Source organism: Petaurus breviceps, unplaced genomic scaffold, assembly GCF_028583685.1.
Source record: "Petaurus breviceps papuanus isolate PSGF00001 unplaced genomic scaffold, PetGlider_PUasm1.0 126, whole genome shotgun sequence".
In the NCBI taxonomy this organism is placed as follows: domain Eukaryota; kingdom Metazoa; phylum Chordata; class Mammalia; order Diprotodontia; family Petauridae; genus Petaurus; species Petaurus breviceps.
Genome location: NW_027185655.1, coordinates 49487229 through 49559317, shown reverse-complemented (window position 1 = coordinate 49559317; position 72089 = coordinate 49487229).

The window sequence follows — 72089 nt, the reverse complement described above, 5'->3', positions numbered from 1 at the left end:
ATTCTACTTTTTCTGAGTCCTGGACAAGCAATTTCTCCTTCGCTCCCTACCAACAATATAACATTTTCATATTTAGATGCAAATATTCAGGTTCTGGCATGCTACATTAAGAAGTAGAAATAACATTTAGGAAGATTGAGTTGGGAAGAACAGCTACTAGAATGAACCAGGTACAAGAAAAAGAAAGTAAAAGAGAGAGGAGAGACAGAGGGAAACACACAGAGAGACAGAGAGAGAGAAACAGAGAAAAGAGAGACATAGAGAGACAGATGCACAGAAAGAGACAGGCACACAAAATGAGACAGAGATAAAAAGAGAGATAGACTGAAGAGACCGAGAGAGAGAGAGGAATAGAGACAAACAGAAAGAAACCTAAAGATGATATGGTAGAGAGATAGAAACTGTGTCAATGACAATTATTTGTAATTGTTCCATAGGTTATCTCCTATTCCATGGAATGTTGTGTGGGCAATCACAGTATCCAACAGTTGGAAAGTACCTCAAAGCCTGTCTAGTCCAATAATTTATATTTGGAAAAGTAAACATTACTGCAGATCATAAAAATCGTTGTTCCTTTTGTCTTTTTTTTAATAGACATCTAGGGAAGAGGACCTCACTGTCTTCTGAAGCAGTCCATTTCATACAAGGAGAGTTCTAATTAGGATGAAGTTTATCTTTATATTTAAGACTAATATTCACACTTTGTTAGTTCTAATAAATTCATTTAGCTATGCTAAGACCAAACAATCTAATCTGTGTGAGTATTTCAAATGGGGAGTACCCACAGCAGTATTATCACCTCCTTAATTCACCCACTATAACTCTCAATGCAGTATAAGATAACTAGTTTTTTTGATATTATTTTCTTTTATTTTCCTTTTAGCCTGACACTGAGCTCAAAGTCCACTAAAATCCACAGGTCTCTTCACAGTGAACTGATGTCCAGCCATAAGCCACCTTCTTATTTTATTTTTTTTTTATTTTTCAAATGCTTTATTAACTTCTGATTAACATCCTTAATTCCTGCCAGATTTTGAGTGACAAATTTTCTCCCCAGTATTCCCCTACCCACAACCCCAAAATAGAAATCCAACAGGATATCCCCTCCTCCAATTTGCTCTTTTCCATATCTTCTCCCATACACTTTCTACTTTTCCAGTAGGGCATGGTGGATCTCTGTGCCCCACTGCCTGTATATCTTTTTTTTTCCCAATTACATGTAAAATAATATTAATAATGGTGTATATATATATATAAATGTATATACACAATTTTAAACATTTGAATTTAAAATTTGAATTCCAGATTCATTCCCTTCCTCCCTTGTCACTCACCCTTACTGGGAAGATAAGCAGTTCAGTATAGATTGCACATGTGTAGCTAATGCAAAATATTAACATAGTAGATATATTGTCCTCCCACTTTTCCTATTCTCTACTTTGATCCCATCCTTTATCAAAAGTGAGTGCTTCCAACTTTCCTCCCCCCCCAGGCTGCCCTCAATTCCATAATTCCCCCTCTCATCGCCTTGCCCCCCCCTACTCTACAGTAGGGTGAGATACACTATATAAATATATACACAATATATATAATATATAGTACATATATATTATATATAAATATATAAATACTATGTATTTCATTCCCTCCCTGAACCAAATTCAGTGAGGATAAGGTTGAGCCATTCCCTTTTGCCGTCCTATTCTTCCCCTCCATTGGAATCATTTCCCTTACCTCTTTTATATGAGATAGTTTATAGAATTCTGTCTCCATCTCTTCTCATTATATTCCTCTCTCACTGTAAGGGTTATGGGATTTAAAGATCTCCCATGCCCCATGGACGTGCTGACATAGCAGAGCAAGAGAAAGTGAAAAGCCGAGCTAACGGTCCTGCGGTTGGCAGTTGGTGGCGGTTGCCTTTTTTTTTTTTTTCTGAGTTAGGACTCCTGCTGAGGACTGCCAGGGGCCGGAGCTGCTGGGAGCCCGCTTCCAGGGCGCTGGGTGGTTGCTGTGAGTGGGGAGAGGAGGACCTTTGCCTGAGGTAGCCTGTTCTGTTTTAAAGGCTTGAGAATGTGGGTGCTTTCTACTTTATCTACCTGTGCCAATGTCATAACTACTCTGATGGCTTTCACTTTCTGGTTTTGGGACTCAGTCTTTTGGTATCTTAATAAATTTTCTAGCTTATTTCCCCAAATGGCAAACCTGACGTATTTTGTGATAGATAATTATATCAGCATATTTGTAATCTCTATAGGCATTGTGAATATGGCATTGCTGATACACTCACCTCTTAATTTCACCTTTTAAGTATCATCCCTTCCTATTAAATTGGTCCTGTGCCCTCTATCGATGTATGCCTGTAAACATATATATACACATTCACATATGTTTTCATACGCCCATATAACCTCTGATATAGACATGTAGATATAGATATATATTCCCTTCAAATATTTTCATATTGAGAAAAGTTTCATCAGTAAAAATTATAGTTTTTTCCATGTAGGAATATTAATAGTTCAACTTTGATAAGTGCCTTATGATTTCTTTTCCCTGTTTACTTTCCAAAGCTTCTCTTGCTTCTTGTATCTGAAGGCCAAATTTTCTATTCAAATATTTTTTTCATCAAGAATGCTTGAAAGTTCTCTATTCTGTTGAATGACCATATTTTCTCCTGAAACATGATACTCAGTTTTGCTGGGCAGGTGATACTTTGTTTTAATCCAACCTCCTTTGCTCTCTGGAATATAATATTCCAGGCCCTTTGATCCCTCATTGTAGAAGCTGCCAGATCCTGTGTTACCCTGATTTTGTTTACACAATATTCAAATTCTTTCTTCCTGGCTGCTTGTAATATTCTCCTTTATTTTGGAATTCCATAACCTGGCTATAATATTCCTAGGAGTTTTCTTTTTGGCATCTTTTTCAACAGGTGATAGGTGTATTCTTTCAACTCTATTTTGCCTTCTGGTTCTTAAACATCAGGGCAATTTTCCTTGAAAATTTCTTGGAGGATGATTTCTAGGTTCTTTGTTTTAGCATAGCTTTCAGGTAGTCCAATAATTTTTACATTATCTCTCCTGGATCTATTTCCCAGGTCAGTGGTTTTCCCCATGAGGTATTTCATATTGCATTCTATTCTTTCATTTGTTTGGATCTGTTTAACATCATCTTGATTTCTCATAAAGTCACTAGCTTCCATTTGCTCCAATCTAATTCTGTAGCAATGATTCTCCTCATTGAGCTTTTAAGATTCTTTTTTTTCCATCTGGCAAATTCGGTTTTTTAAGGCATTCATCTCCTCATTGCCTTTTTGAGCCTCTTTTGCCATTTGAGTTAGCCTGTTTTTAAGGTGTAATTTTCCTCAATCAGGCTGTTGACTCTTATTTCATAATTTTCTTGCATCTTTCTCATTTCTCTTCCAAATTTTTCCTCCACTTTTCTTATCTCCTTCTTAACATGTTCTACGGCCTATAACCACCTCGTATTTACCTTTGAAGCTTTTGGTGCAGGAGATCTGACTTCACTGTTTTCCTCCTGTTCGATGCTTTGATCCTTTTTTTCCCCCAAAATAGGAGTGTAATGTTGGATTCTTCTGTTTGTTTTGCTTCCTTTGCCTGGTCATATCGCCCCTCAGTCACTTGATCCCTGGGATTTTCGCCACAGGAGGTCTCTTCCAGCAGACATGGGATCTTCAGTCCCAAACGCTGGGGTTTTCACAGCTGCTGGAGGTATTAGTTGCATGCCCTCTCTGAAGCCTCCACACATTCTGCCAAGATGGTCACACACCCCAGGACCTCCACCCTAGACTGCAATACAGATCCAAGCAAGTTAAAGCAAGAGCGATTACCCCTCAGACTTCTCCCTTTGTCCCCCTACAGTCTGCAGGACAGGAGCTGAAGCTGCACCTTGGCACTGGCTATGCCAAGGTCTCTCAGCCGCTTCTTGTCCTGGGGGCAGGAGCCAACACTCTCCCAACTATTAGTCCCAAAGTCCACACTGCACTGACCTCTCACTCTGTCCTTTGCATCTCTGTGTTGATAAATCTGGAAATGGCCACAGCTGCTGGTGGAGTCCCTCCAGCCAGCAGTTGGTCAGGCCCACACTGGGGCTAAAACCTCTGACTCTTGCTGGGCTGGGGTCAGCTCCCAGTGCACTTTGCTGGCTGATTCCTGCAGGCCTGATGGGCTGTCCTCAGTTGGAGGTTAGCTTCTCTGTGTCATTTTGTGCGTTCTGTAGCTCCAAAATTTGTTCAGAGTTTTACATGAGTAAAAACTTTTACATGAGTTGGGGAAGGTGGAAACTGGAGCCACATGGAGGTCCTGTTTCTACTCCACCATCTTGACTCCACTCCCCCGCAAAATCTTCCTTCTTATTTTTAACTTCTCAGATTCTTACATTTCAAAATTCTACTTCTATTAAAAATGTCATATGGACCTTATTGTACCATATAGATCTTCTCTCTTGGTCTTTTCCACATGAGTAACATTCCAGCTTTCTTGAATGATTTGTTAAAAATTAAGATGAAGTGAATCTATGATATTCCTATATTCCATTTGTCCAGTAAGCATACCTAAATGGAACTAAGGTTAGTCTGTTATAACTATTTTCTCTTGATGAAATCATGTTGGTTCTTCTGGGATCATTACTTTCTTTTTTAGATTCTCATTAATCATGCCAATTTGTCAAGTGTCTTTAATTTGAAATCATTATTTCTTATAGCTATTATGCTATATGTAAATAAGTTGTAACTCATAAGACATGTCTTAGGGGATATGATACTACAGATTATCTTGAACCCTAGGTATCTGGTCATTGGTACCTGACTTCCTGCTGTTAAAAACATAAAATGTTTAGAGACTTCAAAATATCTATTATTATTGTTATTATTATAGTAGTAGTAGTAGAAGAAAGGAGGGTCAATCTAGGATGAGGGTGTCTCTATGCACTCGATATTCAGAAGGACCACATATGTTATCACAACCAGAACCAGAAATTCAGACAGGTGGAAACAAATTCATTGCATCAGGTTGGAATGGCTCCAAGATATAACTATTTTTGTGTATGGTTAACTAGAGACATATGTCATGAATTGTGAGGATGTTAAAGATACAGACTGTCAGGGTATCAGAAAGTGGCAGAGGTTAACGTAAAGACAAAAATTGTGAATCTGGTACTGAACATGTTCAGCAGTATGAAGATTGACCTGGAGACCAATAAATACCAGTAACAAAGATCTGGAAAGCATGGTGTGAATTAAAAAAAAAATAAAAATCAGAGTCCTCCCCTCTGATTTGTAGCTCCCTTCTTTCCTCTGTCCCATGTTGTTTTTTTTAAATCTTCCCTCAATTTGTGACTTCCTTTTTTATTTTACCTTTCTATATCCATTTAACCTATTATTACACTGGCTTTACATACCTTGAATTATATATGTTTTGAATTATAGTTGAATTTGCAGTGAAGTGAATTGGTTCCTACTAAAGATTGTAAAATCTTTCCCCAGAGATTGTTATATCTAAGAGGAAAAAAAAATTCCCAAATGTGTATGTTGAGTTGAATTCTGCCTTTAAAGAGAAGAATAGATTAAATTTTAATTTTTCTGAATATTATATGGAATTCTTATATTTTTAATATATCCCTTTGAATTTTCAACAAGACAATAATCAAATTATTTCCATTTTGTTAGAACAAGTAATCATCTATGAGAATATTCAAGGACCCAGGATCATTAACACAGTATGATAAGGCATTAGAATGGGTCTTTTCTACAGAAACCCAGTGATAAATTTTATATCTAAGCCAGATAAGTCCTAAGAGACACAGTAGCAGGTGGTCCATGAAGTGATTTTTTTTTTTTGCCATAACTCCCAAGACAATCTTGGAAGAAAAAAGAATGGTTGCAACTAGAATTGCCATTTTGAGTTACCCTACTAATAAAATATCCATTCCTTTAGGTTTTGAAGGAAATACCCCTTGCAATATGACCCACTGCCATGTCTTATTAATCATCCACCTAGATGTAACTTACTGTTCCCTTGTCTCAGTGTCATAGAAAAGAACACTATTATTATTAATAATTATTATTATTTAAGTGAAAAAAAAGGAAACAAAGAATCAGATTAATGGAGACTCTGAATGAAAATATCTAAAACTAAAGCAAAGAATCTCATACTCAATGTTCCTTAGTGATCACATTTTCTGATGATTTATATGAAGGCTTTAGAAGTAACAACTTCCATACTTTAGAAATCTCACTGTGTATTTAAGACTACTTATTTCATTATCAACATCAGTTTCTCATTTCCAACTAGTAAAATGATATGTGTATACTTCATGTATCTTTTCTACCTCCCTTGAATTACAATATGCCTTGGCAATGTCTGGCTGAGGGTATGGCATGTTAACTTCATATCTATGTAACCTTTATATTCCAATCACCCATTCCCCCCAAAAAACCCATTTATTGAATACCTACTCTGTGCCAGATTTTATGTTAATACTGGGGCTATAAGAAGAAATAATACCGTATTTCCTTGCTAGAAATTTACATCCTAATTGTGGTGAGGAGGAAAAGATAATAACTACATATGTAAGTATATATAACACAAGAACTGCATACATATATAATCATATACACAAAAAGGAGTTAAGTATGATTAATTTTTGAGGGTACTATTGATTGGGGGTCAAGAAAGCTTTTGTGTGGGTGGTGCTTAAGCAGAGTCTTAAAGAATAATGTAAGGAGGGTGTGTGTTCCATGCATATGGGATATTTAGTGCAAAATTTTTTTCCCAATTACCTTCTAATTATCAGTAGTACCATTTTACAAATAAATAAACATATCCTAGGGATATATACACATATTTGTGATGGGGAGTAGGTGGAAGAAAATGAGGTTACCTGTTAGGTACTCTCTTCTCTTGTGGATTCTACCACATTTTTAAAATGTCCAATTCCCTACCCCTATACCTAAGAGAAACTGGTTATCTGCTGTAACATCAGCCTTCAGACAAGGAAATAATGTGGGGATTCAGAAGGCAGCCCTGAGAAATGAGTTAGAATGACCTAAAGAGATAGCATCTCAAAACATGAAATGATGTACGACACAGACGAACCTTAAAGGAATGGAAATTGCATAGAAGTGTCCAATGATTTTAGGGGACATGGCCCCTTCCCCAGCTCTGTTACTGTCACAAATTTGTTTTGTTTTGTCTTTTTGGAGGGCAGTTGGGGTTAAGTGACTTGCCCAAGGTTACATGCCTAGTTTTATTCTGTTTGTTTTTTTTGTTTGTTTTTTTATTTCTTTTTGTGAGGGTGTTAAGTGTCTGAGGCTGGAACGGAACTGAGTTCCTCCTGACTCCGAGGCCAGTGATTTAATCACTGTGACACCTAGCCACCCCAATTAATTTCTTTTATGTTTTGCTTTTTGGAGGGGAATTGGGGTTAAGTGACTTGCCCAAGGTCACTAGGCTATTTTTTTGTATTAAGTGTCTGAGAGCAGATCTGAACCCAGGTCCTCCTGACTCCAGGACTGGTGCTCTATTCACTGCACCACCTAGGCCCTACAAATTTATTTTTGGAAACATACATGTAATTGACATTGTAAGTCCCTTCCTCATTTCTTTACCTTCCCCCAGTTCAAGTGGTCTCTATGGAATTATTGGCCACTTTAAATACTATTAGCATAGTAAGGTTGAAATATTTTTATTAAAATAATTTATTCCTTTTTCTAATTTTGATTTCTGCTTTATTTGCTGAATTTTAGCACATGTTCAGTAAAGTTAGATTCTTATAAAAGTGATTAAATTGAATTATACATCAAAAATTATTCATACATTAAATCTTACCTGTGGAGAGAATGGATCATTATTTGAAGTAAAAATAACTACATTTGCAAACTGAAGCAAGCCACAGAACACTCTAAGGTCCAATTGGCAGTTCATTAAATCTTTCACAATTACTTAGAGATTGGTGGATGAAAAACTTGCAATAAATCATTGCTAATGTAATATCTTAAATTATGTTTTATTTTTTTTAATGAACTGGTAAATCTCTTTTAAGCAGATTTAATGAGCAATTTAAGAGAAAAAAATCATGCTTTTTCTTTTACTATTTTTTCTTCCTTAGTTTGTTTTATCTTTAGTGTTGCTGGCTGCTTTATCTCTTTAAAATAATAATTTTTACAACTGGAGGAATTATTCCCAATGTATGAATTGATATATTTCAAAACAACAAGGAACTGTGATTTTGTCGGTGTGACTACTGCCTCCACCCAATTCTCTTAAAGCAGCAATACAGTGTAATAGAACAAGAATTGGATACGAGGGGAAAAAACCTTGATTTTAATTTTGGTCATACTATCTACTTTCTGCATTATATGGGGGCATGTCAAGTCACCTTTTGGGGCCTCAATTTCTCCTACTTAAAATGATCTTTTGTGGGTAAGTATCAGAGATGTGATGAACCACTTTATTTTGGGAACTTTGAAAGGCGAAAATTACTGATTAAGGAAACAGAGCTCGTAGGGGTAGTAAAAAAGATTTTTGTTCCTTATATTTGGTTTTGTTTGTTTTTGAGGACCCAGCCCTAGAGAATGATCTAATGGAACCAACAGGGTAGTGAAGGACACCAGAAGTGAAGAAGATACCTTGTTCTATAATCAAGAGATCAGCTATTTTGCAACAAGAAGTGAATGTGATCATGAGAAGTAGTTAATTTTAATCACTTTAACTATGAGTTTGATGTTCCCAAGTACAGAGGTGATAGAGTAGCATGTGCTCCTCATATGGAAGTTCATTGTACTTTTATCCTGGCTATACCTTCTAAGCATTTATCTTTTTGTAAAAATTAATTTGGAACTTTACGTAAAGGGCTATAAAGCTGTGCATACCCAGCAATATCACTACTAGTTCTGTACCATTAAGAGATCAAAGAAAAGGGAAAAAGACACATAGACACATGCACATGTGTGTACATGCCAGTGTCTATACATATATACACATAAACATACAAACATATACACACATACATATATGTACAAGCATATAAAAGCTCTTTTGTGGTGGCAAATAATTGGAAATTGAGGGGATGCCCATTAATTGGAGAATGGTTGACAAGTTGTGGTATGATGATTGTGATGGAATGCTATTTTACCATAAGCAATAATGGGCAGACTGCTTTCAAAAACAACCTGGAAAGATTTGCATGAACTGATGCAAAGTTAACTGACCAAAACCAGGAAAATATCCTACACAGTAACAACATCATGTGATGATCAACAGTGAATGATTTACCTATTCTCAGCAATAAAATAATCATAAACAATTCGAAAGACTTGATGAAAAAAATGTTATCTGCCTCCAGAGCAAGTTTTGATGATATCTGAAGACAGATTAAAATAATATTTTACCTTCTTTATTATTCTTATTTTTGGTGCATTTTCTTTTTCAACATGGCCAATATGGAAATGTTTTGCATTACTTTACAAGTATAATTCATATAAAATTCCTTGCCTTCTCAAAGAGAGGGGAGAGTTGGGAGGACAGAAGAGAATTTGAAAGGCAAAATTTAAAAAATAATAATGTTAAATTGTTTTCTTTACATGTAATTGAAAGAAAATAAATGTAAAAATGGGGGAAAGAAAAGAAAGTTCAGGACAGTCTTGAACAATACTGTCTCTGAGTAGATGAAAGAAGAGAGAGCAGCAAGTGAAAGAAACAAATAACCAACCAGAGAGATAGACAAAGAACCAGCTAATAACAATGTCATGGAAGCCAAAGGAGGTGAGAGTAAAGAGTTCATTAACATAGAGGCTGAACTGTTAGATTCTAGACAGGGATGCCCTGTGTGAATGTGTTCACATGTGATATAATGCCATTAAGTGAGGAGTTTGAAAGCTATATTATTATGACACTTATCTTAGAAAAGGGGAATTGGACCCAAAAGGTGCATGTGCTGACTCTATCATCATGAAGTCAAGCATGTAGAAAAATCTAGGAAATAATTACAAATATTTGAGTTGCTTTCCTATAGATCATGTGCACAGATAATTTATTGGTTTTTTTCCAGTTTTATTTCCAAAGTTTAGCATATCATAGTTTCAACCACCACTTTTAATTCAACATGACCTAGAACAATAGATAGGTACTTCCACTTAAGGAATTCAACCTGGAGGAAACATCAGTAGTAGATGATGAGAATAGCAGTATGTGCATGCTTCTGATAGTGTTCTAACTGTGGAATATTATCCTATTTAGGAAGAGGACTCCCTCCATCCCTTCAGATCGCATGTTCTTCATACTTTCTCATTTTTTATGTTCCTTGTCCATATTTCCCCATATTTTCTCCATTTCAGGTACCTCAAACTGCAGATTTTTTTATGTTTTAAGGAAAAAAATATTAATAGGCAAATGTGTTTGAAATCATAAGTCATAAAGAGCATTCCTATTTTCAAATTAGTGAGAAAATAATTGAATTGCATGCTGAAGGGATATGAATTTTAACAAGAAACCATGAGCTTTGAGGAATGAGGGATTTTTCCCCCTTTAAATTATTGAAATTTTGTACAAAGGGGATTTCCCTGACTTTTTAAAGCATGTTAGGTAATTATATGATTTTTTTTTCTAAATATGTCTAGAATATGATATATTCCTATTGATCTACTCTGTAAAGTATTTGAAAATGTTATTTGTAAATAAAATAAGGTTGCATAAATACATTCAAATTTTAATTGTTAATTAAGTGAAATTGGAGAAATTAACTGGTTGATTGGTTTGGAATGAATAGATGAAATGAGGATTAATGAGTGACAGCAGAAGACACCCTCAGGCTTGCCCCTAGAAACCTGAGGGGGGAAAGGTAGTTGAGGATATAATTGGCATTTAATAAATTATTGTTAATTTTGTCATTAAACAAGTATCACCGACTTAGGAACCTGAAGGAATCTATTAACAATTGTTCATTTTGCAGCTGAAGAAAATGAGGACCAAAGAGGTCAAGTAAATACAGATGGTAAGTGGTAGGACTGAGATATAGACCCAGGTTCTTTGTCTCCTATGAAGTATTCTTTCTATTCCTCCGACAGGATAAGCTGCTTAGGCAAAGCTGCATGTTGTCATGGAAATAATATGTATTGGAGGTCAGGGATGTGGCTGAGAATCCTAGCTGCAACACTCACTGTCATTTAATTAAAATTGTATGAGTAGGGGCGGCCAGGTAGCACAGTGAGTAAGAGCACCGGCTCCAGTGTTGAAAAGACCTGGAGATCGAATCCCGGGCTCAGACACTTAGCACCCACCCAGAAACACCTGGCCGTGTAACCTTGAGCAAGTTACTTAACCCCGATTGCTAAAAAAAAAAAAAAATTGTATGAGTAAATACATGAGAAATTTCCTCAGTATTTTAGAATCTAACCACTACCAGAAAGGTGAGAAATTCCTTTCTATGTCCACACTCAACTAACCTTTCATCTCTCCTACTGACTCAGGTGTGTAAAACCTAAGCCTTCACTCTCCTCCTTTCCTTGACCTTTTTGTTCCTTTACCTTGTCCCTGTTTTCATCATCCAATCCTGCTCCTCCCATGCTTCTTTCTCTTCAGAGTCTGAAACCTTTAGTTGACCGTTTTTTTTTTTTTTCTGGAGGTTGGAGGGCAAGGCAATTGGGGTTAAGTGACTTGCCCAAGGTGACACAACTAGTAAGTGTGTTAAGTGTCTGAGGCCAAATTTGAACTCAGGACCTCCTACCTCCAGGTCCAGTGCTTTACTCACTGCACCACCTAGCTGCCCCTCGTTGACCATTTCTATTACTATATGCAAATGGTTCTCAAATTTAGATATCTTTCCCTAGGCTCTCTTCTGGTATCCAGTCCTGCATTGCTACTTGCTTGTTTGGCATCTCCAACTGGATAACCTATTTAAAATTCCAACCAGATCTATCTAAAATTAATTTCCCTTGAGCCTGTTCTCTCTACATAACTGCAAAATCAGACTTTTCCTTTTTTCTTCCCTTTCCTTTAACTCCCATATCTAAATATTTACCATGTGGTGTTGATTCTATACTCACAGCTTCTCATGCACACATTTCATTCTGTTCAATTCCTTATCACATCTTGTATAGATTAATTCAATAGACTCCTAGTAGGTCTCCCTACTTTTAGTATCTCCTGAATCAAATTCAACTGTCCCACATGCACCAAATTAGTATTTCTAAAATACAGATAAGATCATGAGACAGACCTCTCACCTACTTTTCTGCTAAAAAGTCTTCAATGGCTGCCCATTGCCAACAGGTCAAAAAACAAAATCGTTATCCAGCCATTCAAATTGCTCCACCATCTCATGCCCAAACTTTGAATTTCCTTAATAATATTTTGTTCCCTTAATTGTCTAATTGAATCACACTGTCCTTCTAGATGTTACCTGTACTTGAAATTCCATCTACTGCCACAGTGCCTTTGCACTACTAGTTCTCATTTCTGTAATGCACTGACTCCTCAGACCTAAATCTTAGAATTGCTAGTTTATTTCAAAATACAATTCAGGTATTGCATCTTATAGATAATATTTCATTTTTCTATGCTATATGTTTGTTTTTGTTTGTACTCAAACTCACAAACATCTATTGGCATCTAAAAAAACCCTTATATTTTTGAAGATTTTCCTAGGGTGAAATTAAGGGACCTGCTTAGTCAGTATGTGTTAAAGATAATTCTAGGTCTTTCTGACTTAAAAGCAAAATATGTAACCATTACCTAACACTACCTCTTCCTGCTGGATTCTTATGATAATAAGCATTATTCTTCCTCATTTTTATCCAGATTTGGACTTCACTACCTTTCGAGTATTAATGGATTCAGGACACTTGACCCTAGCTCTCACCCACCAAATCCTTGATTTTGTCCTTTTCAGGAAGAGAGGTGCTGAATTTTTAGGGAAAATAAGGAAGAAAAGAAACCAAGTCTTACTCAACAATAGTCATTTTCTCCACATTGAAAAAGAAGAGACAACTAGGTGATACAGTTGATAGGGTGTAGGCCTCAGAGTTAGCAAAATCTGATTTCAAATCCATCCTCAGATACTTACTATTTGCCTGACACTGGGCAAGTCACTCTACTTCTGCCTGTTTCACTGCAAAATAGAGATAATAATAGCATCTAAGTCCCAGGGAATTGTTGTGATGATCAAATGAATTAATAGCTGATAAGCAATTAGCATCATATAAATGCTAGGTAGCTATTACTCATCTTATTTTTATTGATGAACAAAGATGTCCTTTTATGACAGGCCAAATGCACAATAAAGCAGATGAAAAATATACAGGGTGTGACCGTAAGGTGGTCACTTAACAAATCAATATCTGTATTTTTCATTTGAAGAAATCTTTCAAGGACACACCTTTCCTTTGAGAGGTAGTTTAAGGATAACCAGATTTCTAAACCACAAGTAGAGCTCCAGGAAAGGTTACTGCAAGAAGCAAAGATGATGAAAATTTTAGGAAAACAGCCCATTAAATAGCAATTCAGATGAGGGATTTAATTCAGAGAAGTACTTAAAGTATCTCTCTGCCTTGCCTCTGAAAGTCCAAATGATTATTTTAAGGCCTTGAAAACTGCCAACTTGGGCAAAAAAACAAACAAACAAGTCATAAATATGTCACCTTTGCTAAAAATCAAATGTTCTTCCCCAAATTTCCAATGTAGTCGGAATCGTTCTGCTATTTGAAAGGAAACACAAAGTGCCAAAGGAAGCAGAAAAAGGCACATTTCTAAAAAAAAAAAAACAAAGTACAGTTTCAGAAAGAAATATAAAAATACAATCAGGAAATGTGCCCTTTCTTACAAACCTTTTAAGTCAGCTTTTAGGAAGCATGGGTCATCAGAAATGCCTGTCTTTATACCAAATATTTAAAAGATGAAACAGCAATTATGAAAACTAATAATGGTATTTACATCTGTTTTTGGCAAATTGTTCAGATGTTACTTTGAGCTCATATTCTCTTTCACACAGAGGGAAAGGTGCTTTGAAAACCTTTATTTCTTGTTTCCATACTACTCTTGATGAATTCAGTTTATCAAGCCAGGGAGGAGAAAATTAACCTAAGAAAATACCGCAGGGAAACAGGAACAAGGATAATAGAGCTGGTTTAATCCACATTTTATACATATGGAAATCAAAGATTATAAAGTTTAAGTGACTTGTCCAAGGTCACATATAGAGTAAGTGGCAGAGTCAGAATTCAAATGCAGACCTTCTAAGTTCAGTGCCTTTTCCAGTAGACCTCACTGTCATATCTTTATATTCTCTCTCTCTCTCTCTCTCTCTCTCTCTCTCTCTCTCTCTCTCTTTTTCTCTCAGTGCCTCTCTCACAAGTCTTTATATTTAGACACTCTTTTTCTCTCTCTCTCTCTCTCTCTCTCTCTCTCTCTCTCTCTCTCTCTCTGTCTCTCTCTCTCTCTCTCTCTCTCTCTCTTTCTCTCTCTCTTTCTCTCTCTCTCTCTTTCTCTATTTCTCAATTTTTCTGAAAACATATATCTATACCTATATCTATACCAATATCAATACATATATCTTTCTATATCTTTAGCTATATTTATGTATCTGTATCTAAATCTCTATCATTCTTTCATATATACAAACACACATGTATCAACTATAAACCTATAATCTATACCATCTATATTTTCCCAGCATCTACCTTTCTTTTTAAAAGATGAAATAAATGATGGATCTTGGCAAAGACATAAACAGAGTCACAAAAAGATCATGAGACAATAGGATGATAAATTTTGGTCTGAAAAGGGCTTTAGAGGTCATTAAATCCAATGCCTTCATTTTACAGATAAGAAAAAAATTAAGATCAGAGACATTATGTTATTTCCCCAAGGAAACAGTTAGTAAGTGTTAAGGGTGAAATTTAAAATTTTGAATGGTTAAATATGGAAAAGTTGGGGTAGCTAGATGGTGCAGTGAATAGAGCACCAGCCATGGAGTTAAGAGGACCTGAGTTCAAACACGGCCTCAGACATTTAACACAAAAATTAGCCATGTGACCTTGGGCAAGTCACTCAACCCCAAAGCCCTGCCTACCCCCACCAAAAAGCAAAATAAATAAATATGGATAAAATTAAGAAAAAATAAATGGAAATAGAGTGTGACAAGGACAGGATAAAATATATAAGTATTGGGGTGGCTAGGTGGCTCCGTGAATAGAAAACTGACCCTGGAATCAGGAGGACCTGAGTTCAAATCCAGCCTCAGATACTTAACACTTACTAGCCATGTGAACTTGAGCAGGTTGCTTAACTCCAATTGCTCTCCAAAAATTTATGTAAAAATCGAGTTCTTTCAGTATAAATATCAAGAAAGATATTGAAGTGAAGTTTCCTGGTTATTGATGGGAAAATGGTGACCTTATATTGATATTGCAATATGTTCATAGAGGGCCTCCTTGTGGATTGTATGAACCATTGTTTTCTTTATGATACATGAGAGAAATGGGACAGTAAACCCTTGGCCAATGACTTGGTGAGCTATGTGAAAATAGTGTTGTAAGTGGGAATAGAAGAATAGACAAGATGCAATAGAACCTGTATTTTAATCCTACCCTACACCCTTTTTAGTTATGGGATTTTGAATAAGTTACTCAAATTTTCTGTGCTTTCTATAGCTTCTCAGGTACCATCCCCTTCTAAATTCATGATCCAGGCATCTTGTAGAGGAAGTTCTATAAGCCTAGGAAAATAAATTTGGCCACTTAGATGTATGAGCTTTCAGATGTGTCCATCAGTTTAACTTTGCCAGCTGGAGAGACTTAGCAGCAAGCTATACCAGGATCAAAAGTTCAGAAATAGAAAGTCAAGAAATCATTTGTTTAGAGGATGGATATCTGGGTTCATAAAGCCTGTCATGAATATGAGCCACACAGAAAACACTGAATAAATATAAAGGGCAATTTGTTAGCAAGGATGAATTGGCCCAAACCATCCAGTCATAGGTAGACATTAAATGATGAAAAGATGAGGCAAGGCAAAGCTTTTCAAGGGGCTGGAACAAGGGAAACTTATTTTTAGAATTAATTTTTCTGCATCTTTATCCTGTTCTGTTATATCCTTTTTGCTTCCTTTTCTGAGACTATCTATGTTCTTTGTGAGTAGGGCTTATCTTGTTCATTGTGTTTGTCTCTCCAGGACCTACCACAGCGTCTGGCAAATAATCAGTGACCAGCAAAGTTAGGCTTCCCCAGAGTAAGAAGTATGAGTCAGCAAAAACTAATATAAAAGAATACAAAATCGATGGAGTAAAAGACAACTCATAAGTAACATTCATATTGCTATGTTATAGAAAAGAAATAGGATTTTTTATTTGGAAGAGGCACTGAAGATCGTATAGTTCAATCCCTTAATTGCATAAGACCTAGGAGATGTTAGTGATTTCAGGGTTCCAAGATGGTGAGTGAGCAGTATTTATGAATTTGTCTTCATATAGGTAGATCTATACCTGAAAAGGTATATCTATACCTCTATCTATCTATAACAATATGATTAATACCCATCTTCATCTTCCCTGTCACCATAATAACTTTCTATGGTAAGATTCTTTTTTCTTGTAGTGATGGTGGTTTTAATTATTTATTTTGACTTTTTAACGTCCTTTTAAATTTGTGAGGAGGAAAAGGGTGAAATGGAAGAGAGGATCAACAGGAGAAAAAAATAGTATAGAGGGACATAAACAGACAGTAATTATATCTATGAAAGTAAATGGGATTCTCTCATAAAACAAACATGGATAACAGGGTAGACTAGCAAAAGCCAGAATCCTACAGCATATTATTTGCAAGTGACACACATGAAAGAGAGAGACACAAAGAGAGGAAATGTAAGGAACTGGAGACAAAGGAGGTGGCTTAGCAATACTAGATCTCAAACTACATTAGAAAGCAGTAATCATTGTATTTTATTGTCCGAGAAATAGAGTAGTGGATCAGTGGAATAGATTAGGTACATAAGAGACAGCAGTCAACAAACATCAAAACCGCGTGTTTGATAAACCAAACGGCTACAGCCTTTGGGATAAGAGCTCACTATCTGACAAAAAAAAAAAAAACTGCTGTGAAATCTGGGAAACAATAGGACTCAAACTAGGTATAGACCAAGACTTCACCCTATATGCCAATGTGTCAAAATTGGTGCATTATTTAGACAAAAAAGGTAAAACCATAAGCAAATTAGAAGAGGGAGGAATAGTCTATCTGTCAGATATATGAAGAAGGTAAGAATTCATGACCAAACAAGAGATAGAGAGCATTACAAAATCTGAAATTGATAATTTTGGTTATATTAAGAAGTTTTTGTAGAAACAAAACCAATGCAACCAAGATTAGAGGGAAAACAAAGATGGGAAACAATCGTTACAGTGGTGTCTCTGATAAAGATCTCACTTCTCAAATACATAGAGAACTGAGTCAAAATTATAATACAAACTATTGCCCAATTGGTAAATGGTCAAAGGATATCAACAGGATGTTTTCAGATGAAGAAATCAAAGCTATCTACAGTTATATGATGATTTACTCTAAATCAGTTTTGATTAGAGAAATGCAAATTACAACAACTTTGAGGTTTCACCTCACACTTATCAGATTGACTAGTATGCCAAAAAAGAATAATGATAAATATTGGAGAGGATGTGGGAAAGTTGGGACCCTAAATCCCTGTTGGTCAAGTCATGAAGTGATTCAGCCATTCTGGAGAGCAATTCAGTACTATGCTCAAAGGAATATAAAATTGCATATACTTTTTGATCCAAAAAGTACTGCTACAAAGCGATCATAAGAAAGGTAAAGCAACTTGTATGTGCAAAAATATTTAAAGCAGTCTTTTTTGTAGTGGAAATTGAGGGTATACCCATCAATTTGGGAGTAACTAAACAAGTTGTTGTATGTGATATTTTGCAGTAAAAATGATGAACAGATTTCAGAAAAATGTGAAAAGATTTATATGAATGGATGCAAAGTGTAATGAGCAGAAACAGGAAAATATTGTACACAGCATCAGCATCATTTTGTGATGACCAATGATAAATGATTCAGTTCTTCTCAACAGCACAAAGATCCACAACAATTACAAAAGATTCACAAAGGTAAATGTGATCCACATCCACATAAAGAACTGATGGATACTGAATACAGATTGAAACATATTTTTTTCACTTTACTCTTTTTGTTTTTTGTTTCCTTTTGATCAGTTTCATCTTTCATAACTATGATTAATATGGAAATGTTTTACATTTTAACACATGCTTTACATGATAGGAAATGTGTAACATGAAATGGCCGACAATTTTCAGAAGAGGGGAGGGGAAGGAGGCAGAAAAATAGGAACTCAAAATCTTTTAAAAATTAAAGCTAAAAAATTTTCTTGACATGTAATTAGGGAAAAAATAAAATACTATTAAAACTTTATAAAAAGATGTTAACTTTTTTTTGAGGGAGAAATGCTGGGCAATTGGGGTTAAGTGATTTGCCCAAGGTCACATAGCTAGTAAGTGTCAAGTGTCTGAGGTTGGATTTGAACTCAGGTCCTCTTGACTATAGGGCTGGTGCTCTATTCACTGTGCCACCTAGCTGCCCCAAGATGGTACCTTCTTAATCAAAATCACACAGGTACCAAGTGTCTGGAAAGGGATGGAAACTGTGGTCTTCTGACTCTTCAGCTAGCACCATTTCCACAATCCCACTTTCCATTCTTTCTTGATCAGTTCTCTTTTTGTCTACAAAGATGCCTGACTCTTTAAAAAATGACAGCCTTAAACACTAGCAAAGGAGGCTTCTTCTTTTTTCTTTTATTTTTCCAAACTTTCAGCATTTCCACTGGGGAGAGATGCTGGAGCATTTGTCAGCTCTGGGTAACTCTCTTGCCATCCCCCTCCACAATTCTGGTAATATGTGGAGAAAATTAATTGCATCTATTCCCTTTATTTCCCTACTCAGGCTCTCTGAGATAGTTTAAGGAAAGGGCACTGCTTTGTCATGGGATGAGCAATAGATTTTGAATCAAAATCCCTGAGTCCAAATCCCAACTATGTCATTTACCTATATGATGATGGACAATTTTTTTTACCTCTCTAGAATTCAGTTTTCCCATCTTTTAAACCTGAAGGCTGAACAGGATGCTAATATACCTTCCATATCTAAGATTCCCTGAAAACAACCAACCTGACTCATCTCCTTACTGTCAGATGAACTCATTGTACTCATGTCCATTCCGTTTACTGCTTAAGGTGCCTGTGCTTGAAATGTCTTTCCATCTCTATGCTGCTAATGCATTTTCATTGAATCTTTCAAGACATAACTCTGCATTTTCCACTCACAAGAATCCTTTTCAACCTTGCTTTACTCCTTTGTTTTGCCTCTGATTGTTGAGATATTATTGTTTATAAGTTGCTGAGGTTTCTAGTTATTTATTTCCTGGTAGACAGTAAACTGTTTACTGGCAGGGATAAGATCTATAGTGTCTTTTGTATTACACATAATGTTTAATAAAAGTAGAAGCCTGGAAATGCTTGTTGAATAAATGATTGAAAATGCCTTTCACAGACCAGAGATAAAAGAAATATATAATGGCCTTAAGACCCAGAAACCTGTTTATAGAAAACATATATACCTAAAATAAATTCAGAAATAATCTTCAATGACTAGATCAGGGACATGCATTTTAGAAATATTACCCCTTGGTAGCTTTCAGCTTTAACAGTTAAAGGGAAGAGCTAGGTAAAAAAGGGAAGGCCATTAATAAGGTGATATGGAAAGATAAACTTCAAAGTAAGGCAACAAGATTTTAAGTAATATTAGAATAAAGAGAAGCTCATTCCAAAAGCACAAGTGCATTTTTTGCATAAAAATGAGTAATGTTAAGCTGAATGTGACTTGGCTACATAACCTGATGAAGTTAAAAATTCTTTTTAAATATTATCTGCATACTGTGGAATCAAGATATCATACATTCAGAGATGAAAGCAAGTGCAGTAATTATTTATTTTAACTACATTATTTTACAAATAAAAACAAGCAGGGAGAGACTAAGTGACTTGTTCAGGGTCATCCACCAGCAAGTAAATGTCTGAGGAAATATTTGACCTAGACATCATGACTCCATGACTCCAAGGTCCTATCCAATATTTCTCATCACTCTCCTTTTATTTTGCTGTCATTCTGGCAAAAGGTGAGAGGGAATAAAATAAATGCTTAATAATTGGAAAAATACAAAGAAAACATCGGTAATATAACCATTCTATAGAAGCAGAATATTATTGATAAAGAACTAGCTCTGCAGCCAGGATGACATTGCTTCAACTTCTGACCCTCATATTGTCTTTGTTGTCTCCTTTCAATGCTCTAGGTAAATTTATAATATTATCTTCATTGACGGAGGGAGTTTTTTTTTCAACAGGAGTTCCCTATATGAATGAAATCACTGCTAAATTCTCTTTCCCATATGTAGTACTTCACAGTTTACAAAGTCTTATGCATATATTATCTCTTTTAATCCTGGCAGCAACCCCAGCAGGGAGAAATTACATAAACTATTTTCCCCATTTTACACATAAGTAAAAAAGGTAAAGGAACTAAGGAACATACTTCCCTATAAGCATATATCTAGTAAGTATCAAAATCAAAGTTTTAATGCAGTCATTCCTGAATTCAATGTCAATGCTCTATCTGCTTGTCAACACTGATTTCAAATGTGTGATGAGTAAAAATAAGACAATGTATCTGTTTTTTACTTAAAACTTAGACCCAGGCTCTATACCCAATCCCTAAGCCACTGTTCCTTAAAGAATTTAAACTAATGTGTGTTCTTATCATTTGTAGGCTAAAAGATGACCCAAATCACCTTAAACGGAAAACACCGCATGTCTGTACCAAGTGGAAGCATGTGGAAAGTAAGAGCAATGATAAAGAACCCAAAAACATCTTTAAAAAAATAATGGGGAGGCAGCTAAGTAGTTCAGTGGAAAGAGCACAGACCCTGGAGGGAGGAAGAGCTGAGTTCAAATGTGGACTTAGACACTTACTAGATATCTGACTCTGGGGAAGTCACTTAACCTGATTGCCTCAAAGTAATAAAAAAAATAGTAACAAACTGATTGATGAGTATGAACACCAATACTTTTCAAAGCAATGAAAAAGTATTATGAGGAAAGTGTGCCTATAGAAAATGTTGGGATATGACCATGACTGAGCTGGATCATCCTGAAAGCATTTCTAAATAAAACTGAAAGATATCAACAAAACTATAATGCCAAAGATATTATAAGGATATATGATTTTCTTTAACTCAAGTGTACTCGCTCATCATTTATGATCAATAGGTCAATCTACTCTGCAGCCTCACCAAATCACAGTTTAAAAGCCCCAAATAATACATTCAGCTTTCTCATTGAGTCAGAAAGGAAACAGGTAATCCATAGTAAAGGTACCTAATAAAATAATATTGAAAATAGTAGCAAAAATAGAAGTATTTCTTTCTGCAATTGATGCACACACTCATAAATGAGCTCATACATTTCAGTTAGATATTGGAAATGTAGCCAAACACACACAGGCACACCCACATATATATACATACATATAAATATGAGAAAAATATGTTGAACACACCAATGTAGAGGGGAAACATGGCACTAATATTGTACTTTAATAATTGCTTGTGACACCATTACAGTTTTGAGCATCTGCCAGACTTTTTTCAAGTGACTGACGCTCATTATTCAATTGGTCCTGTGGTTATTCTGGGTCGTTGTTAGACACATATAAAGTGGATATGACATTATGGCATAGGTCTTTGCTTCTAGCTTCTGACTTTAGATGCAGGGTTAACTCTTCTTCATATATTTTTGCATTATGCTCTTACCTTGAAGCTTATACTAATTTTGACAAAACGTAAAACTTCATAACTAATCATGGGAAGAAAGGGAAGGGTACTGTTTTTGGCATTTCCCAATAAGTGTCTATTTCCAGAAATTGGCTTGACTAGAATGGGCATTTTCTTTTGAGAAAGTTATCCTTATAGCGCATCTGTCAGATTTATGGAGAATGAAGGAATTTATGACCAAACAAGAGATACAGAATATTATGAAAAACAAAATGGATGATTTTGATCACATTAAATTGAAAACTTTTTGCACAAAGCAAATGCAACTGAGATTAGGAGAGAAGTAGAAAATTGGGAAAGAATTTTCACATCCAGTGTCTATTAAAAAGCCTCATTTCTAAAATATAAAGATAATTGAGTCAAATTTATAAGAATACAAGTCATTCCCCAACTGAAAAATGATCAAAGGATATGAACAGGCAGTTTTCAAAGGGAGAAATTAAAGTTATCTATAGTCATATGAAAAAAATGTTCTAAATTATTATTTATTAGAGAAATGAAATTCAATAGAACTCTGAGGTACCACATCACATCTATCAGATTGGTGAACATGACAAAATAGAAAAATGATAAATGTTGGAGAAGATGTGAGAAAATTGGAACACTAATTCATTGTTGGTGGAGTTGTGAACTGATCCAACCACTCTGCAGAGCAATTTGGAACTATGCCAAGAGGGTTATAAAAATATGCACACCCTTTGACCCAGTAAGACCATTTATAAGGCTATATCCCAAAGTAATAATAAAAATGGCAAAATTACAAAAATATTTATGGCAGCTCTTTTTGTGGTGGCTAATAATAGGAAATTGAGATGATGCCCATCAACTGGGGAATGACTAAACAAGTTGTGGTATATGAATGTAATGGAATAATATTTTGCTATAAAAAATGATGAACAGGCAGCTTTCAGAAAAACATAGAAAGACTTATATTAACTCTTACTGAGTGAGGGAAGCAGAACCAGGAGAACACTGTACACACTAATAGCCATTGTGTGCTATGATTTACTTTAATGGATTTAGCCCTTCTCAGCAATGCAAGGACCTGAAACAGTTCCAAAGAACGTGTGATGGAAAATGCCATCCACACCCAGAGGGGGAAAAAAAAAAACTATGGAATATGAATATAGAGTGGAGCAGGCTATTTTGTTTTGTTTTGTTTTCTTTCTCATGGTTCTTCCCATTTTTCTAATTGTTCTAAACAACATGACTAATATGAAAATAAGTTTAATACAAATATATGCGTAGAGCCCATATCAGATTGAATGCTGTCTTGGTGAGGGGGTAGGGGTAGAAAATTTAAAACTCACGGAAGTGAAGGATGAAAACAACAACAAAATATAACTTTTATAAAAATACAAAAAAAAAAGCTTATCCTTACCTCAGGGACAAAGCTGTTTAGGACAAAGAGCACACCTAACAAGAGGCAGAAATCTGCTCTTATTTATCTGTATTTCCTGTTCACCAAGAGCTGAGCCTCATGAGAGGGTCATTCTCCAAATGCTGGTGAGGTCTCTATCAATATTCTCTTTCTGACTCAGTCAGAAAGTCCATGTAATCCCTTGTTTAATTTTCAGTTGGTAATCTTCTTATCCCCATTATATATTTAAATGCTGTTGTTCCTAATAGCTCATAAGGACTTTCAGGAACAAGAGTTTCTCAATTGTAAAATTCTTGTGCTCTCCTATATAGATAGGTGAGTGGGTAAAATGACATAGACAAAAAGAAAACAAACAAACAAATAAATAAAATGTTTGTTGAGAAAATAAAGCTATGTCTTGACTTTGTTAAAATGCATTCCTAGTCTATCATTTGCTTATGTGGTTAGCATAAAGCTTCAATCTTGGAACTAACACACCCATCATGAATAAATGACATCATTGTAAAAAACATTTTATCCATATGGACATCCCATTTATTATTCACATGGCATTTTATTTTTTTAAATTTATTAGTTATTTTTGTAATTGTTTAAAATTTTGAGTCCCTAAATTTTTCCTTCTTCTAGTGTCTCTCCCATCTATTAAAAAGATAAATCTATTTTATTTTTTAAAAATCTATTCACAATTTGATATCAATTACACATGTAAAATAATGTAAAACATTTTCTATATTAGCCATGTCACACTAAAAAGCAAGAAGTAGTAGATGGTATAAAGGTGCTAAGTAATCAAATAGCTGAAACAAGATGCCAAGTACTTCTGTGCTTGCCATTATAACGGGAGTTGTGTTTCCCTCTCATTTTGTGGGTTCTGCAACTCATTGTTCAGAAATTGTTCAGAGTCATTTTTACAAGTATTTGGAGGGATTTGAGTGTGAGTTCCATCAAGTCCTTGCTTTTACTCCACAATCCTGACTTGGCCTCTGGCACTAGTATTACTCAATCAAAAGATATGCACAATATCATATTACTGTGGGTGTAGATTCAAATTATTCTCTAGAAGGATCTGCTAAGTTCACATTTCCACAAAGACTTTACTAATGCCCCCCCTTTTTTGTCAAATATCCCCTTTAGTATTTTCCTTCTCCTTTTTTGTCATGCTATCCAAAATGATAGGTCTGAGGTTGTACCTCAAAGTTATTTTAATTTTCATTCCTTTAATCAATAGTAATTTAGAGCATTTTTTTCCAATTACAATAGAAAGCTTTGATGTCTTCTTCTGAAAAGCTCCTCTTCATTTTTTGAGCATTTATCTATTTATTAATTTTCATATTTGTATAAATTTGACTCAGTTGCCTATTTGGAGAAATGAGGCCTCTATCAAAGAGACTATCTATTTTTCTTGAAATTAAGATCATTACAAAACAATTTTTACACAAAGTCAGACCTAAAAAATTGGAAAAATACCAATTGCTTTGAAATAGGTGAAGACAAAATAATAATAACAATTCTACCTAACTTACTTTACTTATTCAATGCCATACAATTAAACTACCAAAAACTATTTTAGACTGCTTAGAAAGAAATCTTATGACAGAAAAAAATATCGAAAACATCAATGGTATTAATGAAAAGTCAATTGAGAGCTTTTACATCTGAGTCAGGGGTTCTGAAGCTGTGACTACTCAGAGTCTTGACGAGGAAATCAAAAGGTCTTTCTCATAAATGAACCCCCAAAGCAAAATACCAACTCAGACTATATATGCACTTCTCAGAGACAGAAGGCATCACAGACCTCATAACTCTGTGCCTGATTAGGTTTGTACCAAAAGACAAGGAAGCCTTCCTGTAAACCTGATGACTCAAGATTGTGGGACAAGAACTCATTATTTGGCAAAACCTGCTTGGAAAACAAAACACTATGGGAGAAAGTAGGTTGAGACCAACACTTTATACCATCTACCAAGATAAGATGAAAATGGGTACATTATTAAGGCATAAAGGTTCATTTTATAAGCAAATTATTGGAGTATGGGATAATTTGCCTGTCAGATCTATGGATGAGGGAAGAATTTATGACGAAGTGATAGAGATCATTCAAAAATTTAAAAAGGTTCTTTTTTTATTCTATAGAATTAAAATTAATTTTAATTTAATTAAATTTAATTAAAATTTAAAAAAATATTTTGCATAAACAAACCAATGCAACAAAGAAGTGAGATTAGAAGGAAAGTGAGCTAGTGGGGGAAACAGTTTAAGAGCAAGTATCTCTGGCAAAGGTATAATTTTTCAACTATCTAGAGAACTGAGTGAAATTTACAAGAATACAAAAAATTTCCAATTGATAAATGGTTAAAGAATATAAACAGGGAGTTTTCAGATGAAGAAATCAAAACTAAATATGGTGATAGGGGGAAAATAGTTCTAAATCACTGTGGATTAGCAAAATACAAATTAAAACAACTCTGAGGTAACACCTCACACCTATCAAATTGGCTATTATGACAGAAAAGGAGAAGGACAAATGTTGGAAGGGATGTGGGAAAATGGGACACTACAGCATTGTTGATGGAGTTGTAAAATGATCCAACCATTCTGGAACTATGCCTCCAAAGTAATAACACTGCGCATACTCTTTGACCCAGCAATACTACTACTTCCCCTGTATTCTGAAGAGACGAAAAAGGGGGGAAGGATGTATTTGTAAAAAAAAAAATTATAACATCTTTTGTCATGATCATAAAGAACTGGCAATGTAAGTGATACCCACCAACGAGGGAATAGCTGAACATGTTGTGGTACATAAGCATTAATGATTACTACTATGCTATAAAAAATGACCAGCAGTATCATTTCAGAAAAAACCTTGAAAGACTTTCATGATCGAACAGAAAGTGAAGTGAGCAGAACCAAGAGAACACTGCACACAATGACAGTAATATTGTGTGAGGATTAACTGTGAAAGATTTAGCTATTCTCAGCAACACAATGATTCCAGACAATTCCAAAGGAATTATTAAAAAAATGTATCCACCTCTAGAGGAAGAATTGATGGAATCTGAACACAGCATTTTTCAGTTTCTTTATTTTTGTGGGGTTTGGGGGGGTCTGTTTTCATTCATAAAATGACTAACATGCAAAAATAAAGATTGCCTATATATAATGAACATCAAATTTCTTACTGTCTCAAGAAGGGATATGGGAGGGAGGAAAGAAGAGATATTGGGACTTAAAATTTCATGTATGTATATATACATAAACAGTTTTTACATGTAATTAAGAAAATATGTATCTGAAAAATGATATTACTTGATTGTCTGTGGTGTTTTTAGCAAAATATAGTTTCTTTCATTGTCTCTTTTGGTAGGTCGGATTTTGCTTTTGCTTTGTCTGACATTCTGATTACTACTTCGGCCTTCTTTTTATACCTCAGCTGAAGCATAATAAATTCTGTTCCAACCCCTTATTTTCACTCCATGTTTGTCTTTTTGTATCAAGTGTTTCTATTAAAAGTAACATATTGTTAGATTCTGGATTCTAATCTATTTTACTTTTTGTTTCTGTTTTATGGCTGAGTTCATCTCATTCACATTCACAGTTATGATTACTAGTGGTGTATTTTGTTCCATTCTGTTTTCTTCTTATGCTTTCTTTCTCTTTTTTTGCTCTGTCCCTTTTCAGAAGTCCTTTTTTTTGCTTCTGATCACTGACTTGACTACATTAATCTGCTCTCCATTTTATCACTGCTATTTGCTCTTATGCCCTTCTTTTCCTACTTCCCTCTTGGGGATGATGTATTTTTATACCCAACTGAGACTGTGCATGTGTGTGTGTGTGTGTGTGTGTGTGTGTATGTGGATGTAGGCTTCCCTCTTTGATCTAGTTCTTATGAAAGTGACATTCTAGTGTTATGTGCCACTCCACAACATTTTTCCCTCTACTACAAAAGCTATTCTTTGTACATCCCATTATGTGAGATAATTTTCTACCTCTTCATTCTCCCATTCCCAATGATTCCCTCTTTATCACCACATCTTTTATTCTGATACTATCCCAACATAATTTACTCACAACTGTGTCCTCTGTCTAAATAGACTCCTAACTGCCCTAATGGTGATAGCAATTTTAGGAAATACATGTATCCTGTCTGTAACAGCAAGCACCATAGCATACCCGGGATGGCCTGCTAGAACAAGGTCTTTGATATGGTTTGCTAGGAAAGACTGCTCAAAAAGAAGTTAACAGGGTTGGCCAGGTGGTTCAGTGAGCAAGAGCACTGCCCCCAGAGTCGGGATGACCTGGGATCGAATCCGGGCTCTGATACTTAGCACCACACCCAGAAATTACTGGCCGTGTAACCTTGAGCAAGTTACTTAAGACCAATTGCTTTAAAATAAAAGAGGTTAACAATCCTACTTTTAATTACATTCACTAGTTCAGGGGAAAGGTCAGCACACTGAACTTCAGAGAAAATACAAGCAGGGAAAAAACTAGCAGATAAATTAGCATAAAGACCAACAGACAGGGTTTTGACTGTCTGAATCAACGTAATATTGTGATACACTTTACATACACCATTGGATCAAGAGAGTCTTTATATCTGAGAAGTTGTGGGGTCTAAACATTGTCTCAACAAGGAAATCAAAAGATCCTTCTCATAGATGAACTCCCAAAGCAAAATACCAACTCAGAGTTTATAAACACTTCTCAGAGCCAGAAGGCATCACAGTCCTGATTGTGTGCCTAATTAGTTTAGTACAAAAAGGTGTGGAAGCCTTCCTATAAGCAAGGTCCTCCTAAGGCAAGTACCTCTCCCAATGGGCTCCACATGGGGCCTATTAATTGGAAGGGAAGATGTAATTATCCCATTAACATTACACTGTCCCAAAATAGTAAAAGTTAACATTAATGAGTTCCTTATTATTATTTTTTCATGTTTACCTTTTTAGGTTTCTCTTGAGTCTTGTATTTGAATGTCCAATTTCCTATATTTTACCTCTTAAATATAATAAACAGGACAACTTTCCTAAATAATTTCTTGAAATATGATGTCTAGGATCTTTTTATGATAATGGGATTCAGTTAATACAACAGGTTTTTTTTTTTCTGGGTTTGTGTGTGTGTGTGTGTGTGTGTGTGTGTGTGTGTGTTTCCAATGAGATCTCATATTTTCTTCTATTTTTTTTACTGCTTTCACTTTGCTTAATTTTGGAGCTACAGTGAATATCACACAAGATTTAGCATTTTCCACATTAAAGGAGCAATCATTGGTCCGGTTTTGTCATTTGTACTTTCACAATGATGCCCATATATGTCCCTTTCTTTCCATTAACAATCCTAATTCAACTCTTATCATCTCCTCCCATGACTATTATAATAGACATTTTATCACTCTCTATGCCAAAAGTATTCACCCCATTTTAATACATTCTACAAAAAGCTGGTAATGATACTTTAAATTCAGGTGTGATCAGATCAGCTGTCAATTCAATAAAAGGTAGGTGCCATATACTACTGAGAAAAAAAAAAGGTTATTCTTTTCTTTTCCTATTCAGTTTTCTTTAGAGGATTATCATATCTTATTTGTCTAAAATTCTATTCACCTCCTTAACTTCTTTCTTGTTTACTTTGTTGTTAGATTTGTTCTGAGAAATGGAGGTTGAGGTCTCCCAGGAGTATAGTTTTGCTTACTATTTCTTCCTGTAACTCACTTAACTTCTCCCTAAGTATCTGGATGCTAAACCATATGTGTCTAGTATTCATATTACTTCAATATCTATGGTACCTTTTAACAAGATGCAGTTTCCTTGCTTGTTTCTTTTAATTAGATCTGTTTTTGCTTTTGCTTTGCCTGAGATCTGGATTGTTAGCCCTGTTTTATTTATTTATTTATTTTCTTCAGCTAAAGCATAATATATTCTGCTGCAGTCTTTTACTATTACTCTGTATATGTTTCTGTGCTTCACCTGTGTTTCTCGTAAACAACCTATTGTAGGATTCCAGTTTTTAATCCACTCTACTATTCACTTCCATTTTATAGGAGTGTTCATCCCATTCCTATTCACATTTATGATGACTGTGTATTTTCTTCCTTTCCATTTCCCCTCTTTTTATGCTTTTCTCTCCCTTTTACCTTATCACTCCTCACCAATGATTTGTTTCTGACCACCACCTCCCTCAATCTTCCCTTCCTTCTATCTGCTGTTTCTCTTTCCTTCCCCTTTCCACTCCTACTTCTGCGCTCCTTTCTATTAGCCTTCTCTCTTTCTCTTTATCATGCCTTTCTCCTCTGTCTTCCCTATAATATAAAATGGATTTCTCTACCCAACTCAGTGTTTTTTTTTATATTGAGTCAAATTGGATGACAGTAAAGTTCAAACAAGGCTCAACGTCTCCTTTCCTTCCCTCTACATATTTTAAGCTTATACATGTTATATGATTTTCCCCTTTTCTGCCTTCCCTTTCCTTCTTCTCCTAGTACAAACGTTTTTATAACCCTTATTTTTTTAATCTTCACATCAAAGCCAATTTAAACCCACACCACCTGTCTAAATATAAGCCTTCTAAATGTCCCAAAAGAGATACAGTTCTTAAGAGTTACATGTATCACCTTGGCATGTAGCAATTTAAACAGTTTAACCCTATTTAGCATCATATTTTGATGTTGTTATTGTTTTTTTTCCTTCTTCTTTATGTTTCTTTTCATTCTTGAATTTGAAGATCAAGTTGTCTGTTCTTCTCTGGTCTTTTCATCAGGAAAGTTTGAAAGTTCCCTATTTCATTGAATACCCATCATTTTTCCCTGAAAGATTATGTTCCATTCGGTTGTCATTGATTCTGGGTTGTAATTCAAGCTCTTTTGGCTCCCAGAATATATCTCAAGCCCCATGTCCTTCAATGTAGAAGACAAAAAGTCCTGTGTAATCCTGACTGTGACTCCTTAATATTTGAATTGCTTCTTTTTGTCTGCTTGCAGTATTTCATCCTTTACCTCATAATTCTGGAATCTGGCTAGAATATTTCTTTGAGTTTTTACTTTGGGATTTCTTTCCAGAAGTGAAGAGTGGTTTGTTTTATTTTTGGATGACTATTTTAGTCATCTGATTCTACAATATCAGGGCAGTTTTCCTTGATTATATATTGAAAGATGCTATCCAGGTTCATATTTTTATTATAAATTTCAAGGGATCCATTCTTAAGTTATCTTTGCTGTATCTATTTTCCTGATAAGTTGTTTTCTTTTTCTAATTTTGTTTTGTTTTTTATATTTTCTTCCTTTTTTATTCTTTTTATTTTGTTTAATGGATTCTTGAAATCACATAAAGCTACTACCTTCCACTTGTCCAATTCTAATTTTTAAGGAATTGTTTTCTCCAATTACCTTTTGTACTTCCTTTTGCATTTGGCCATTTCAACTTTCAAAGGAGTTGTTTTCCTCAGTACATTTTTTTTCTATTTTGCCAATACTATAATTTAAGGAGGTTTTTTTTTAACCAATCAATTTTTGTGCTTCTTTTTCAAATCTTTGGACTCTTTTTTTCTTTCATAACTCTCATTAACTTTCTCAATTTTTCTTATACATCTCTTGATTTAAAAAAAATTGTGGTCTTTCAGCAGAACTTTTTGGGTTTGAAACAAATTCATATTCCCTTTGAGGCTTCACATATAGGCATTTCACACTGTTGTCTTCTGAGTTTGTGTTTTGATTTTTCCTGTCACCATAGCAGCTCTCTATGTCCGGTCTTTTTTATGATTTTGCTCATTTAAAAGAAAAAGGTTTTTTTTCTCTAGTCCTGGGGTACAGGGAACACTGTACTAAGTTTCTTGTATTTGGACCCTGTGGCCTAGTCATGCCATCTACACCAGGGTCTCCAGCGTAACCCAGCCTGGTCATGCCTGTTTTGCCCTGGTTCTGGAGCTGGCTGTACAGAGGCTGGAGGTCTCAGAGATGGCCTGCTATGCCACTGGCCTGTTAGGCCATTTTTTGGCCTCAATTTTTGTTCTGTGCTGCAGCTAAGAGCCCTCCCTCCCCTCCCCCCAACTGTCTTGCTTGGACATGGCCTATGCTGGACTTCACTCCCCTTTTAGCCAAGTGTAATGGGAATGCAAATTTGGAAGATCTTCCCTGCCCCTAGGCTAAAGTGCACCTGAAGCCTGGGGTGGGAGGCTTGTTTTTCAGTAGATACTTCTTGATTGGCCAGTGAGTCAATCAGGTTGTTACATTCTCTGAGCCAGGAGAAGGCTATATAAGCCCTGATGTGTAGCTTTGTTTTGGGACTCACTTTGAGAAGTGTTCTGTGATTTGATCTGAATTCTGGGAAGCCGTTGTTGAGAGTCCCCCGGCTTTGAAAAACCCAGACGTGGAAACCCAGATGTTGACTGGGTGTGGATGTAATGGTTGGACAGTTTGAAAACTGTCTACTTGATCTGTTAATGTCTTGATAATTCTGTCTGTATATTTTGAAGTTTGGGTTGTTGACCTTTTTCCCCTGAACAAGGTAAACGATATATGTCTGACTGATTAAAGTAAGCTTGTTAACCCATTTTGAGTTGCTTTCCTTTAACAAAGCAGATCCAAGAACCTGTGTGAGCAGCCACCCTGAGGACTCGCTTGGGGTGTTTGCTGCAACACCAAGTCAGACAAATCTTTACTGAAATCCTCTTGAGTTACTTTGAAAATTATTTCACTCTATCTTTTCATGGATTCTGTCACACCAGATAGTTTTTGGGGGGCCAGGTTAGATTTAATGTTGTTTCAGAGGGAAACCTTGGAAGCTCAAGTAACTTCCTGGCTTCTCTCCTTCATCTTGACCTGTGTCTATTCTTTATTTTAAATTTCTTCTCATTCTGAGAAGCCTTTAACTTCTTGATGCTGAGCTAAGGAAAGGGCATTTTCACCTTTCTTTGTGTGTCCCTACCTATTCCTGATTAATTCTTTTATTTTCCTTCATCTCAGCACCTTCCCTTGGGGTTAGAATTATAGACTGCCTTCTTTCGCCCAGATTCTTTCACTTTCCTTTGCTCTGATTTCATCTTCTTGTCTCCCTCAGTTATATATTAAGTACTTCGAAGACAGAGAGTATATAATCTTTATTACATCCTGTAAACCTTTCACATGTCAGGTTCTTAATAAATGATTGGTTGATTGATAGCATGTTAAGTGGATTCAATAAGCCCATCTGTATTTATTAAGTGCTTATTGTATAATAAATACTATTTTCAGGCACTATAATTATAAAGTGGAAATGAATATTTCCTGCCCTAATGGGGATTACATTCTAAAAAATAATTGAACTTAACACTTTATTTGAAACAGCTATTCCCATCCTAATAGAATACTCTCTTTCAGACTACAGAGGGCAGCCACATAAGGAAATTCATTGCTTTTGGCTATGTGGTAAAATAAGATCATGGATATGGGTGAATTGAGAAAATGCCTGGCTGGAACCTCCTCCCTTACACTGACCAGAAGAAATATTTGAAAGGTAAAAATGTCTTAGTAATGGAATTTATATGATAAACATTGATTCTTTATTGAAGCTGCAATTTTACTTATATGTTACAAAACCTGGCTCTTCTGATAACTAGCTATTTTACCCTAATTAAATGTTTTGATATGATTGTGCTTTGCATTTCACACAGTACCCAACACAGAACCTAGGAGATATTTAAAATTACTATAATCCCTGCTTTATGGGTGAAAATTCTGAGATAAAGCTTTGTTAAATGATTTCAACACTGCTATAGAAGCAGATCGCCATACTGGATACAAAGGCAAACTTGGAATCTGTGTTCAAGTCACTTCTCAGCATCTCAGGAAATTTTATAATGCTTATAGAGAATTGTTCTCAAAATGATTGGTGGAAGGTTTTTTCTACACACAGAATTTTCCACACTGAAGAAAACAAACAGAGATAGGTCCAGACCAAAGCAATGGAAAAACAAGCTTCATTGAAGTAATGAATATGAGAGCCATTATCAAAATCAGGCCTCCTGGCTCTGAGAGCAGTTCATGTAGCAGAAAGTTTGTAGGATTTTAGGAGGAATAAAATGAATGTGTAGATGTATGTACGTAAATGTATGTACAGACATATACATATATATATAAATACACATGTGTATGTATGTATGTGTAGATACACACATATCATGGAGAAAAAGATGAGAGAGGTATTTTTTATATAATTATATTGCTGAAATAATTCCTACCACTTGACACCTCAATGACTTTTTATTTTTCTATTAGAAAAGTTCGACCTCAGTTATACCCAGCAGAAAATTAATTTACTACTTTAATTAATCAATTAATTGTCAGAAAGTGCTTTGAGTGATATAAAAATGCAGAACAGTGAATCACTTTAAAGTCTCCATTGTAAATCTTCATGAACTTTAATCGATGAAATATGCTCATGAATTAGCTACCCTTATCAGTGAAATAAAAGTGAAAATTCCATTAAGTTCCCATTATTTAATAAATTTATTTGTGCTGATTTCATTTTTGAAAATTCGAAATCACAAAGAAATTTGAGATTCTTGAAATAAAAATACAGAATGGTATAAATAAATAAGGAATAATATAATTTCATTTTATTTAAAATAAATCATAACTATAAACACTGGAATTCTGTCCTAACAATTGTCCTTGTATCATTTTCAACCAAGTGTTGGGTACACAAAAATTTGTTGGGTACACAGTGAATTTAAGGTCAGTGCTCTACACATTTTGTCATGTTTCCCTCCATGACAGTAATTTAGTATGTATATGGCAAGATCACATTAGTCAGAGAAAGGGTTAGAACGGAGATTCTGTAGGCCAAACTTTTCATGTTTTAGAAGAGAAAATTGAGGCCCAGATATATGTACTGATTTACTCCAGGTTACAACTTAGCTAAAAACAATTGAATCTCAAGCTCAGATTTTCAGATACCAAGTTATTTTCTTTTCCACTATTGAAATTATTGAAATCTACTATAATAGTTTATTTTAATGTTTCTGGTAACTCTCAGTGAATTGTCATATTATAAATCTTTTTTTTTCAAAATTTGGTGGATTCTTACTAACTCCAAGGTATTCAACAACTATTTAACTGCTCCTGTGTTATCAAGGGAATTGGACTAATTAAATGTTCTTTGAAGTCTTCTGTTCAAGGCAAGTTAGTAATCATTTATTAAGTCATTATTACATGTAACACATTATACCAAGTGTTGGGTACACAGAAACAAGCAAAAAGAAAGTTGCTACAACTAAGAACCTTAAATTTTTATGGGAAAAACATTACACACGAGGGAGATGAAAAATTTGGGTACACACATGGGTTCATAATGCTTAAATATATGGAAAGAAATCTGACTTCTTTAGGTCATTCCTCTAAATTGACATTATAGGAAGAATTCACCAATGGCTGACGGGGTCCACAAGGGAGAATGGAGAAAAAAAAAAACTGAGATATGGTGGTAAAATTTTGATCATTTTGTGATATCTACAAAGTATATTTGATTGTTATAGTAAGTTAACTAATAAGAAAAACAGGAACACATTTAAATATTGGCTGAATGTTTGCACATAACTTTAAACCCTTTTTATTTGAATGTTATCACGGAATTATTTACATAGTGACAGTTATATATATATATATATATATATATGTATGTGTGTATGTATATATATATATATATATATATATATATGATTAATAGATGAGGATACGAAGTGAGAAGGGCACGTAAGTGGTACAGTGCAAACAAGATTTAGATATGGGACTCATTGAAAAAGACCTTGATGTTGGGAAACATTGATGGAAAAAGTGGGATGGGGGGGCTGGTGGATAGATAAATGATGCCATGCCAATGGTGAATTTGAACTTGGCTAAACTTTGTGAAAGAGTTGAAATGGAAGGTCTTGGAGTGCTATGGTCTATGAAATCAGAGAGTCAGACATTACTGAATGGCTGACTGAAAACACAGATTGAGACTTATAGTGATTTGTTCTTAGTTATCGATTTATTTATTGAGAATTCGGATTTGATCATTCTAGCTTTAAGGTCAGTGCTCTACACATTTTGTCATGTTTCCCTCCATGACAGTAATTTAGAAACTTACTCTTAATTATTAAATAGCAATTTAACCATTTTATGTACAGTTGAGGACCTTAACTTGTCCTTTTTTTTTTCAATTGTTGAGACAGTGCACTGCTTATTAAAACCTATGACACAACGTGGACAAATAAATATAATGTGGATGAAATTGATTTAATGGTTTTTTTTTCCTATTTTTGATAGCCAAAGATATTGGGTTAAGGAGAAAGCTGAATTAGTTGAATACAATAGAGTTGACATAATGTGTGGTCTTCAGTTAATCTTTTCCCCTTGTTCCTCTTAAGATAATTTAAAATATTTCTTAAGCAAACTGCAAAATAAAATTTCCATATTTTCGGGGCAAAGTCAAGATGGCGGAGGAGAAGCAGGACCTCCCCTCTTCTCCAGCTTCCACCTTCCTCAATAAATGAAAAAGGAGACTTTGAACAAACTTTGGAGCTGCAGAACCCACAAAATGACACAGAGAAGCTAACCCCTGGCTGAGGACAGCCCAGCAGGCCAGCAGGAATTGGCCAGGGCAGTGCTCTGGGAGCCAAGCCCAGCTCCACGCCCAGGATTTAACCACAGGGCAGGCCTGACCAGCCACAGGCTGGAGGGACTCCAGATCAGCAGCAATTGTGGCCCTTTCCAGAATTATCAACATATAGCTTCGAAGGACAAAGTGAGAGATCAGTGCAGTCTGGACTTTGGGATGCAGTAAGAAGGAGTGAGTGGCTTTGGCCACCAGGTTGAGAAGCCGCTGAGAAACCAGCATAGCCAGCCAGCACTATGTAACAGCTTCATCTCTTGGCCTGCAGAGTGTAGAGGGACAAACCACCAGGCTGAGGGGTAATCTCTCTTACTTTGAACTTCTTGGATCTGGATTGCAGTCTAGGGTGGAGATCCTGGGGTGTGTGACCGACCAGCTTGTCAGAGCATGTGGAGGCTTCAGAGAGGGCACCCATCTAATGGCTCCAGCAGCTGAGAAAACTCCAGCGTTTGGGACGAAAGCTCCCCTGTCTGGTGGCAGAGTCCTACTGTGGCAAAAAGCCCAGGGGTCAAGAGACTGAGGGGTGATATGAACAGGCAAAGGAAACAAAGCAGACAGAAGATTCCAAAATTAGAATCCTATTTTGGGGACAAAAAGGAGCAAAGCATGGAACAGGAAGAAGTCATTGAAGTCAGAACTCCTGCACCAAAAGCCTCAAAGGAAAACACGAAGTGGTTACAAGCCATAGAGGACCTTAAGAAGCAGATAAGAGAAGTGGAGGAAAAATTGGGAAGAGAAATGAGAACTATGCGAGAATATTATGAAATGAGAGTCAACAGTTTGACTGAGGAAAATCACAAGTTAAAAAATAGACAAACTCAAATGGCAAAAGAGGCTCAAAAAGGCAATAAGGAGAAGAATTCCTTAAAAAGCTGAATTTGCCAGATAGTAAAAGAATCTCAAAATCTCAATGAGGAAAATCATTGCTTCAGAATCAGATTGGAGTAAATGGTAGCTAATGACTTTATGAGAAATCAAGATGCTATTAAACAGACCAAAACAAATGAAAGAATAGAAGGCAATGTGAAATATCTCATGGGAAAAACCACTGACCTGGAAAATAGATCCAGGAATAATAATTCAAAAATTATTGGACTACCTGAAATCCATGATCAACGTAAGAACCTAGAAATCATCTTCCAGGAAGTTTTCTTTGAAAACTGCCCTGATATTTTAGAACCAGAGGCCAAAATAGAGGTTAAAAGAATCCACCAATCACCTCCTGAAAAAGATCCCAAAAAGAAAACTCCTAGGAATATTATAGCCAGGTTCTGGAATTCCCAGATTAAGGAGAGAATATTACAAGCAGCAAGGAAGAAACAATTTGAGTATTGTGGAAACATGATCAGGATAACCCAGGATCTCGCAGCTTCTGCACTGAGGGATCGAAGGACTTGGAATATGATATTCTGGAGGTCAAAGGAGTTGGGATTAAAACCAAGAATCACCTACCCAGCAAAACTGAGTATCATTTTTCAGGGGAAAATACGGTCATTCAGTGGAATAGATGACCTTCAAGCATTCTTAATGAAAAAACCAGAGTTGAATAGAAAATTTGACACTAAGATACAAGAAGCAAGAGAAGCCTGAGAAGGTAAACAGGGAAAAGAAATCATAAGGAACTTATAAAAGTTGAACTATTAGCATTCCTCCATGGAAAAACAATAATTGTAACTGATGAAACTTTTGTCAGTATGAAAATAGTTGAAGGGAATATATATATATATATACACATATATATGTATATATATATACACATATATCTGCATATATATGTATATATATATTTGTCTATACATGAGGGTATATGGGCATATGAATACATATGTGAATGTGTGTGTATGTATTTACAGGTATATATAGATAGAGGGCACAGGACCAATTTAACAGTAAGGGATGATAATTAAAAGGTGAAATTAAGAGGTGAGAGAGGCATATAATGAGAGGAGATGGGGAGAGACAGAATGGGGTAAACTATCTCATAAAGAAGAGGCAAGGGAAAATGGTCACAATGGAGGGTAAAAAGAGAAAGGCAAAAGAGAATGGATCAACTTTATTCTCATTGAATTTGCCTTGGGGAGGGAATGAAATACACACAAAATAGGGTATCTCATGTTACAGGAGAATGGGGGGAAGGGGATGAGAGTGGGGATGATGGAATCAAGGGCAGGCTGTGGGAGAGGGAAGTTGGAAGCATCCACTTTTGAAAAGGGACGGGATCACTGTAGTGAATAGAACAAGTGGGAGGTGGGATAGGAGGGAAGAAAATATAATCACTTTTTTACAATATGTCGACTATGTTATTATTTTGTGTTAGCTACACATGTACAACCTATACTGAACTGCTTATCTTCCCAGTAAGGGTGGGTGACAAGAGAGGAAGGGAATGAATCTTTAATTCAAAGTTTTAAAATCAAATGTATATATATATATATATATATATATATATATATATATATATATATGATTATTAATACAATTTTTCATGTAATTGGGAAGTAAGATATACAGGCACTGGGGCATAGAGGTCCACCATGCCCTTCTGGAAAAGTCAAAAGGGGTATGGGAGAAAATATGGGAGAGAGTAGATTGGAGGAGTGGATATCCTGTGGGACTGCTATTTTGAGGTAGTGGGTAGCCGAAAAACAGCGAGAAAATTTGTAACTCAAAATTTGGGAGAAATGAGTGATGTAAATCAGAAGTTAATAAAGCATTTGAAAAATGAAGAAAAATGCCATATTTTAAGGTTGAGATAAGTAATATTACTTTGTACTAGAAAGAGATCAACTAAAACCCTACTGAACAGTATATTCAATTGGATACAAAACAAAAATGGTGATGGGAAGTTTTGAAGATCAATTTAAAGTAGTTTTCCTTGGCAAGTCATTTGAAACACAGAAGTGATGGGAGCAGTGAGAGACAGGGAGAGGCAGAGAGACAGACAGACAGACAGAGAGACAGACAGACAGAGATACAGAGAGAGACAGACAGACAGAGACAGAGAGAGACAGAGACAGACAGACAGAGGCACAGAGAGAGAGAGAGAGAGAGAGAGAGAGAGAGAGAGAGAGAGAGAGAGAGAGTCCTCTTTTGGAAATGAGGGTTTTTTTCTCTTTTATTTATCCTGAAGAACAGTCGTCTCTGCAATGCTAACAAATTGTTTTCTGCCTATAAGCAGGGATCTTCAGATTACTCTAGTTTCAAATAAATGCAAATGATATGTACCTGATGTTTATTGGTTTTCCTTAGTGGCATTGATGAGTATTTTGGAGGAGGGTTTTGGTTCTTTTTTCCCCCTCATTACTAAAATTACATCTAATATTTCATGAACTATGTGGCAAATCCTCCATATGGGAAAGAGGATCATTCCTGAATTGGCGTTTTTTAGGATGGTAATGCCATTTCAAGAATGTGCTATAACATTTACAGCACAATCGAGATTTATTAAAACTACTCTACAGAGCACCATAGTAAAGAATTTATGAACTGTAAAACTTCTATAAAGGTCACTTGAGATGCAAAAGTTTAATTTGGAGTATCATGTTGTGGTAGAGAATTGCTAAACTCAATTCTTGTTTAAACAAATGGTTTCAGGATATTTGTCTCAAAATGTGGGGTTTATGAAATTAATTGGCAGGGGGAGCGTAAATGTTAACAAATATTATGCTTTTTTGAGATTTGTTGTTTACTAGTCCTAAACTTACCTCATAAAAATAAGCAAAATGTATACAAACATGCATACATACATATATACAAACATGCATGTATATATGCATACAAATATATGTATATGCACACATATAATAGATAATATATGTATGTACACAGATATACTTATATTACTCACCACACATGTTACATATTATGTGTGAGTGTGGTTTTGTACAATATCATTTTTGTGAAATTACCTGCTTTTAAAAAGTTTTTTTTTTTTGGTATGGAATTAATGACAACCCATCATTGATAGTTAAATTTCATGTTTGTTTGTTTGTTTGTTTTTTTCCCACCTTCAGTCACTAATCCAAAAATGGAAGAGCATCATATACCCATGATAAAACACAAAGGAATAGTTCAACAAGTTTAATATGTAAATATTTAATGAAATACTTGGAAATATTTATGTAATCCAGGCTGTAGGTATTAAAACATTATTTTTTTTACAAAATATTAATATGAAAATCAAATTTATTCATCTAATTATGTACAATGGCAAAAATAATATCAAGTAACAGTCAAAAAGTGGATATTGTCAGCACCCTAGTCAGGGATAGCAATAAAGCTCAGAGAAGCAAATTAAGTCAGCACTATTACAAGCAGACACTAGAGAACTAGTTGGGGCTGAGCAATGTTGTTGTATTGCTTTATAGATATACAGAGACTATGCATAGTAGTGGATTTAAGGAGGCAGAGAGTATAGTTTGCTGACACCCGTGATAAACATTAGGAACCTTTATGGATCCTTTAAGTAGTATTAGTTGCTTTCTGAGAGTCATGTAGACCTAGGCGAGCCTACAGAGCAGAACTGTAAGTAGCAATTTGAGATTAAGCAGCAGAAACATTCCCAGGACAAAGAGTATGAAATAGTCTCTCAAATCAACTTTAAAATGCATGATGTGTAAATAATGCAAAAAAAGAACAAGAATAAGAAAGAAAGAAAATCTGGTGATTGGGAAGGGGAATTAGTTGGTATTAAACAGGGACTCAATGCTTTTTGCAGATTCCTTTGGCAATCTGATGAAGGCTAGGGATGATTTCTCAGAATATTTTTATACATAGCATTTCAAAAGAAAACAATTATATTGAAATAAAATTATCTAAACATTAAAATTTTTGAGTCAATGGACCCCCCCAAAAAAATCTATCCACAAAATTCTTTATCTAAATAAAAAGGCTGTGTGTGTGTGTGTGTGTGTGTGTGATAATTCTTCTACCTTGTTACAGCTCTGTTCCAGAATTCAGGAAAAGTCTACCTGCATTGTCTTCATTCACTCTATTTCAGTATCGCTTTTAGGAAGGCAGTCAGGAGAGTCTTTAGGAAGGCAGGCATGAGAACTATGTGTACATCAATAGCTTCCCTTTCCCTTCTTATCTATGTACTGTGGTTATGCTTGGTTACCTATTGAGTGGAAGGGCCGGGTACTGGTATTATATATATTTGTGTTGATAAAAACACTGTGAAACAACTGAAGTTGCAACTCTGATATGACATCTGTCTAAGACTCACCACACCTCTCATCAACTTCAATAGTAGTTTGAATGCCATCAGACATGACACTCATATTGAGTTATGAAAATCTACTGGGATATGATAAGTTATAAGATTAATTTATAATAGAAAGTTTTCCATATGAGAGTTTTTGAAGAGTAGTCAAGATGCTATTAATCCCTTTCCACTCTTTGACAATACATCCTAGCCATTTTTAAATATATTTATTAAAAAATAAAATTAAGTAGAGTACACTTAGTGGCAGAGGGGCAAGTAGGTGGTACAATGGACAGAACGTTGGTGCTGAAGTGAGGAAGACTAATCTTCATGAGTTTGAATCTGGCCTCAGACATTTATCAGTTGTGTGACCCTGGCCAACTTGGTTAACCATTTACCTCAGTTCCTCATCTGAAAATAAGCTGGATAAAGTAATGACAAACCATTCCAGTATCTTTACCAAGACAACTGCAAATGGTGTCATTAAAAGTAGGACGTTACTGAAGAATCACTAAGCACAACACACCTAGTTGATGACAAGTGGGTATGGTGGATAGAGTGCTGGGCCTAGGATCAGGAAGACCTGAGTTCATATCTGGCCTCAGGCACTTACTAGTTGTGTGATTCCGGGAAAGTCTCAATCTGTGTTTGCCTAAGTTTCTTCATCTATTAAGTTGAGAAATTAATAGTAGTTACCTCCCAGTGTTGTTATAAGAATCACATCATATAATAATTGTAAAGCACTTAGCACAGTAACTTGCACATAGTAAATACTACATAAATCTTATCTCTTTACCTTTATACATGATAGTACAAATACATAACATTTATTTAACTGAATTGAATCAGAATGTTAGAAATAGAGGGAGCCTCATTTTTTTTTTTATCCTCTTAAACTTCTTCCCATTTTCAGATGAGAAAACTGAGGCAAACAGAGATTAAGTGAGTTGCCCAGGGCTGTATACTTAGCTAGTGGAAAGGATGATCCAAGGATACAATTCTACCAATTTCTAGTCCAATTTTCTTTCTGTTTTACTTAAATTCACTCTAATAAAGCTTTTAATACATATGCAAAAAGTGACCCTAACCTTATTATCTACACTTGACATAATCAAGGTATATTAAAGGTATCAGTTCATACATGAAGGTACAATGACCAGCTTTTTACTTGACTAAAATTTCTTACAAGATAATTGAATACATTTTACTGCAATCATCTCCCTACTTACTCTTGCTAGAAATCACATATCTTTCAGTTTGCATTCCCACCCACAAAAAGAGAGACAAAGTACCTTGTGCGAAATGTAAGTTAAGAACAAAAGGGCAAAAGGAAAGGAAATAATTAGGCAATACAGTAACCTTGCAATAAGGACACTATATCTCAATATTTATGAAAATTTCAGTTGGTGTCCCAGATAATATACTACAAGGCCAAACCAATCCTCATGAGTCAAAAGAAAAATAAGCTGTAAAAGGATAAGGTTACTATTAATTCAGAAAGATGTTGTGTTTTTTTTTTCCCATCAAGTCAATTTCATGAAGTAGCTGTAACCACAGCAGATTTTAATAACCCTAACTTTACCCTATTTCCAGGAAGTGCGTTGCTATACCCAGATATACTACATAGATCATAAAATAGAAAACTGTTACAGAAAGAGAATACTTAGGCATTGAAAAAGGGGAAAGTGAGAAGATATTAAGGACCATATCTCCTATTCTAGATACATTTCTGTTGCTATCATGAAACAATAACAATGGCAATTATTCACTCTAGAGTTTCCTGATACCATTTTATATTTGTTGCCTTTTTTGACATCCCTATACTAAGGGCTGCTGGGAATCCCATCTCAACAGATTTGAACAAATGATTATTTTAAAGTACAGGGATAGTAACAGTCACAGAAATTACAGGGACCAAGAAAGGTCTCCAAGAGGAAGTAACATTTGACCTGAATCTTTCAAATGTCTAAGAATATAAGAGAAAAAATTGAAGATATTTCAGGCACATGAGACAATCAAGGCAGAATGGGAATGTCATGTGTGAAAAGAAATAAAGAGGGCAGAGTGGCTGTATAATAAGTCAATTGGAAAGGAGTAATTTGTAAGAAAGATTGGGGGTGGGGAGATAGATTGGATGACAAGAGTCAAGTAAAAAAATAGCATGACATAGTAGAGAACAAAAGCAAGGCATGAAAGACTTTTTAAATGTAAAGAAGTTGAGACATAATCAGAGGAAAATTATTTTAGCATGTTAAATTTTTATGAACTTAAAAATGTTATGTGTAAAAATGATTCATAAATAAAGATGTAATTCTGTTTTTCTATCCTATTTTGAATATGGTTATGTTTTTTGTGTTTGTGCAATTTACATTAAAAAGATTAAATTGTGATTTAAAAATTAAAATTTAACATGCAATTACTCTTAGTCTCTTGTCTACAAGACATTCATTCATTTATTTAATAATTTCTTTTGTCTATATTTTTATTTTTTAATTCAATTATATATCTATTAATTTATATTTCTTTACTGATCTGTTAACTTATTTTAAGTGGCCCATATACATAATAATCCTATTCTTGGATCTACATACAAGGTGACATGAGCAGAAACAAGCGAATATTTTGCATAGTGATAGCATTACTGAAATGATGATCCCTTAAAAACTCAAATTGAGCAACAGGAAGCTAATGATTCAATGAGACATGAAGAAAAAATAAAACAATGACAAAACAAAGATAAAATAAAAGAATTTGTGAAGTATCTCATTGGGAAAATTAGTCACCTGAAAAATAGATTGAGGAGAGCTAATTTCTGAATTATTTGACTGCTTGAAAACCATGATCAAAAAAGAGCAGGAATCATATTTCAAAAAGTTATAAAGAAAAATTGTTTTGATATATTAGATACAGAGATCAAATAGAAAATGAAAGAATCTACCAATTATCTCCTGAAAAAGAACCAAAAGTAAAAAAATAAAACATCCCTGGAATAATATAGCCAATTTCCTGAGCTTATAGATAAAGGAGAAAATATTGAAAACAGAAAGAAATAATTCAAATAACATGGAGCCATAGTCAAGATTATGGAATATTTATCGATTTTCACATTAAAGTAGTGGAGGGCTTGGAATATGACATTCCAGAAGGTAAATTTTGGACCTACGATTACAAGCAAGTTTAAACTACCCAGGGAAACTGAGTATAAACTGTCAGAGGAAAAAAATGGATATTTAATGAAATAAAGGACTTTCAAGCATTTCTGATGAAAAGATAAGAGCTAAATAGAAATTTTCAAATTTAAGCACAGCTAAATCAAAGCATAAAATGATAAAAATGAAAGTGGAATCATAATAAAATCAATAATGTTTAATTGATTATATAATATATGAAAAGATAAGACAAGTAATTATTATTTTTTGTTGTTTTGGAGGAACAAAGGTAGGGCAATTGGTGTTAAAGGACTTGCCCAAGGTCACACAGCTACTAATTGTTAAGTTTTTGAGGTCAGATTTGAACTCAGATCCTCCTGACACCAGGGCCAGGGCTCTATTCACTGCATCACCTAGCCACCCCAAGACAAGTAATTCTTAATAGCTTTCTCATTATTAGATATAATGGTAATGGTATTTGAAGATCTTCCATGCCCCTTGAACTGCAGAGAGGAGCGGGCCAGGAAAGAGCCAGAGTCCAGTAGGGGCCTTACTGGAGCCAGCGTGGTGACTAGAGGTGGTGGCAGCAGCATGAACTTCTTCTGAGAGCCAGCCAGAAATTCTGCTCAGGACTGTGAGGGAAGGGAATTGCAGGGTCTGGAGCTGCAGGTATCTAGGGAGGAGGCTGTGCAGTTACCATGAGTGAGGAGGGGAGGATCTTTGCCTGAGGAAGCCTTTTGTGTTTTGAAGGCTTGAGAATGTGGGTATTTACTGCATTAACTATGTCTGCCAACTCCGTGGCTACTGTGATGGCTTTGACTTTCTGGTTTGGGGACTCAGCTTTTTGGTATTTAATAAATTCTCTGGCTATGTTCCCCATGTAGAGAGCCTGTTATGTTTTGTGATTTATAACTATAGCAGCATATTTATAGTCATTGTAGGCATTGTGAATATTGCATTGTTGTTACATTAGGGAAGTTAAAACAGTCTACATAGACAGAACTTGCAAGAGTAAGTTGGTTATTCTGGGATGATCTCAAAATATAATGGATGATAAAGATAGATGTAATGGGAAAAGAGAGAGGTAGAATAGGAAAAAAAATGCTCAAATAAAAGAGGCATGTTAGGAAAACCTTTTACAGAAGAAGGTGAAATGGTTGGGGTGGGCAATGCTTGTGACTCCCTCCAATTGGAATTGGTACAAAAAGGGAAGAATATGTGCACGCACACATACATAGTCAGTTGAGTACAGAAATATATTTTGCCAAACAGGGAAGTAGGAGACATGGATAAGAGAAATGAGGGTAATGATAAAAAAAAAAGGGGAGCAGATTAAGGGAAAGAGTACTCAGAAGCAAAATAAATTTTGAAAAGGAACAGGAAAAAAGAGAGAAAGATGAATAGAAGAAAATAGAATGAAGGATATTTAACAGTTATAATCATGAGTGTAAATGTAATGAGCTGACGCAAATAGTGAAAGAAGATTACAGAATGGATTAGAAAACGCAACTGAACATACAGAGAATTAAAATAAGGAGAGACAACAGAATCTATAATGTTTCAATTGAAGTTAAAAAGGTAGGTGTGGCAATCATGAAATCAGATGAAGCAAAAGTAAAAAAAAAAAAAAAAGACCTAATTAAAAGACATGATCGGCAACTAAATTTTCCTAAAAGGTATCTTGCTGCCTTCCCCTTGCCTTCTAGCCTTGGGAAGAATAGTCAATAATATCATTCCTAAAAAGAATATCAACCAGGTCACCTAGAGGGCTCACAATGTTATCATGTCTGTGACTTCCAATAACAAAACACTCTTCAAATAATAATCATTTGCTATCACTGAATTATTATGATGTGAACTCCTTGACATCAGGGATTGTCTCACTTTTGTATTTATTTTTCCAATGAGTGAAAGGCAGCACAGCATGCTGGGCAAGAAAGAGCTTACATCAAAACTGGAAAAACCTGAGTTCAGAGATTGCCTTTAACCTACACTGCTGTGAAACCCTGGGCGTTTCACTTCACTTCTAAGCTACCAAGATAATTCTTGAGGATAATAAGTTTAAAAGAAGGTTAAAGACCTGCATTGCTTGAGAAATTTTCCTCAGCAGGAAGTTCCCTATACTAATAACATTAAGATCAAATTCTATCCACTATCCCCAGTGCTTAGCATAGTGCCTGACATAAACATTAGTGAGTCTGATTTTTGTTGTTGTTCATCAGAAACTATTATGGGTTAAGGAAATAACAATATACCACTGTATTTTGGTGTTAATCCTCAGACTAGAAATTGTAAATCATTACATTGTTATGAATTATTCAGTAAATTATGTTTTAAGTAAAATTTCTTAGGTAAAATGCATAATTTTGTCTTATCATTGTATATCTATTTTTAAAGCTTTAACAATATATCGGGATATCTATATACATACTTATACATACATATACATACTTACATGTGTATGTGCTGTGTATATATAATTAGTTTATACATATGTGTATATATGTACATGTAACAGATATCATACATACATTGCAAATACATATAATCTTTCACTTAAAATTATACTGCCAAACCTTATTTTGAAGATTACCATGAGTGTTATTTTTTTTTTTGGCCAGAAGAGTATAGGTCATGTCTAATTCTATGAAATTAAAGAGCTTCAGAGTATAGGCCCGTTCTCCCTCCCTCCCTCCCTCTCTCTCTCTCTCTCTCTCTCTCTCTCTCTCTCTCTCTCTCTCTCTCTCTCTGTCTCTCTGTCTCTGTCTCTCTCTCTCTGTCTCTCTGTCTTTGTCTCTGACACTGTCCCTCCCCTACTCCCCAAGAACCAATATTGCTAAGTGCTGAGAGACTCAACAATAAGATATGTCTACCAGATGGAAAATATGTACAGAATGAACAATTATATGGAAAATAAATGCACATTTACTAGCTGTGTGAATTTGAGCAAGTCACTTAATCCCATTTACCCTCCAAAAAGGAAAAACATAAACAAAAACAAAATAAATGCAAAAATCAAGAAAAGTGAATCAACAGACTTACTGAAGAAAATAACCCCTTAAAAATGGACTTACTCAAAAGGCAAAAGAGGCCCAAAAAGCTAATGAGGAGAAGAATGCCTTAAAAATCCATATTTTCAGATGGCAAAAGAATTTCAAAAACTCACTGAAGAAAATAATTCCTTCAAAATTATATTGGAGCAAATGGAAGCTAATAACTTGATGAGAAATCATACAATTAAACAGATCCAAACAAATGAAAAAAATGGAAGGCAATGTGAAATATCTCATTGGAAAAAACACTGCCCTGAAAATAGATCCAGGCGAGATAACTTTAAAATTATTGGACTACCTGAAAGTCATGATCAAAAAAGAGCCTAGACGCCATCTTTCAAGAAACTGTCCAGCAAAATTGCCCTGATATTCTAGAACAAGTTGGCAAATAGGAAAATAAAAATTGCAAGAATTCACAGATCTCCTCTTGAAAAACATCCCAAAAAGATAACTCCTAGGGATATTACAGCCAAATTCCAGAGTTCCCAGGTCAAGGAGAAAATATTGCAAGCAGTTAGGAAGAAACAATTTGACTATTGTGGAAACACAATCAGGATAATATAAGAACTAGCAGCTTCTACTTTAAGGGACTGAAGAGCTTGGAATATGATATTATGGAAGTCAAAGGAACTAGGATTAAAACCATGAATCACCTACCCAGTAAAACTGAGTATAACGCTTCAGGGGAAAATATGGTCATTCAGAAAAATATAGGATTTTCATGCATTCTTGATGAAAAAAAACAGAGTGGAACAGAAAATCTTGCTTTCAAATACAAGAAGCATGAGAAGGTAAAACAGGAAAAAGAAGGCATACGGAATTTATTAAAGTTGAACTGTTTACATTCTTACATGGAAAAACAATAATCATAACTCATTAGACTTTTCTCAGTATGATGATAGTTGAAGGGAATATATATGTATATGTATAAGAGGGTTTATGTGTGTATAAATATATATGGCAATGTATGCATAAATAAGTATATATATGCACACATACATGTATACGTAGAAAAGGCCAAAAAATGAGTTGAAAGTGAAGTAGTGATATCTAAAAAATAAAATTAAGAGATGAGAGAGGAATATATTGGGAAAAGGAAAAAGGGAGAGATAGAATAGGGTAAATTATCTTATATAAGAGAGGTAAGAGCAAACTGTTACAATGTAGGGGAAGAGCAGGAAGGTGAAATGGAATGAGTCAATCTTACATTGAATTTGGCTTAAGGAGGGAATAACATACTCACTCAATTTCATATATTACCCTACAGAAAAATAGGGGGGGGGGAAATGGAATAAGAGGGAGATTATAGAACAGAGGGCAAAGCTTTTTGAAAAGGGACAGGAGAGAGTAGAATAAGTGGGGGGCGGGATAGGATGGAGGGAATTATAATTAGTCTGTCACAATATAACTACTATGGAATCGTTTTGCATAACTACCCATGTACAACCTAAATTAAAATGCTTTTCTTCTCAGTGGGGGTGGGTGAGGAAGGAAAAAGGAAAAAATCTGGAACTCAAAGTTTTAAAAACAAATGTTTAAAAAATTGTTTGTTTGATTTTTACATGCAACTGGGAAGAAAGATATACAGGCACTGGGGTATAGAAATCTATCTTGCCAAGTAGGAAGTTAGGTGGGGTGGGGAAGGATATAAGAGATAACAGATTAGGGGAAGAGTTATTCAGTAGGCTCAATATTTTGGGGTGGGGAGTAGGAGAAAATGGGGAGAAAAATTTGGAACTCAAAATTTTGTGGAAATGAATGCTGGAAACTAAAATAAATAAATTTGAAAAAATAAAATATATGCAAATCACATCCTCCTTCAACTATATATCACCACATATCATATCATAACATCTTCATGAATACACATACATACATTCACACGTGTGTATACAAATAGATTCCTATGTGTCTATACATACCACTTCAAAAGACAATTCAAAAATTCAGAACATGCCATTGCTGGTTACATATATAAACATGTAAACACATATATATTTACATACATGTTATAGTTGTGACATATGATGACAGTTATTTAAATGAATATTTGATTTGCATTTATTATGTATATAATTATATTTCTATGGAGTGTCTCACCAATAGAAAGAATGCTTCTTGGGAACAGCGACTCTTTCAATTATGTTCTTGTATCTTTATTACCTAGAAGAGTGTCTAGAACATGTAAAGACTTTAATAAAACTGTCTTAGTTAATTGATTAATTGACTGAGCAAAATCTAGATCCTTAAAATAAGAAATTCCTCCAAAGTTTGTTCTATAGCTTCCATTCATTGGTAAAAATCTGAATCTGAGCTACAAAAATTAAAGGGCTTGTGGAGAGAAAATAGGAAAGAAAAATGCCTTCTATTTTATTTTCCTTATATAAAAACTCCAACATTTGTCATTTTATCATAAAACAGAATCTCCCTCAATAAAATAATGTCATAGGTTCATCTGCTTAGAAGGAAAGCTTTAAAAACAGTACATGCTGTTTTAAAATCATGGACATGACAGGTAACTTGTGTGATTTCATACAATTTAGTATTTCCTCTGTGAGAAAGTATTTTCTGAAACTGTCAGAGCAAGATGCTGGAGTGAGTATCCAATGCATTTTCTCAAGTCTTAAATTAGAAAACTGCTCCAAAGCCTGACAGATAGGAATGTATGTATGTTTGTTATCAGTGTGAAATAATATTTAATATTTAGTCTCACCAGTCTCTGTGGGTCAGGCCTTCTGGGTATGATAGAATTTTTGTTGAAATTAAGTTCATTAGATAAAATGGGAAAATCCTTGAATTTTACACTTAAATAAAACAAATAAATTCTTGCTCACTATTAACAAGCTAATAAGAATATCAGATAAGGTCTCACAATATGTATTCACCCGTACTCATTTATTCATTCGATTGGTTAAATGCATTATATTGTTACACAATTATTTTCTAAATAAAATATTAATGCATGGGAATTACAGATAGAAACAAGAGCTACAATAATATGTGGATAGGAAATTCCCTTCACAAATCCAATTACATGTTTTTGTTTTGCCACTTACAGTATAAGACAGTGGTCTAGAACCCTGAGATGTCAAATGATTTGCTCAGGAACACACAGTTAATATGTCTCAGAAGCTAGCATACTGTTTATTTATTATGTGTGCAAATTTAGTTAACTATGCATGAAATGGATATGTGAGTTAATCTATACAGGTTTTTTCTCCAGTGACACAGATTGTAACTTGTAGGCAATTGTCCATCTCCTCATTTGAATACACAATTATGTTCTATGAGTCTTTTTCTTTTTTTCTTGACATCATAAGGGTTCCAACAGACTACACATTAACTCCAAAGTTTGGTCCTTGTTCTTTCCAAAGTGTCTAATAATAATGAATAATAATTATGTCCAGTGTTTACTCAATATTCTGGAGATGCAAGAATATACACTGAATACAACATAATCCAATGATTGTTATTTTTCACTTCAGTTTGTTCTGTGAAGGTAGCCAAGAAGTTGGACGCCATTCTGCATAATAACCTAAAATAGCATTGCATTTGAAAATCCAGTAGTTAAGAATATGCCATCACTGAACTCTGAAACTTCTTCCTTCAATGGGGATATTGCTCAAAGGAAACAATTTGAAGTGCAATTGGGCTAAGAAGTATACATGGTCATTGAAAATCTAATCAGATGCTTAAAATCATTAAAATGGGTAATGCCTTCCAACTATCTGGAGTCCCCCAAATTATACATGAGGCAACCCTGAAATATTTGTTTGAGTCATAGATACCTTTGAATGTTAGGTAGATAAAGGAAAATGATTAAGTCAATTCAAAATATATAGTTAGGGATATAGAAATGTTTCATGATTTTCTACTATAGCATTATTGACATCACAATGATAAAAGCCTTTATAGTTGCTCAATAAATTCTTTCTTAAAATGATCAGTATGAAAAGTGATTGTCTCTTAGCTAATCACTAGAACTTCCAAGTTCCACTAATTTTTACCCTCCTCATATATGTTTGGAAACACCAGGATACCTCAGGTCAGAGAGGCAAGCGACATACATTCTTGGTCCACAAATGTGTTACAATGAAATAACATGCTATGTGTAGCCAGGATAACTGGGTTTAAGTCTAGCTCTGCAAATGAGGGCAACAAGAAACAGTATTTCATGGAAAACTTGGTAATCTCTTATCTCAGTGCTCATAATAAACATTTGCAAAAAAATGAAATTGCGACAAACAAAAATTAAAGCTTATACATCAACACATCTTGTGGAGATAAAAACAAATTTGAGATATTATATAAAGAACATATATGACCCTAAAAATTTGCTCTACATATGCTTTGATTCTCAGTGATTTCAATTCAAAGGTGGGAATAAGTGTGTATGATGAAAAACATATTGGAAAATTGGTTCAGTTCTAAGAAATAAGAGAGACCAAAAGCTTGTAGAATTACATAGATATTGTGAATACTATTTTTAGAAAAAGGATAAAAACAATGATGGATATAGCAGCAAACAAATAGCATTTGATATTTGCAATTAATTTAAATTTTAATAGACAGTAAATAGCATACTACTTCTGTGGGAATCAATCCTAAATAAGCTATTTTTGAACATGTAGTCAGATCATCTCTTTTTGAATGAATGAATGAATTTTTAAAAGCATTTATTAGGCCTAACTATGTGTCAAGCATACTGCTAAGTGCTAGAGATATAAATTTGCAAAGTGAGATAATCCTTTCTCTCAAAAAGCTTCCCCATATTTGAGGGAATACATACATTCTATATGTACATACATATTATATATACAATATGTCATATATAATGTATTATATACATATATTCATGTTATATATAATATACATGTTATTGTATATACTTTCTTTCCTTTTTTGACTTTAGGAGAGCAATTGGGTTTAAGCAACTTGCCCAAGTTTACATGGCTAGTTTTTGTGTGTTAAGTGTCTGAGGCCGGAACCAAACTCAGGTCCTCCTGACTCTGGGGCCGGCACTTTACTCCCTGCATCACCTAGCCATCCCCCCATTTTATATACTTTCAAACTATATATGTACACACATGTACATATATACTATACTATAGGTGTAAATATATGCAAACAAATGCTACAATGCATCATATCTAAACATATTACATTATGATATATAGTTAAAAATATAATATAGTTAATATTATATTGTAATAATTGGATCAAATATTTCCTGCCTGCTTAGACCTGAAAATCTAAGCATGCAGATATGTCAGCAGAGGAAGGCCCAGGGTTTATCAAGCTGCATATATAGATCAGTTGACAGTTCCAGATTAAGGTGTAGTGGCAGTTGGGATGGTATGTCTTGAGGACTTAAGGATGCAGTGGAAGTTCACTTGGTAAGGTTGATGATCTTCAATTTCAGAAGAATAGAATTGGTGACTTCTATTTCATCTATTTTGCATGAACATTGAAGTGGATTCAGTAGCTTCTGAGTGGACTGTAGCTGGAGGATATAACAGTGAAGGGAAGAAGATAGAATGCTCTTAGTGGCCATAGTTCTTCCTCTCACCTGGCTGTTCCAGATGTCTTCTGAGAAGCTCAAGGATGGAGAAGAGGGAATAGTGAAGATATTCAAAAAGAGTTTCTTTGGAGGTAGATATTTTTTTCCTCCAAGATCATAATTAGGAGCATCTAAGTGGTACAGTGGATAGTGAACCTGCCTCTGAGCTCAAATCCAGCCTCAGAGATTTATTAGTGATGTGACCCTGAGTAAATCACTTAGCCCCAGTTGCCTCAATAAAAATTGTAATTCAAATTTAGATTAACAAAATTGAGAGGAAAAAGATATGATGTGAGATTGAAAACAACAAACTGTTTTAATTTTTTTAAAACTGTATAATGAGAAAAATAGAAGCGGGGGAGGACATTCATTGCATATATGCCACCTAATATTTTCATATGAATTTTAACTGCTGTACTGATTTGTATATTAATTTCCATGAAAAGGGGGACAAAAGATCAGAGATGACCATAGCAAGCATTTGATTTACTTGGCAAAAGGCAATATATAGCATCCATGAGTAATAACATTTTAGAATACAAATGAATAAAATTCTACCGAGAATGATGAAGGAAGAATGTGAGCAGTATTTTCTCACAAAATTCTGAATAGAGTATTTTTTTAAATGTGAAGCAATAGTAAGACATCAAACTAAACAAAGTCATCCCAAACTAATTTAATGATCAAACTACAGGGAGGGCAACAAGCAAATGAAATAATGAAAAGATTTGCAAAACATTCTATTTAGAACAAACGTTTTCATCAAGTATGATTTAATTTCCAAGTTGTAACTCAAATGAAAATGAGACAAAAAAAAGGAAAATTAGAACTAATTAGGTTTGCCAAAAAAAGAATATCAGTCATTATCATACATATATATATATATTCTCAACTGTATAAAATATTATTAATAATTATACATATTTTGAATCTATTATTTTTAAGCAATTGGGGTTAAGTAACTTGCTCAAGGTTACATGGCCAGTTATTTTGTGTGGGTGTTAAGTATCTGAGGCCGAACCGATCTCTGGTCTACCGACTCCAGGGCCAGCAATGTGGCACCTGGCCACTCCTTTGAATCTATTTTGATGAGGCTATTAGAAGGAATAGACAGTCTTTTAAAACATTATTTCAAAGGAAACCACATATTTACTATGACACAATACGTGTGTTTACTTTCTCTTTTGACTATAAGCTCCTTGAGGTCAAGAACTGTTTTTTTTTAAAATAATCTTATCCCCAGTGGTTAACACAGTGCCTGGTACATAATAAGTGCCCCAAAAATGCTGGTTGTGTAAGATTATATATAATCAAAAACGATGAAGAGCATAGAAGACCCATTTTAATTATTGACTATTTATTATAAAAATAAAGTTAAACAAAACCATTTGTTTAATCATATTAAACTATCTTTATAAATTTTATCTTCTAAAGTGGAATTTTCCCATACATGTCAGAATGATATGAAATTCTTTTCAAGATGTGAAAACAGACGAAACTTTGCTTATGACATTCAGATTAATAATATCATGCAAAACATCATTTATATTCATATATATGAAAATATATATGAATCAACAAACAAGGATTTATTAAATACCTACTGTGTACAAGGTATTGTGAAAGATACTCTCGTTACAAAGATAAATTAAACAGATCTTTCACTTGAGTAACTTATAGTCTAGATGAAGGCATGAATATATAAGTATATATAAAATACTTCTTACATAGAATACGATTTTTGTGGGAAGGTACATGCATCCAGGGAATCAGAAAATATTTGTTGTAGAATGAACCATTTGAAACAATTCTTAAAGGAACTGAAGATTCTAGGAGGTTAATATGAAGAGTGGACACAAGAGGCTCAGGGAAAAATCTAACAAACAGGGAAGAGGGAGGAACTCTAGAGTCATATTTGAAGAAATATACTAAGTTCAGATTGTCTGGACCATTGTATACATGAAGGGTAATAGCTTCATATCTCAATGGAAAGGTATGTTGGCACAAAGTTTCAAGACTTGAAATGCTAAAGGAGTATATATTTTATTCTAAAGGTATTAGACAGCCAATGGAGGTTATTGAGTATGGAAGTGACATAGTCAGACTTGCCATAAACTTTAATCAGGTTAATGGAGGGAATTCAAGGTTAAAATAAATCAGAGGAAGGTTTCACTATAGTGAGGTTCTTAATATTCTCTAATTAGTTAATCAAGGTGCTGATTATACCCAGCATCACCTATTGGAACTGACAATATAATGGTTCTGGAAGTATTTATCAAACTCCTGAAAATTAATGACTAAGTGGAAAGGTTACAAGCATAATGATATTTATTATTCCATTTATGTATTAATTTATATTATTTCTATTCCAGGAAATTCTTTCCAGTAATGGAATCTGTATAAATTTATTCAAAAATAAGTAAGAAGATGTATGACATGATGAAGTTTTTGTTTTTTTTGTGAGAGAGGTCATATGAACAAACAGATATGCTATTTTATATGAAATTTGTATGGTACAGTAGAAGGAATATTAGTTTTGCAATCAGATGACTGAGGTTCAAACCCCACATAAGATATTACCTGTATAATAGTGAGCCTCATGGGTCAACTGAGACACATTCTGAGTTCAGTTTCAGTTCTTCCCATCACATTCAGTAAGTATTGGTGATCAAAGATACAAAAGTCATCTCTTTCTGCTATAGTTGAATCATTAATTCCAACTGAAAAACTTCTATCCAAACTATAAAAATCTAAAATTAAGTACCAAAAAATAAAAACAAAATGAAATAATGTAATTCTTTACATAATGCAAGTTAAAATGTCAATTAACGTAAATATTGTACAAGTAAGTGAAAATAGTTTAATTGTAAATTATAATTGCACTTTTTAGTGAATACAGATTAATATAAAATTATTTGTATGTTACACACATAATTCATGTGTACATTTAAAATCCATATATCCAACACATTCACATGTGCTATAGGTAATACATTTATATCTGCATACATATACAAATAATTTGTGGTTATATAATTATATATTATGTAAGCAATCCTCCAAACCAGTTGCACCACACAGTGTTGTAGATGTTACTGAGGATAATATTTTTAAGTGTATTTAATTTAAAAATATACTGATGCATTTTGAATTTTCATAGCACACAAATTTCAACAAATGTCACACTGTCACCCTTAATGATGTTTTAAAATAAGCAGCTAAAAACAATTACTAAGAAGCAGATGAATGAATTGTATTATTAAGTACTTTTAAATACTTGCGGGTACATGAACATAGCTTGTTTTGCATGTATTTGTTTGTTCCCTCTCAGTCTTTAAGTGAGTAATTTGCACTATGAAAAGACACTTGTTAAGCAAAAGTAAACTTTGTTTAATTGTAATACAGACACTGTCAAAATAATCTCATGTCAAATAGTTGAATGATAATTAATGATATTTCTCCTTAGATCCATTTTATTATAAGTAGCTGAAATACATTTTTATTTAAAATTTATATTGCCTGCCTTTTTAATAACTAGAGACTTATGAAAAATGAGAAGAAAGTATTCCAAATAATATTATTCCCAATTCAGTAAGTAGTCAGCTATTATTTGCAATCCATTGCTTTTTATAGGAAAATAGCTGAAAGGTATGCTAATCTCCGTGTGCTCCCTTGAAGTTGGCACACCCTCTTACTGTTAAATCAGAGCTGACAAGGGAGTTAAATAAAAAGCTTTAATTAAAATGTGGTTTGCTATACTTAAAGTCCAAAAACACATGAATAGCACTCTAGTTAATGTATTTTGGAAGGCAAAATGTTGTAATATATAACATTTGGATATTCTTGAATATTTTTTGCTGTTGTTAACAAAAATGTAAACTGGGTTGAGGTATAAATAATGTGGATATTAATAAAGTATCCTTAAACAGGAAGGCCTTCCATTTCTGAGATGCACTAGTCTCATATTTCCACTTCACAGATTCATGATTTCAAACCTTCTCTTACTCTGAATCTCTTCTTGATAACTACAGGACCAGGGAAACTTGGTTGTCCTCTTGAATGCCTCAGTCTAATAGGCAAAATACTGACAGCAACAACTATCAGTGAAGTGAGTGAAATCTCATCCCAATCTCCATTTTACCGGGTCTAACTTTGGGGGAAAGCAAGGAAAAACACAGTACTCGGCATGGAATCACAGGGAGTAGAATACAGATTTTTGTAAAAAGATAAGCAGGCCATTTCAATAGTTAGACCTGGATGCTCACTGAGACTCTCTGAACATTTTGGTTGACTTTATATATCAGTAGTTTGTACTTCTGTTCCAATCCTTTTGCATGTGAGGTCATTTAAAAGTGTATTGAGGTATTCAGGTTTCCCTAGTAAGGATCATCTAAAAGACAAAGACTGTGTGGATAGAGATGATTTTTTTTAATATAAAATTAAACATAAGAGATTAATTTTGTGCCTGTTATTTTTAGTTCTGTCTTCTAATATGGTAAAATTATAAAAATATATTTAACACTAAGGGAACTGATTCAGAGAGAATTCACCATCAGTTTCCATCAGATCTTGAAGCACTTTTTAATGGAGGGAACCAAAGGAAATAATACATGTTTCTAGATTTCCTTATATCTTTAATATCTCTGAAGTCCATCTTTGTGCTCTGAGATCTTTCAGATTTTATTCCTTATTTCCTAGAAAATATCTTGGGGTCTTGGCAATTATTGTCATCCTGATCATCAATGGTTGTGATAGTGGTGGCACTTCTCCACTGTTTATTTTCCATGAAGATTCAATAGTGGCTTATTGTCCTTTGCAAGGAATATAAATTCTGAATCTTTGTTTTTTAAGGGTCATCATGATGGTATTATTCACCTATTTGCAGCCTGGGACTCCCGCCATGCTGGTCCATCTGTCCCAGGTGCCCCTGAGCACAGCCACAGGCCTTCCTCCCTATCACTTCTTCTTCTGCACGTGGCCACAGTCGTACTTGCCCTGCACAACCTTGAGCTTGATGCCGAGCAGGTCCTAGGTGCGGCTCTGTGCACCATGACCACATGGCATTCCTGCAGGCTTTGGCCCTCACCAGGGAGGAAGCAGATGGCCTGCCGGCCCATGCTCAGGTGCACGCGGCAGCACTTGTGGTTGGGAAATTGGGCTTCTTGGGCTTTCAGATCATGGTCTTCAGCACCACAGCCTTGAGCTGGGGGCAGCTGTTCATGGGGCCAGGGATGGCTGGGGGCCACTTGGGGTGGCCGTGGCGGTGCATCTGGTTGAGTGTGGCCATGGGGCAGTTTTGGTCCCGTTGCATCTTCAGGGCCAGACAGAGAGCCTGGCTCAGGGAGCAGTTCAAACAGCAGAAGAGATTGGAGCAAGCCATCCTGACCCTGGACCGCCTCCTATAGGAACTTCTGAAACAGCAGTCAGGTTGGCAGCATAAATTCTGAGTCTTAAGAATTTTTATACTTTCAAGTATTTTAATATAATTTAATTAACTAAAGGAAAATACACAATGTGAAGGAAAATTGGGGGTGAAGGTTTACAAATGTAAACTGTGAGCTGTAAGAAAACATTCTGATCTCTTTATTGTCAAGTTACATGCAAATGAATTGAATAATACAATATTCTTCAGACAATCTATCAATCAATAGGCACATAGGTTGATGATTGGTGGTGGCAAAATTATATTATGGAAGTGTTAGTGAGGAGTACTCAATGTTTTCCAACAGGATTAGAAAGTATGGGGGGAGCAAAATAGGACGATGTATTATTTTAGGATGAGCTATGGGAAGCAGGAATCACTAAGAGATAATAAATGGAGGGATTTTGAAATAAAACTTCCCTTAATGAAAGAAAATGAATAAATTCATTAATGAAATTCTAGAGGGTTCAGGAGAATAGGTGCTCAGAGTAGTATGGTGCATGTGTGTGGAAGAGTTGAGGAGAAAAGCAAAAAGAAAAAGAATTTTAAGGGGATTTGAAACGGGTTACTTATAAGTGTCTGGTGATTAAGTTGGTTGTGTCATTGGTTATTTTCCTTTGTTTCTGAAAAAAGACCAACATGGAACCACTGTGTTTTGGGTCAAATTTGCCTGTAGTCTCCACCATAGGTTGACCACAGTCATTCTGAAAATTTAGAATAGAAATGTCTTAATTTGTACATCTCATGTTTCTTTTAAGGTGCTGCATCTTTTATTTGATCATAAAGTGTCACCTTTGATGTGGGCACACCATCCTGGCAAATCCTATGCCAATATCTTCCATTTCTCACAAAATATTCCAGAGTTCTTCATAGAGACTTTGAGAGTTTCCTTTTATTGCTTCTAATCTCCATGTAGCTCTTGCCTTGTGTGAGTTCTCTGTAAAATAATCTTTTAAGCAAACATACATTTGGCCTTTGAAATATATAACCAGCCCTTCAGCGTTGCACTTTTTGTGGTAGAGTTTGAATTCTTGGCAGTTTAGTTTGAGAAATGACATCAACATCTGATACCTTATCTTGAGAGGTGATTTTCAGAATCTTCCTAAGACAATTCAAATGGAAATGATTCAGTTTCCTGCATGGTACCTGACATACTGTCTAGGTTTCAAAGGCATATAACAATGAGGTCAACACATAAGCTCTGTAGACCTTCAATTTGGTAGGCGGTGTAATACTTCTTCACTTCCACCCTTTCCTTTAGAGTCTTCCAAATACTGAGCTATAATAAGGATAAGGATAGGAGAGTATAACATAAGGGAAAAAATATGTGGTTGTAGTTTGCTAGCCATCAGAGTAGTGATGGATGAGAGATGAATTATAAATCTCATTGTCTTGATGGGGTAATGTTAAAACAAAACCTATAGGCACTGGGTTTGGGGAAATTCTAGCTTCTCTGGGCTAAGTTGGATCAAAACCTTCCCATTATATTGAAATTGTACCCTCTTCCTGGAAAGTATTTCATATAAATTTGTATATTTGTATAAGTCTTTTCTGTTTCTACATAGAAGGCTGTAAGCCCCCTGAATATTGAGTTCCAGGTGTGTGTGTGTGTGTGTGTGTGTGTGTTTCCCTTTATATCTCAAGTGCATAACCCAGTGCCTGCCTCATTGAATGAAGACTTCTTAATTTAAATTACATCTGATGAAGACTTCTTAATTTAAATTACAAAAGATGTAAAAGAAGAACCAGAAAAAGATAACAAAGTAATGTAATTATATAGCCTAGTAGTGATACTGAAGAAGAATGAAGTTCAGAGAAGCCAAGTAAGGAGAGAATCTGCCCATCCAAATGGTGTATTTCTGCAGAAAGGTCAAGTAAGTTGAAAAAAATGTAAAACAAAACAAAGTAACACTCTTGGGTTTGGCAACTATTGTATTTGTTGTTCTTAGAAGAAAAATCAATTGGGATAAAACAGGGAGTATGGAAACTAGACTACAGGAGATTGTGGAGTCAGTAAATGGGTGGTAAGGAAATGAAGAAAGTAAATTATAACCTATTCTTGTTAGAAATTGAAGAAGAGAGAGTTTTACCAATGGTATGGGCAAGTTTGCTTGTTTGCTTGCTTTACCACAAGAGAAGCCTTTTGTAGGTTGAAATTAAAATATATAAAAGATAATAAACAGGATAATAGTTAAAAACAGAGACACAAAGAAAATGATGAATCAAGGAAAGAGATGGGAATAAGTGTATGTTGTAAAATATCAGCTTTTCCATGTAGCATGTCACTATATTCTCCAAGGTCTAGAGGAAAGAAGGAGAATGTAAGTGAAAACCTAAAGCTGTACAGAGAAGGGGAGATAAGTGAGTTGATGATTAATGAGCACAATCTCCATAAAATAAAGAGTGAGGAGGGTGAAGTTATATATTGGGTGAAATAGGATAGAGGTAGAGCGTGGGCTTGAAAAAAGAGGATAAAGTTCAGAAAACTCATGGTGGAGCATGTGAATAGAGGTAACCAGATGAAAAAGGGGGTGGAAATATTGCTGTATCCTAATGAGTCCATGACTTTGTAACATGTACAGGCAGCAGAGTTTCATTAATTTTTCCAAGGACATTTAGTGATTTGTTAATAACAGTGAAGAAGGCATGTCTGGCAATGGCCATTAGGGCAACTGCTGTTCATATTTCACAAATACATTTATATTTTTCACCTTATATTCATAAGAACTTCCATTAGCACTTTTGTATGGCAATATTCTGAATCAACTGAACAAGCATATATTAGGCACTTATATGAGAAGCCCTGTCTGTTTGAAGCACAGAGGGAGATGCACAAATAAATGAAAGAGGTATCCCTTTAGGATACTATAATATAGTCATAAGACATGTATAAAAATAACTTCAATAAAAGTCAAACTATTTAAAAATAATTCAGGGGTACAAAGAAAATAATTTCAAGCAGGGAGAGATCATTTCTGACTAGGTAACCAGAATATGTTTCTTGGAAAAGGCATCATTTGAAGTGCATCTTGAAGGATAGATAGATAATATTTGACAGGAAAAACTTACAGTGACACAAATAACAACAAATTAACAACTAATTGAAATACAAAAGGATAGGTAATTTGCTATTTATCTTTGATATTTCATATATTGACTCACACACCTAGGCTTTTCCATACAGTACTCAAAGGTGATGAAGTGGTAGGTAGTAGTAAAGAACAGAAGAGGCCTTTGAGACAGGAAGATCTCGGTTCAAATCCTGTCTTTGACACATAGAGACTGTGACGCTGGAAATGCCACTAAACTTCTAGGAAATTCTAAGTTGCAGGGAAGCTACTATCTTTTTTTTGGTAGAAAGATTTTCATCATCAGTGCATTCTCTATATTAATGAAATCATAAGTCTAGTCACTATCCCAGTCAACTATGTAAGTAGCCAGAGAAAGCTTCTAATTCAGTCAGAAACTCCTCAGTGCCAGCACAGTGTCTGGAACATAGTAGATGTTAAATAACTTTCTTAATTGACTGAATAATGCTCGGGTCTTTCATTGCTAGCAGGATAAGAGAAGTGAAACATTCCACATGTTCAACTTTCCCTTCTCAGGACTAGGTCACTCCCTCTTTAGTGGGGCAGGGATAATGACAACAATGCTTGAGTCAAAGGATCTGGGTTCAACTTTTGTTTTGCTTCCTCTAAGACTAACTATCCACTGTGTCATGTTGCTTTTGTATATAGAAAGGATGTACTTTAAAAAAAAAGGAAATATAATGAAAATAAAGAAACTAAAAGTCGTCATTTCTAGGAAGATCCTAAAAACCAAGAGAATGGAAGGAAAGTGTTTTCATAGCAGGTAACGCTGTAAGAAAACTTTGAACTACTACAAGAATTGCAAGAGGTGATGTTGAAGACATATTGCCTTCTAAACATGAGGAACTCTGTGAAAAGACACAGAAATGGGAGAGGAACCATCATTGGTGGGAATGCCCAAGTAGGTTAATTTGCGTGTGATGAAGAGTACATGAGGGAACAATATATACTTAACCTAGAAAGTTAAACTATCGCCAGATTGTGAAGGGCTTTAAATGTCAAGCACAGCAGTTTGTATTTTATCCCAAAGGTCATGGTGGTGGGGGTAAGGGGAAGTTTAGCTTCTTGAGTAAAGAAACAACATGGTTAGAAATACTATGCTTTTGGAAAACCATTTTGGCAGCTGTATAGATGATGAATTGGGGAGGGCAATACAGATCAAGATACTAGCGGAATAGGCCTTATTAACACCTCTCAATACATCTTTGATTAAATGCTACTATTAATGGACCAGATGCAAGTTGATATAATTTTATTATCAGAAACTTCATGGTTATATTCATGAATAGTATAAGGGGTATTGGTAAGAGTTTAAAAATGTCAGAAAAAGAAAGGTTGGTCATTAAATAAAATTTATTTAATAAATATCCTTAAGTTCTAGCAAAAATGATGAGCCAAAAATCATACATTTTGCTATTCAATATCCTATAATTACTGACTGTCAGGGTTCTGAATCATTGAAAGGACTTCTTAAAGAATATTTTAAAAACTCAAAAGCAGTTGTCAAGGATGGAACTGTCACCGATCTCCTCTCACTGAGACTCAACTCTTTGGTTTATTCTGTGGCTAATATAGTGATAACATATGCCCAAGGCATAGATTTCCCCAGGGAATACACATACATAAAAGAAGGAAAACACATTAGAAAGATACAGATAAAGTTATCTAGGTAACCAGTTGAGATGTAAAGGACCCAGGGAGACCTTTAGTGTGGTCAGAAGGAGAATACTCTAGGTGTGAGATGTCATCAGAGAAAATGCCCAGTCAAGAGTGTGTCATGTTCATGGATGAGCCAGGAGTTCGGTGTCACTGCATTGAAGAGTACATGTTGGGGAGAAAGGTGACAAAGACTGGAAAGGTAGAATAATTCTGGATTATGAAGGGCTTTGATTTTTTTTCTACTTTTAAATTTTATGTTTATTTTTAGTTTACAACCTTTATTTCCACAAGATTTTGAGTTACATATTTTCTCCCTGCCTTTCTCCTACCCACAACCCCAAAAGAGTGATCCCACTGAATTCCCTCTCCCCCAATCTGATCTTTCCTGTATTCTCCCCCAATCCCCCTCCAATTTTCCAATAGGCCAAGATGGATCTCCATACCCAGTGCTTGTAAAGAAAAAATAATAGTACATTTTAGTCTAATAAAGAAACTAAAAGTCGTAATTTCTAGGAAGATCCTAAAAACCAAGAGAATGGAAGGAAAGTGTTTTCATAGCAGGTAACGCTGGAAGAAAACTTTGAACTACTACAAGAATTGCAAGAAAATAATAGTCCCTTCTTCCCTCATGACCCAGTCTTACTAGGAAGATAAGCAATTCAATATAGGTTGTATATGTGTAGTTATGCAAAGCATTTCCATAATGGAGACATTGTGAAAAACTGACTGTATTTCCCTGCATCCTATCCTGCCACCCTCTTGTTCTATTTTCTACTTTGAGCCTATCCCCTTTCAAAAGTGTGTGCTTTCAACTACCATCCCCCCCAATCTGTACCTCTTCTATCATCTCCCCTCTTATATCTTTCCCCCCTACTTTCCTGTAGGGTAAGATATCCAATTTTGTGTGTATGTTACTCCCTACTTAAGCCAAATTCAATGAGAGTAAAGTTGATCCATTCCCTTTTGCCTTCCTGTTCTTCCCCTCCATTGTTAACAGTATTTCCTTGCCTCTTTTACATGAGATAATTTACCCTATTCTGTCTCTCCCTATCTCTTCTCATTCTATTCCTCTCTCACCTCTTAATTTTATTTTTTAATTGTCATCCCTTCCTATTAAATTGATCCTGTGCCCTCTTTCTATGTATACCTGTACACATATATACACACTCACATATGTATTCATATGCCCATATACCACCTATACAGACATATATATGTATGTATACATATATACACATATATATGTATGTATACATATATATACATATATATGTATACATATATATATATATATACATTTATATTCCCTTCAACTAGCCACATACTGAGAAAAGTTTCATAACTTACAGTTATCATTTTTCCATGTAGCAATGTAAATAGTTCAACTTTGATAAGTTCCTTATGGTTTTTTTTCCCTGTTTACCTTCTCAGGTTTCTATTGCTTCTTATATTTGAAAGTTGTAAAGCCATGCAAGAGGAGCTTTCCAGAAAAATGCTACTGTGAACAGCTTTTAAGAGTCTGATTACACAGTATAATGAACACTCTATTTATTCAATAACAAATCAAGGCAAAACATTCACAGAAAATCAAGGTACAGAATTCACAATATTACAACTTATCACAGAAAATCACAATATAGTATTAACATCACAATATAGTATTCACAGCAGAACAATCATCTCAAAATACAATAGTCAAAGTCTTCCAATTATGGGGCACACTAAATTAACTCATTAACTTATTCAGCAATAAATTGCTAAGTATCTTCATTGCCAAGTATAATCACTAAGTAAAATCATTAGAAAATACACAAACCCTCCACCTCTAGGTCACTAGTAAGCTACAATTTCATCATTACTCAGTACCCATGGAGAGGTCTTTTCATCTTGACTTGGGTCCAGTTCTCAGCTTCCTTAGATCCCCTTCCATTACCCTAGATTCTACCTGGATTCACTATACTGTCACCTGGGTTCAATGGCAAACATCTCCCAGTACCTTGTACAGCTCTCTTGATAGTTCCTGCTCCATATTGAAGCTCACAGGTCCAGTCCATCTCAAATCCTTCACAATTCCTGCTCCCAGAAATTCAAGACTCAACCAAGCCACAAAGAGACAAAGTCCTTGCTTCCTAGGAGGTCATGCTTCCTCAGTCTTCTGCAACTCATTCAAAAAATCAGAATCACCTTATCCAGCCCAGAAAGGGGCTCCTGAGCTCCTGGGCTCCTGTGCTCCTGGACTCCTGCACTCCTGGGCTCCTGTTCAGAAAATTCTTGCTCAGTTCTTGATTCTCTCTTCTGTAGCTGCTCTGCCACCAGATTCTTATCTGAAAAAATTCGGACTGTCTCTCTGGGGCTTTTCTTATATACACAGAATTAGCTACTCCCTGATTTAGCCAATCCCTTCCTGTTACATCAGGAACAGGGGTTCATACATTCTGTTTCTTTCACAGAAGTTTGATTATTTATGGAGTGTCAAGTGCCTGCTTACTTGACAATAAAAAAGGTGTCAAATTACATTATGATTACAAAAGACACATTTTATATTTAGCTCTGTTTTTTTCATCAAGAATGCATATTTCTTTGAATAACCATATTTTCCCTGGAAACATGATATCAGTTTTGCTGGGTAGGTGATTGTTGGTTTTAATCCCAGCTCCTTTGACCTCCAGAATATCATGGTCCAAGTCCTTCAATCACTTAATGTAGAAGCTTCTACATCTTGTGTTAACCTAATTGTGTTTCCACTATATTAAAATTGTTTCTTCTTGACTGCTTTTAATATTTTCTCCTTTATTGGGGAACTCTGGAACCTGGCTATAATATTCATAGGAGTTTTCTTTTTGGTTTTTTTTTTCAAGAGGTGATTGGTGAATTCTTTCAATTTCTATTGTGCCCTCTGGTTCTAAAATATCAGGGCAGTTTTCCTTGATAATTTTTTGAAGAATGATTTCTGGGTTCTTTTTTTTATCATGTCTTTCAGGTAGTCCAATAATTTTCTAATTATCTCTCCTGGATCTATTTTCCAATTCAGTGGCTTTTTCCAATGAGATATTTCACATTGCCTTCTATTTTTTTTTCTTTTATAGTGTTTTGATTTCTCATAAAGTCGCTAGCTTCCATTTTCTCCAGTCTAATTCTGAAGGAATTATTCTCTTCAGTGAGCTTTTGAGATTCTTTCTTCCATCTGGCCAGTTCTTCTTTTTAATTCATTCTTCTCCTCATTGGCTTTTTGGGCCTCTTTTGCCAATTTAGTTAGTCTATTTTTAAGGTGTTATTTTTTCAGTCAGGTTGTTGACTCTCATTTCATGATATTCTTGCATCATTTCTCTTCCCAATTTTTCTTACATTTCTCTTACTTGGCTTTCGAAATCCTTCTTCAGCTCCTCTATGGCCAGTTACCAATTAATATTTTCTTGGAAGAATTTGGTGCAAGAGTTTTGACATCATTGTCTTCCTCCCATTCCATGCTTTGATCCTTTTTTGCCCCAAAAAGGAATAAGGTTTGACTGCTGTGATTACTTTGCTTCTTTTTCTTGATCATATTGCCACTCAATTACTTGACTTTTGAGCTTTTTGCCACAGTAGATCTCTGCTTCCAGAGAGGACAGCATTGTCCCAAATCCCTAGGTTTTTCATAGCTGCCAGAGATATTATTTGGGTGCCTGCTCTGAAGCATCCACACACTCTGGGAAGCTGGTCATGCACCCCAGGACCTCCACCCAAGACAGTGATCCAGATCCAAGCAAGTTAAAGCAAGAGCAATTACCCCTCAGACTGGTTTCTTGGTCTCCCTACATTCTGCAGGATAGGAGCTCTGAAGCAGTCATGTGATGGTGGCAGCATAGCCACATCACCTACACAGCTTCTTACCTTCTCAACCCGGGTGACAGAAGCCAGACCACACTCTTGGCCCCCCTGTTCCTGCAAAGTCCACACTGACCTTTCACTTTGCCTTTGGCATTTATGGTTTGATAATTCTTGAAACTACCACAGCTGCTGGTGATCCAGTCTCCAGAAGCCCATTCCATCCACTGGTTGGGGCCACACTGGGGCTAAAACTATGGGCTCACACAGTGCCTGGCTCAGCTCCGAGCTTCTTGAGATGAATCCTCCCTGTCTGCCTGCTGGGCTGTCTTCAGCAGGAGATTTGTTTCTTTCTGTCACTTTGTTGCTTCTGTAGCTCTAAAGTTTGTTTGGAGTCATTTTTTACATGTATTGGAAGAGGTGGAAGGCAGAGACCTGTGAAAGCCCTGTTTCTACCCCACAATCTTGGCTGCACCGCACCCCCTCCCCCCACCAGGGCTTTAAATTTTAAACATACCTTTTAGGATTTACTTCTTGAGGAAATTAAGAAGTGGTTGGGTTTTTTTTTTTTTGGAGTTTTTCCTTTCTTTTAAATTTCAGCTCTGTTCCAAGGGTGGAAAGGGGCCGTTTCTCAGGCTTTTTGTGCTAGTGGGTGCAGGCACTGCTTGTTTACCTACTGTTGAACAGATATTGTCTAGAGGCCCACAGGCAACCCTATTTTCTGGTGCTGCACTGAGGGGTGCGGAGGCATGTGCTGAGGACAGGTCAGCTCTTTATGCATTTCCCTGTGGCTGCACTGAAGCATGGGGAGGAAAATACCCACCCACCTGGGACCACACTGAAGCATTTATAGGTCTGCTGCTGGAGGATGCCTTCCTGCCCAAGGATGCACTGGAACAGAAGGAATTCTACCTGCTGGAGGATGCTTACCTACCCTGGGCTGGCACAGAAGGAGGTGTGCAGCTGGGAGATACCTGTCCACCTATGGCTGTGCTGCTACATATGGTGGTTCTGTGAGCTAGAGTCTTTTAAGTTCCCCTGACTATGCTAAAGCACATAGGGAGTTCTGATGTTGGCATTTGCCTGGTCCACCACACTGGGGATCAAGATTTCACACTGGTATACTAAGGTAGGGTTCGTTGCTGGCTTGCTGGGACACTTGCCATCTTGAGCACACTCACTTTTCCCCCAGTGAAACAGATATTCCTTCCCTTGCCAATCCTCCAAGTTTCTTGGGTTAAAAATTGTTTCACCCCATCTTTTCGCTGCTTCTGTTTTTTTTTCAGGATTTGGTTTGGGGCTCCATTTAATGGTTGTTTTGAGGTAATGTATGGAGATTTACATTGATTTTCTGCTTACTCCGCCATCCTAGCTCCTACTGGAATTCATTGAATAGATGTATGCATAGTGCTTTAGTTCTTGTAACTCAATCGACTCTCCTGTTGGACTTTGGTAATTCTTCACATTTGTGATTTATTTTCTCTTCTAAAGAAGCAGAATGATCTTATTAGGGAAGAATGACCTGAATCAGGTATCAGAGAACTCAGGTTTGAATTCAATATCTAACACCAGTATTTAACTACTATTATTATCTGAGGCAAATTACTTCCTGTGCTTTTTTGGTTTCTCTAAAAAATAAAAGTGGTCAACTACATCATTTCTAAGTTGTTCTCAAATCCGTTAAGTGCAAGTAAATGTTGCTCCCTTAGAGGGCAGATGTCAAACAAGATGATGTGGTTTTTTTTTAAAACTTTGTTTTAATTTATTTTTAGTTTGCAACATACATTTCCAAAAGATTTTGAATTACAGATTTTCTCCTCATCTCTCCAATATGGGAAGCATACTGAATACCCCTTGATTTCCTGTTAGTCATGATGGATTTCTGTACCCCATTACCTGTATATCTTATTTCCCTGTTGCATGTAAAAACAATTTTTTTAACATTTATGTTTAAACTTTTGAGTTCCATTTTCTCTCCTTTATCCCCTCCTTAACCACCCCCATGGGAAAGACAAGAAATTCAACACATGTCAAAAATGTGAAGTTATGCAAAACATTTCTATAGTAGTCATATTGTGAAAGACTAATTGTATTTCCGTCCATCCTATCCTGACCACCCCTCAATTATTCTGTTTTCTCTTTGACTCTTTCCTTTTTCAAGCGTTTTCTTCTAACGACCTTCTCCCCAAATTTGTCCTCCCTTCTATCATCCCCCCTGTTATCCCCTTCCTCCCTACTTTCCTGTAGGGTAAGATACCCAATTGAGTGTATATGATATTCCATCCTAAAGCCATATCCAATGAAGTAACTTCGACTCATTCTCTTTCACCTTCCTCCTTTTCCCCTCCATTGTAAGAGCCTTCTCCTGCCTCCTTTATGTGAGATAATACACTCCAATCTATTTGTCTCCCTCTCCTGCTTTAAATAAATACCTCTCTCACCTCTAAATTTATTTTGGGTATCATCCCTTCACATTCAACTCATCCTGTTCCCTCTTGTCTATGTATACAAGTATACACAAACACACACACAAATATATATAAATATAATGTACATATGTATACATAAACCCACCTATACATATATGTGCATTGGTTTATACACACACACACACGTATATATTCCCTTCATCTATGCTCATACTGAGAAAAGTCTCATGAGTTATAATTATTGTCTTTCCATGTAGGAATGTAAATAATTTGATTTAATAATTTCTTTATTACTTCTCTTTACTGTTTACCTTTTCATGTTTCTATTGCTTCTTGTAATTGAAAGTCAAATTTTCTATTCAGCTCTGGTTTTTTTCATCAAGAATGTTTGAAAGTCCTCTCTTTCATTGAATATCCATATTTTCCGCTGAAGTATTGTACTCAATTTTGCTGGGTAGCTGATTCTTGGTTTTAATCTTAGCTCCTTTAACCTCCAGAATAACATATTCCAAGCCCTTTGATCCCTTAATGTAGAAGCTGCTAGATCTTGTTTTGTCCTGATTGGGTTTCCACAATACTCAAATAGCTTATTCCTGACAGTTCCTAATATTTTCTCCTTAATCTGGGAACTCTCAAATTTGGCTATAATATTCCTAGGAGTTTTCTTTTTGGCATATTTTTTTCAAGAGGTGATCAGTGAATTCTTTCCATTTCTGTTTTTCTCTTTGGTTCTAGAATATCAGTGTAGTTTTCCTGAGAATTTCTTCAAAGATGATGTTCATGCTCTTTTTTTTATCACATCTTTTGGGTTATCCAATAATTTTTAAATTATCTCTCCTGGATCTATTTTACAGGTCATTAGCTTTTCCAATGAGATATTTCACATTTTCTTCTATTGTTTCATTTTTTGGACCTGTTTTATAGTATCTTTTGTATCTCATAATGTCATTAGTTTCCAATTGTTCCAATCTAATTTTGAAAGACTTATTTTCCTCAGTGAGTATTTGAAATTTCTTTTCCATCTGGGAAATTCAGCTTTTTAAGTCATTCTTCTCCTCATTGGCTTTGTGGACCTCTTTTGCTATTTTGAGTTAGTCTATTTTTTTAAGGTGTTATTTTCTTCAGTCTGCCTGTTGACTAATTTTTCATGATTTCTTGCATCATTCACATTTTTTCTTCCTAATTTTTCCCTTACTTCTCTTAATTAATTTTAAAAATCCTTCTTGACCTCCTTGATGGCCTATGACAATTTCATATTTTTCTTAGAGGCTTTTGATGCAGAAGTTTTGACTTTGTGGTTTTCTTATGGTTCTATGCATTGATCATTTTTGTCACCAGAAAATTATTCTATAGTTTGATTTTGCTTTCTCTGTTTGCTAAACTTGCCAAGCTAATTAGATGACTCTTGAGTTCTTTGCCATAATAGAATTCTTCTTCCAGAGTGGAGAGTTCTGTTCCCCAAATTTCTGGGGTTTTGAACAGCTGTTTTCAGAGATTTTTTCTAGGCACCTCCCTCAGAACTGTGAGGAGGACACCCTCTCCACAGCCTCAACAAGCTCTGCCACATCAGTGCTCCTCACCCCAGGACCACCTTACCAAGATTGTGACCCAGATTCAAGCAGGGAAAAGCAAGAGAATCCTGCCTCAATGCCAGCAAAGAGAGTCCTATCATTATCCTCTGGACAATCTCTTGGTTTCCCCTTCCCCCCCCCCATAATATATGGTCCAGGAGCTCTGGAAGTAGCCTGGGGAAGCAGCTGCAAATACTGCCTCCTCTGCTATCCCAGGGGCACGGGTCAGACAGAGCTCTTCTCTCACCCAGTATGAACAGAGTTCCCCCACTGATCTTTTACTTTCTCTTTGGCATTTATGGGTTGAGAAGTCTGGAAACCATCACAATTGCCAGTGAGTCAGTCTCCTGAAGTCTGCTCTGATCTGTCTGTGTTGCAGGTGTGGGGTGGTTGTAATGGGAATGTAAATTTTAAGGATCTTCCCTGCCCCTAGGCTAAAGTGCACATGGAGCCTGGGGTGGGAGGGCTTGTTTTTCAGTAGATACTTTTTGATTGGCCAGTGAGTCAATAAGGTTACATTCTCTGAGCCAGGAGAAGGCTATATAAGCCCTGATGTGTAGCTTTGTTTTGGGGCTCACTTTGAGAAGTGTTCTGTGATTTGATATGGATTCTGGGTAGCCATTGTCCAGAGCCCCCTGGCTTTGAAAAACCCAGATATTGAAACCCAGATGTTGATTGGGTATGGATGTAATGGTTGGACAATTTGGAAATCTGTCTACTTGATCTGTTTCTGTCTTGATAATTCAGTCTATATATTCTGAAGTTCGGGGTGCTGACCTCTTTCCCCTGAACTAGGTAAATGATACATATTTGACTGATTAAAGTAAGCTTGTTAACCCATTTTGAGTTGCTTTCCTTTATCAAAGCAGATCAAAGAACTGTGTTGGCAGCCACCCTGAGGACGCTTGGGGTGCTTGCTGCTACAGTGGTACAGCAAGGGACTGCACTGTGCTCCCATCCCAGTACAATAGACACTTCCTGTCTGCCTGTTAGGGTGCCTTCATGGGGAGATTTCTCTCTGTCACTTTGTGGATTCTGTAGCACTAAAATTTGTTTAGAGTCATTTTTTACTCTCTTGGGAGATGGTTAGAGTGGCTGCTCTAACAAGTTCTTGGTTTTACTCCACCATCTTGGACTCAAAGAAGATATTTCCAATAATTCCGAGTGTGACACAAACACATTAAAATGTAACTGAACAAAATTTAACAATAAATTAA